The 56751-nt window shown below is 42.1% G+C and overlaps 1 protein-coding gene and 1 long non-coding RNA gene across 4 annotated transcripts; one reads left to right on the top strand and one right to left on the bottom strand.

Annotated features, from left to right (window-relative positions):
• Nucleotides 1–918: 918 nt before the first annotated feature.
• On the bottom strand, nucleotides 919–16540 carry LOC308582516. Its single transcript, XR_014005725.1, has 3 exons — nucleotides 16211–16540; nucleotides 6605–6676; nucleotides 919–1270 (listed from the first exon to the last, which is right to left on the bottom strand). It is a non-coding gene; the product is annotated as an uncharacterized lncRNA (long non-coding RNA).
• Nucleotides 16541–16665: 125 nt separating this feature from the next.
• Nucleotides 16666–32548, top strand: LOC308582463 (F-box/LRR-repeat protein 21-like). 3 transcript variants are annotated; one of them, XM_081185631.1, is made up of 7 exons: nucleotides 16667–16832; nucleotides 17684–17769; nucleotides 20432–20526; nucleotides 26931–27390; nucleotides 28624–28746; nucleotides 29397–29568; nucleotides 30684–32548. In XM_081185631.1, the coding sequence occupies exons 4-7, from the start codon at nucleotides 27019–27021 to the stop codon at nucleotides 31325–31327; spliced, it is 1311 nt and encodes a 436-aa protein (XP_081041757.1). In that variant the 5' UTR covers nucleotides 16667–16832; nucleotides 17684–17769; nucleotides 20432–20526; nucleotides 26931–27018; the 3' UTR covers nucleotides 31328–32548. The 3 variants fall into 3 exon arrangements, with proteins under 3 accessions (XP_081041758.1, XP_081041757.1, XP_081041756.1); XM_081185630.1 differs by having other exon boundaries at nucleotides 20427–20526; XM_081185632.1 differs by lacking the exon at nucleotides 20432–20526 and having other exon boundaries at nucleotides 16666–16832.
• Nucleotides 32549–56751: the final 24203 nt, after the last annotated feature.

Genomic DNA, 56751 nt, shown 5'->3' with positions numbered 1-56751 from the left:
CCGGAACTCTTTTCTTTTTCTTCGTTCTGATTGTACATCCTCTTTCACAAAATATGTGTAACTCGGCAATTTTCTGCAGGATCATTTTGAAATGGATCTGTGGGTGTGGGTCTCTTTTCACAGGGGCAGTGCCCGCTGAAAGTTCAGGGCTGACAGAAGCAAGGATAAGTGTAACCTAAAGGCAAAGTTGTTATAAAGAATGAAACATCAGAGCATCAGCTACCTTTGTGTTCATTTTAATACATTAAGAGTTATTAAACTCTTCATATTATGTTTGAACCAAGCAGTGCAAATGTGACTTCTGACACATATTGGGAATTACCCAAAACTGAAGAATCACTGAGACAACAGACTTCCAGGCATGCAATGGAGATTCTTTTTCAGTCCTCTGCAGCTCCCCATGCCCCTTCAAAATCAGTTCTTGGGGGGCACGCAGGGAAGGAGAGGAAATGCAAATGCTCTTGTGCTAGCAGAATCCTGGATACAACTCATTATTTCTTGACACCAGCACCACCAGCAAAACTAGCTATCCATAAATTACCAGTTTCCTTCAAATGTTTTATGTTCTGTTGACCTTCCTGACAGTAAGAGCTGTTCGACAGTGGAATTTGCTGCCAAGGAGTGTGGTGGAGTCTCCTTCTTTGGAGGTCTTTAAGCAGAGGCTTGACAACCATATGTCAGGAGTGCTCTGATGGTGTTTCCTGCTTGGCAGGGGGTTGGACTCTTCCAACTCTATGATTCTATGATTCTATGATTCTATGATTCTATGACCTATAGTTAAGCTGCCCTGCTCTTGGGCTTTTAAGCTTCACTGATTCCAATTTACCAAACTTTCCTGGTAATTTTCTCGTGAACATCCAATAGGACCAGCAGTTCCTATAGTAGGCTGGGAGTAGATGTCTGGAATACCTAAACAAGCATCAGTCCATGCCAACAAAAATATAACATCCAAGAGCACCAAAAGGGCATTTGGTAAGAATCTGAGCGGCTTGCCCAAAGGAGACATGCTTCAGGATTATTTTGGAAACTATAAACAAGAGATGAATGAAACAGGAACATCCTTAAGGCAATTGACATTGGATAATGAGAATCAATCTACTAACTTGTTAGTACCTGCTGTTTTGACACTGTTCTTTCCCTAAATGCCCTCTGGTCTCTTCCCAGAGAAGACTTTTAATCACTTGAGACTCTTACAACATCCCATCTAGCATGAGCCAGAAAAAAAGGAATCGAGAGGAGGTCTTGACACACAGGGCTTGGTTCTTCATAGCTAAAAGAGCAAAGTAACCATAAAAGTTTACAAAAGCCCCCGGCTCTTGAAGTAGAGAACCCCTCCCTACGGAGACACAAAGCTCATTTTTTTAGTAGTCTACTAACAGGCAAAACGCTGAAGGATGGAACTGTTGCTAGCATTTTAAACAGTTATATGGTTCTTTCTGCACACTTGGGTGTAACGAAGTATCTGAATCCCCTCCCACTGCCTCCTTGATCATGGGATGGTAAGGATAGTCATCTTCCCTTCCCTTTAAAAACACATAGAGCTGAAGAAGGAAGTTGGAAGCGTGACACTCCTTCCCACTTCCTACTTCAGCTCTATGCACTTTTCGAGGCTCAGATTCATTTTACTGAAGTGTCCAGAGAGAGTGGCACCCATGGGAACGAGCAGTATAAACTTCATATTTTGTGCAGTGAGACTTCAACTTTCTCTCTCCCACCCTGCAGCCCTCCACACATCCTCAAAATCTGCTCTGGGTGGATGGGGGACTCTTTGGAGCAGATGTTGGGAGTGTGGGGAAGAGTGGAAGGTAAAGCCCATTTCAGAAACGGAAGTCCTATTTGCAAATGGTCTGCTTTGTGAATGGTAAACTGTATGAGTGGGCAATATTGGAAGTTTGCTTTGAACCGAGGCCTGAGATTTGCAACGTATGGCTGGTCTTCAGCTGGCAATCTGCCAAGTAGCAGACTGAGACCGTTACAAAAGAGGTGACTGTGTCCCGTAGGTCTTACATTATTTTAGTTGGTCTTAGAAACAGATCATTAATTTGCATGGGTCAGATACATTACCATCATTGAAAGAGAGTTGTTTACAACCTAGTAGTGTTTCCATCTCAGTAACCAGTCCCAGTCTGCAGCCTGATCCCTGACATTCCTCAAGGGAAGGATCAACTCTGGGTTTCAAATGCTTTGGTGAGATATGTGCTTTACGTGCAAAGAGATGGGAGTCCCCTCATCAGGTCCCAGTGTTATGTTCCAACAGCTTGCGTACCATACACATGCAACATTGACATCTGCTGGATAATGCCAGTCACAGCATCCTTTCCTTAGCCAAGGTAATTATAATAGCATAACTTTTTTCTGTATTGTGGTACCTCGGGTCACATATGCTTCAGGTTACATACGCTTCAGGATGAGAACAGAAATTGTGCTCCAGTGGCACGGCAGCAGCAGGAGGCCCCATTAGCTAAAGTGGTGCTTCAGGTTAAGAACAGACCTCTAGAACGAATTAAGTACTTAACCTGAGGTACCACTGTACAGCACTAGCAATCTTAATGTGCTAAAAAAAGGAGTGGAAGGTGTCTGTGATGACTGAAAATTCAGCTCAACATTACAGGTGAAATAATATGACATCCAGACAAGGTCTTCTGGCTCTAGTACAAAACATTAATAATAATAATAATAATAATAATAATAATAATAATAATAATAATAATTTATACCGCGCCCATCTAGCTAGGTTTCCCCAGCCACTCTGGGCAGCTCCCAACAGAATTAATGATCATAATAATTTAAAAAATGATAAAACATCAGACATTAAAAACTTCCCCAAACAGGGCTGCCTTCAGATGTCTTCTAAAAGTCAGATAGTTGTTTATTTCCTTGACATCTGATAGGAGGGCATTCCACAGGGCGGGTGCCACTACCGAGAAGGCCCTCTTCCTTAGAAGGATATGGCAGTCTAACTGCAAACACCATTTATAAGGATATTGGCATGTCTTGCTACAGTGCACAGTCTCCTGCCAGCACTGGAAGGTTGCACATTTGCAACCATAATGTGGTAGTACCCTCTTGTGGCCTGCCACAGCACTGCTGCTTCTTAAACATGAATTGTTTCCAGTCGCAATCAGGGTGTATGGGAATGAGAGTTTGAAAGTAACCATTTCATCATTACGTATTTGGTCCTCCAAAAGTCATTGGACCACCTTCTATCGTATATACTAAATGGCAAATTCATTCCAAGCTCCAATCATCATGCAGCCAGTGGTACCAACCACTAACCACACACAAGAGGGAAGTATCAGAAGATTTAAGGGAACATCAAGGTTTGCAAAAGTACCAGGTCACATGTCGACTGAGCTTGCTTGCTCAGATGCAAGGGAACGTTGAGTGTCCGTCGAGGGCAAAAATCTGGAGGAAACCTGAGGGAAGTGGGAATGCAATGGTGTATCCTAGAAGCAATATAATATGTTTTGTGAGAAGAAGGGGAAACTCTATAACGTGGCTCTGTCCAGCATTTCATTCAACTTTGTCTGGGTTCTGACTGATCGATTTATGAGTAATCCAGAGGCAATAAAATTGCAATTAAGTCTGCTTCCCATCTCTCCTACTAAGGTGGCCTGATAGTTATTGGAAGAGAAAGGATTCAGATTATGTGACTTGTATGTAAAAGGTAATCCAATTACATTACAGAAATCTAGGGACACAGACTCTTAGCTGGCTGAGGATTTATCAATTCCAGCATGTATTGGCTAGTCAAAGCCACTTGTACGATTTGAAAGGATGTTTATTAGTCCAGAGTAATAAGAATAGAAGGATGGAATCTGCTCTCTGTACAGACTGGAAGTGCCCAGTAGACTTTTACTGGGATTGAAATGAGAGAAAAGCAGCTTTTACTGAAAATTAGTAGGAAAATTTATGACTATCTAAACCATATAAATTAGTATCTACTAATATAAAGGAATGCTCATTAAAAATTAAACATGGAGGGCACTATACACTGGCACAGATTTATAGAAAAATGTCTGGACACCCCTCGTGGGGTCAATTTCAGCAGAATACTGGCACAGGGGCCCAGTCCAGGTCCGGAACATCTTTCTTCAAAATAAAAGCAGTCAGACTAAGCACACTTACCTAAAGACACGAATGAGGTAACAGTGTAGTTTGGCACTTATCATAAGACTTTTAGCGATAGCCTGGGTAAGTGGTTTGTTTTTAAAATCTGCATCTTGCCATGTGGCAATAAAAATACTCAGGGTTGTTAACAAAACAAAAAACCAATAACAGCAAATCTGTAAAAATTCAATATATTAAAACAATTCAACATAATGAAATGGGCAGAAAGACCATGTGTTGAATTATCAACAATCTAAAATCTTCAAAAACTCCCAGTAACATTTCTTTAAAAACAGTTTCGGAATACAATTAATTTTCATTTGGTTGTGGGAGTGAGATGGTCTTCACACATTTTCTACAAGAAGGCCTGATGAATGTCTCTAGGTTGGAGTTCCACAATATGGATGACAATATCAAAAAAGCCCTGGCCCTCAGGCCTAAGGTCAGGGGGGGGGGGGAGAAATGTGACTAGAAATTAACCAGAACCCAGTGAAGTTCTTTCATGATGATGGTTCCTGTGCCTTATACCCCAAATCAAAATACCAACAGAATTTTTTTTAATTATTATTTATGTATTTATTAAATTTGAATACTACCTTTTATCCACAAATCTGTAATTATTTTATTTTGCTGTTCATTATTTTGGAGAAGGAAAACAATTGCTATTACAGCTACTGTGTATACAATGATAAAGGGGGTTAGAAAATATGGGAAATGTGAGTGTTTACCTTTTTCGTAACACAGTTTCTATTCATTTTCTTCTTTAAAATGTTTAACATGGTTGCACTGAAATGCAACAATTACATAAAAATAAAAATAAAACAAGAAACACTCAAACGTTTCTGAATATATTAGCCAAGTTGTAGCAAAATGTAAATACCAAAATTATTACAAATATGAAACAATGTATAGTAATGTGTATTGCTTAGATTGGTGGCCGTAAATAAAAGGCATTTTGTATCCATTAGAATTTATAGGAAGAGGAGGGAGAGGGGAAAGGGGAAATAAAATGAAAGATGTCCTTCATGCATGCCAGACTGTGCTGTAAACTATGGGTACTGTTCTACTATATGCAGGAGTATTTCTGTAATCAATAAATACATATCACTGCATAAAAATTGTGTTTCTTTTAGCCTCTTGCTACTTTTAAATTATTGTGTCAGTTTTTTCCAATAATGCTGTTTGCCAAATTACATTATGCCATCGGTCCATAGTTAACAATTGTAATGATTTCCATGTCCTGGCAATAGTTGTTCCTGCAAGGGTTAATAGATGTGTTGTGAGTTCTGTTTCCAACATTGTATGTCCATATTTGTTGTTTCTCATCCATTGATAAAATTTGTCTGATATAATTTGTTTAATTTATAAGTAACAAAAATGTATCCCTATTGTGTTTTATGACTTCCCTGATACTGTATGTGAGCTGGAACTGGTTGTGACTGAAATAATAAATTCATTCAATGATAAGTAACTTGAATGCCTAAGTATCTGAAGCTTTTTCTCACTATTGGGATTTGTAATATTTTGGAAGCTTCCTGAAGTTGTGGGGGAACATGAAATAATATTATTTCCAATTCTTGAAAATTTACCTTAAGTCCAGAGACATTAAAAAAGGTCTCCAATTCTATACTCAATAACCTTCCAGTGTTAAGCGAGTCTGATGCAGATAAAACAAGACCATTGGCATAAAGCCCCATAATGCATTCGGTTCCATTGATAGTTACACCATATCCTGCCAGAATTTGGCATAATCTCATTGCCAGTGGTTCTATAATTACAGCATTGCTGGTTTTTGAATGTCTTATATAGATTTTTCAATTTCATTGTTCTGTCTGGGACAATGACAATAAAGATTATTGTATTGTATCGTATCGTAAATAATGGGCAAACTTGTTTTGTCTCACGGCTAAGATGACATGAATATTTATTTTGTAATGAAACTAGGCATACCATTGAGTAGGGTTGTGCTAAATAATGGGGATGTGTCTTTAATAATTTCAGGAAAATATTTGGCAAGCTTAGTTTCTGTCACTGTTGAAATTACGTGACAATAGATTTCTATACCAATTTAAGTTCAAAAAGCTTATTTCATGCACTACAATACATGCTGTTTGTCTTATCAGTCTTACCTATTTTTAAACAGGTGAAAGAACCCATGGCATGGATGAACTAGCATTTTATTTATAGAACTGATGTTACAGCATGCTGACACATCATGCTGACCCTTTTCTTTAAAACTGCCTATATTTTTTTAAGCAACACAAAATTTCATTGAAGGCTGGAAAGTACAGACAAACTGCATGTCTTGACTCTCTTTATGATGCAGTGTGTTTATATAAAAAAAACCCCAGACATATAATTCCTCTTTTCAAAAAATAAAGAACTAAATAAATTGCCAAGACCCACTAAAGAACATTGCATGGCACACGACCCTGAACACTGCTGGTGACTAACAGAACTACTAGCCAGCCTTCATGAATGTTGACATACTAACCTACTTTGAAGGTATTAATGCTGCTACCACTTCTGTCTCCTTGGCAATTTCAGCTCATTAGAACTGCACTATCTAATTATGATAAGACCATTATTTCAATTTTAAAGAATGAGAATGGTGTTCTGAAATTTATTCCTGTTAACTAGTTCATCTGAATTTATGTGATAACTATCTTGTGCAGCTTTTATCGCCTTTCTAACCCCGAACTATTTATATTTGCACCAGACAAGTCTGTGCATGACGCTGCAAAATAAACTGCAGTGCAAATTTTCATCCTTTGACTGTTGTGCATGTGGAGGTCTTCTTCTCTGTACACATACTTAGTTCAATTGGGGTAAAAGTAAGCAATTAAAGAGGCAATTTCAAGTCTATACACAAATGACTAAAAGAATTCATGGATTGCATCTCCTTGATAAATAATTTATCAAGGATGAATCATTGCTTGTTTTGGTACATAGAATAATAGGAGAAATGCTACTAGAAGCCACCCACCCCATTCCAATAGCTTGGTGATGAGTGTATTGGGATGTGATGAAAGGTCAAAATTTAAATATGCTATACCTCCAAATTACTCCCAAAATGCTTTGTGCTACATTGTGTCTATTCGCCTTGGTGTAAAACCATGCAAATGCATTGGTCTTTAGGAAAATTGGAAGCACACTAAGACCCAGTGGCGTAGCGTGGGGGGTGCAGGGGGGGCCGGCCGCACCGGGCGCAACATCTGGGGGTTAGGGTTAGGGGGCGCAAATCCACGGGTTAGGGGGCGCAAATCCACTGGTTAGGGGGCGCAAATCCACGGGTTAGGGGGCGCAAATCCACGGGTTAGGGGGCGCAAATTACTTGCCTTGCCCCGGGTGCTGACAACGCACGCTACGCCACTGCTAAGACCACCTCTAAGACCACTTGAAATGACTACAGTATTTGCAGCTATCTACCCCCAGGTGCCATATAAATGTGCTGCCCTTTTACCGCTACTAAATGCACCAGGGTAGGTTGTTGATTATTTTTCCTCTGATGATGTGTGGTAGGCTCCTGATACTTTCTAAAGGCAACAGTGCAGGATTTCAACACATTTCCAGAATCATTTAAAAAGGCATTGGGTGAAGAACTAGATCCAGCCAGCAGGCCCAATCCTGAACTCCCCCACCCTTTCCTTGTGGGCCTTGATAAATGAGTGGAGCTCCTCTCCACAATGGCAGGACTCAAAATAATAATAATAATAATAATAATAATAATAATAATAATAATAATTATTATTATTATTTGTGGGCACTGTTCAAGTTATACATGTGTAGGACCATCCTTTGCAACGCTTTGTTGGTTTTGGTTATGTCTTTTGTGTTTTCATTTTGTATTTTTATGTTGTGAATTGCCCTGTGGACGAAGAGTGGTATACAAATTAATTAATTAATTAATTAATTAATTAAATGCTTGTGCTTACAGCAACTTGTGGTTTGCTGTAAGCACCAATGAGCTAATCAGTTTTGACAACAAGTCCACTTTGCTCAGGGTTTCACTGTACTATAGGGCTCCTCCTCGTTTATTTGCAGCTGCATCTGATGCCACATGTCAGAGAAGGAGGTGGTAGGTATGGTTTGGGGGAAAATGGGCTCACAGGTCAAAATGGGGGACTGTGCTGAGCCTAATTTAGCCAAAGGAGCAGAAGTTCTCTACCCCCTAGAAAAGACAACGTATATCTCAGGAAATGAGTCAGGGGAAAGGGAGGGGGTTGTTAAGGCAAGCCTGATGTTTTGGGTGGAATTCCAGAGTCCCTACATACTATTAGGGGTTCATGATATTCCAGAATTATGAATTATGACTCTCTGCATTCAAATCAACCTATTCCTTACAGCTGCACTCAACCAACTACATTTGCTCCACCCTGCAGCCTTCTGATGTTCACATTTCCAACAGCCTCATTTAGCCAGTCAGCTAAACTGGGGAATGCTCCCCATTTTAATATCCTTCCAGCACATGAAGCGACCACTTAATTCAACTGATTTCATTCCCTAGGCAGGGATGTGGTCCAGATGTTGCTGGACCACACACTGTCCCCACCCAACTCCCATCTACTCTGTATTGAAACTGTGTTCAGATGCTCCATCACTTGCACGTTTGCCACCCTGGCCAAATGGCAGGCCATAAATTTAACATATACACAATAAATGTCCCTGCCATTGGATATGCCATCTGAGACTGGTGGGAGTCAGGCGTCCGCAGGATTTACCCAAGCAAAAGTGCTTCGGCTCCAGCCCTATGAAGTGTTAAAACACATGCACTCAGTCTACAAAATAATGAAGGAATGGGTTTCCCAAACCCCAAAACTGACTGTGTAGGCAGTTTTTAAACTGCACCAAAATCCCCATTTCTCCTTAGCTAAAATGCATAAACTTTAGCCGTTGAGCAAATGCAAAACAAGAACACAGCTCTCTTCCTTATCAGTTTGACGGCAAGACTGGCCTTGACTTTACCAGTAGAACAGACACAGACATATCTTATGTCCTGGCCACAAATGACGCAGAGACCCAAGTCTGGGACTAACGCCAGAGCATGTTCTCGGAAGTAGTGACCTCTTGCTTCAAGATAGGAGTAGGAACAGGAATATCCTTTTATGGTCAGAAGTACAGGAAGGAAGATCCTTTTATGGTTGAGAGTACCAGAGCAGGAACATATGTGATGTCAACCTGTGTACGTACGCCAACGTGGTTGGGCTCCTAGGGGAGGAGTGAGAGGGTGCCTGGAGGATATATAAACTGCATGAAACCTGTCATTTCTTTGGACTTGCTGTGGACTCACCACGCAAGTGCCTTCTGCTATCCGGAGAGCAGAATAAACTCTTTCTTTGAACCAACTCGGTGTCATTTTGACTTCCTTCCTCCTGTCACGGAGCAACGCAGACCCAATCGGTGAACTCCAATAAGGCTACATTTCTTGGTGCGTTGCCCGGGAATCCGCGTTCTCCGAGGACAGGACAAAGGACCGAGGCGTCACTGCGAAGCAAACAACTCGGTCGGCGTCGGTGGCTCCAAGCGCGCACCCTACCATTTCTAGGGGGAGCCCCCCACCCCGTACCTGAGTGGAGATGCAGCAGAGACGGAAGAAAGACAGCAGCTGCACGGGGAAAAGGGTGCCCAAGGGAAGGGAAAGGTAGGCTCCACAGCTTGTTTGTGGTAGTCAGGGGTTTGATCAGCCCCGCCCAGTAGGAGCAGTAAAGTGCCGCTGGGTTTAGCCAGTAGAGAGCAGTAGTGTGCCGCTGGTTTGCCGGTAGAAGAGCAGTAAAAGTGCCACCGGCTTTGGGAAGTTTGTGGGTAAAGGGGATTGGGGAGGTGCATGGGTTTTGTATGTGTATGGGTTTTGTATGTATGTGTATTTATTTGTGTATGGGGACACTCCAGTGAATGTTTTGAGTGGATGAGACGCTGGGGCTCAGAGCCACTGACGAAGCGAAGTGTGGTCCTTGTAAGGTGCGGTTCCTAGCGACGCGAGTCCGTCTAGGCCACTAACAGGATGCGGAGAAAGGTGACTGGGTGAGAAACAACTCTAGGTGGACGGAGTGTCTCAGGGCTATGGGGAAAAAAACCAAAACAAAACAAACAACAAACCAACCCCCTTGCAGTGTTTGTTCTTTTTGGTCAATTGGAAATGTCAAGCTACAGTTGAAAAAAACCCTTTAAGCTCCTTTCTGTATTCTGGCAGTGACCAGCATAGGTGCATCCAGTTGGCTTGTATTGTATTGCCAACACATGGGGTCCGGAAAAAAAAAAGAGATGTGCTCTGCAGAGGCGCCAGGAATAGAACCCTGCATGAAGGGGTTCTCAATTCTGCCACATCTACTGTGCTGCATGTTAGGGGATTGGGAAACAGACCTTAAAACACCTAGAATCTTGCAGAGTACAAGTATAAAAAAGGATTATTTGGTCTTTAACACTAAAAGTGACACGAGTTGCTAATGAGGTCAAATTTTATATTTTCATGATAAAGGTGGGAAGCTTTCAATTACTAATACAATCATGTACTGGTTTCAGAATTTGAATGTCATCAATTCACTGTGCTTTGAGCTACTTGGTATGTTAAGACGTTTTTGTTAATAAGATTGTTTCTTATTGACTCTGTTGCATAAGGTACCCTGGTGGATTTAGAAACCGCTTGTTAAATGTTGATCAAAAGTAAAAATGTACAAATATATGGGAAAAGGTAGTGTTGTCAAAAGGGATGGGGTTTTAACCCCCCCCATCCCATGTTCAGACAGATGAGAAGAGAAGTGAGAGGGTTACGGCGACAAAGCAGTAAATCATCCTCCTTGCAGTGTCTGTGTTTAACACAGAAACAAAGACGCTATGCAGCCCTTGGTTGAGTCTGGAAACCAGGTTAAAATGGGGCCAGAGATCACTCAGGAAAATTACAAATTACCAAATATTGCATAGCAGGCCAACCCCCCCAGAGCAAGAGTACCTGTGTCATTTAAACATATGATCTCTTTTTGTTATCATAGAGGAGGTTCTGTAAATTTGACACACCTTTACATCTTGCAGGTAGCAGCAAAAGGGAATTTGCAATACTTGCAGACCTGTGTTTTAAAACTTAAAGTGGCGTGCAAGTTAGATTTTATTATAAATCTCAGCTCAGTTTAAAATAAGGAATAGCACACTATTTGATACCAAAATTGATTTTTGCAGTACCTTTCTTCTGATATATTTTTGAAATGCATATAATTTTTATTTGTAAAAGGGATGAACAATTGTATGCAGAAGGTGAAGTAGTGGTCTGGGCTGGAGAAGGTAGAGGGAAGTAGAAAAGAAGGTGAGAGGTAGAGGGTAGAGAATGGAATGTTGGAACAGGAGAAAAGTTGGGTAATGGGTTGTAAAGATGATTGAGTGTTTTATGCTGATAGTATCACTGAAATTAATATATTCATATGCTATTATTGAGAGTAATTAATACAGCTAATTATATGAGCAATAATATGCTATTATTGAGAGAGTAAATTCTTTTTATTCAGAGAGAATTTACTCAATACAGTAAAAGCCGAATAGATAGAGGCTGTGTGACCAGCAACACACTTTAGTCACAGTCCTACATAGAGGAGTGGAGTGATCCACACTAAGACTCTTGGTTGAGGTTTCATGAGTAAAACCAGCTTTTAAAGAATTCTGAATTAAGAATTAAGAATATAATATATTATAGAACAGCCTTCTTTTTTGGCTGGCTGGACAGCTAACCATCCATAAATTAACAGCAAGAGTAGGGACCTGGAATGTTGTTTGTACTTTTTTAGTATGTCCCTCCCATGAAAGATACTCCTTGGACATCTATTAATTGAAAATTGAGATGGCTCTGAGTGTACATGCCAGGAGAGGTCTTAGGCAAAATAATTTTTATTTTCCTGTTTACATTAGGCTGTGGAAAGTGTTCCAAAACAAACATCTTATATGAGAAAGGGAGATATTGAAGCTCTTTGTGTTGATTGAACCTCCAAAGTTGTCAAATGCATTAGTGACAGCAGAATCAAGATGTTGATAGAAAAATACCTCAATGCTTATTGATGCAATTACCCCCCACTAGACTAGAGGACTAGTGGGTAGATCCAACCCAATATTTGTGTGTTAATAATGTCTACAGCTTCAAGAGCAAACAAAAGCTCTATTAGAGGCTCTTTCCTTCAACTATACAATCTTGCAGGAAGTGCAGAGAAAAGGGAACTTGGGTTTTCAAACCAAAATGCTAAGTAAAACAGAATGATGTGAACACTGGCCCAACTGAATGCATGAATGTGTGAATCCATTTAGGAAGAGTGTTGGGGTGAAATAGCAAATGTGTGTATTGGGAAACTGGGACCTTAATTCATAAAGCAAATAACACCAAGCAAGCTTTATCCTTCAGCAGAATACACTTAAGATACAGTGTACACAAAGCTACAGTGATACACAAAAGCTACAGAGCTTTTCTCTAGTGTAGGATTTGTTTACATCCTCTGTAGCATACGCAAGCAGGACCAAAAATGCAGGAGGAATCAGATGCCACATATTGAAGTAGGTGAAGGCCCCACTGTCTGTGTTCATTCGTTTGTGGTTTGTGCCCTTCTTTGTGGTTTCAAATATGGAAGTTATCAGGCACTTCTTCTTATCAGGGCTGCTGATGTCATATGCTTTCGTAGCCTTCTCTGACATGGTGGTGTTCCCTAAAATGTTCCTAGTGCTCTAGGTCAGATATATAGTTTCACATTATGAAAAGGAACAAGCAGGAACCTTTCCCCTAAACAGTGTCTTGCTTGGTACCTGCTCTCTCACCCCCCCCCCATCTACTCTACATAGGATTGAATTAACTAGATATGCAAAAAAAAAAAAAAAAAAGTTGGTGTTAAAGAGTTGAGTTGCACTCTGTATCCTTCTGTGTGTAATATACAGATGCAAAAATGAGTTTATATTTAGTCAGCATGAGTTGCTTATTCCTCCTGTTTAATAGGAATACTCTTTCTGACTGTCATGATATGTTTCCGTATAAGAAAAGTCAGCCATACAGCAGGTAGCACTTAACTTATTGTTGTACCATAATTCTAACCGAACCACTGTCCCAAGTCAATTAAGTACGTGAATATGTATATCAAGATTAAATCATTTGCAGATAAATAATAGATAATAATAGGGAAAACTGGGAAGGACTGTCCTACAGTTTATTCAAAAGGTCAATCAACTTTCAAATGCAGCCCAACAGAACACCCTTTCGCAGTAAATATTCCGCAGAAAGAATTTAAAACAGAAGCATATCTTAAAAGGCAAAGGTAGGATAATCACGGTAATATGCTACCTTCCAAGAGGATCTCATTCTTTTGTGATATAATCTCTGCTTGCAATTTGTGTGTGTGTATTCTACAATCACATTTATCCCTGCAGAAGAGCCAGCATCTGGTACATGTTTTGTATGTGCTTTTAAGCTTTCTGTTTGTGTGAATGATTTCAGATGCCAGATCATCACCTGTGTTACCTTGTTAACGTACTTCCTCTTTGTGTCAGTGTCACACACACCAAGAGAGAGAGAGAGAGAGAGAGAGAGGATGAGAGGGGGGAATGATGTTGGGATTGAATAATTTAGAAAGGACTTAAGAAAAGGAGGTGAAGTAGACAAAAGGACAGTAAAAAAAAAAGGGTGTTTCAGTATATAAGATCATATAGCGATAAAGTGGGTGTAGCGCCTTTGGTCCTGAGGGCAGCAGAGTACAGGGATGGGAATTGGCTGAAGAAACAGAAGGCATTAAGGGGGTAATGGGGCCCTTTGGATGTCCAGCAGTCCTTTGTTGGGCTCAAATTGTCGTTTTGTGTGTGTGTGTTGAATATATGCTATATGGTGATTTGTGGACCTAGTAGGTATCTAAAGCCATTTGCACACGGTGAAATATGTTTTTATCAAGGTAATTTTATCAAGGTAATTGTTAGACCCTGTTGATGACCAACCCATAGCCTATTTGTCTGGAAAATTAACCACTATGGAACAAAGTTTGCCTCCCTGCATGTGAGCAGTAGTGGCGGCTGCCACTGACTAAAAGAGAACTGACAGGTTCACCTTTGGACAAGAAACTACGTGTGTCACTCCTCATGCTGTGCCAGCATTGGTGGACATGAAAGGAACTTATTTTTCTATCCCAAGCAGAGATGATGAAGCGCCTAGCAGCTGACTTATACTGCCCATGCACCTGCGGTTGCAGCTGCGAATTACTGAGACTCTTAACCTGGTTACCTATGGGAGAGGATGGGCCTCCAACACCTGACTGCATATATTCCAGCAGGCCTGATTTGAAGGATGAAGCAAGCCCCAGGCAGTATGAGATTGGACTGCTACTATTGATCTACACCAACCCCTTCGACTCACCATCTCTCGGTGCCCTACAGACACCACCTCACGCTTCTCCTCATCGCATCGGCTCGGCGCCCACCCGACGACTGCCTTGCTGGTGCCACCCCTGGAAACTGGCATCTCTACGCACGGCAAGAGAAAATTCCAGTGTGGACTAAAAGAGGACATTTTCTTTTCTTTCCCCTTGAATGAATATGTAGCTTTGTATATTGCTTTGTGGGAGGTACCCCAGGTATTAGAAGGAAGGTATTAGGAAATAGATATATATCCCTGTGCCCAAATGATGCAGGTAGGGCTGAGGGGGGACATGGTTTTGGCCGGGATGGTGATCTTCTTATTTCTGGCCATCACTGCGCCCACACCACTTAAGGTAACCCAGCGGCTAATGAAAGAATGGGGTGCCCGCAACATGCAGAAATGGAAGCCTATTCTGCAAAACCGAACCAATTGCACGGTCTGCACCCGGAACCTCTCGCACTCTGTGACCTACAGATGCTTTGGGCCTTGGAATGAGTCCTCAGTTACGGCCCCGATTTTGGGTTCCGCTGGATTTTGGGCTGCATTAAATTTGACAGAAGGAGCCTGTGGCTTTAACATTTCTGACCATGGTGTAGCTATTCGACACCTGGCAACAGAAAGAGAGAAAGTAGCCCATGCTCCTGTCCCAACCAGGAAGGGATGGGACATGTCTTGGTTGGCTGAGTGGGTTCCAAACCTTGGGTGGCTTAGAGGACTTGTAATGATGTTAATGGACTAATCTTGCTTCTTTTCTGCTCCTGTATACACTGCTTAATGCAATGCTTGCAAAATATGATGAGTAAAATGATGTCACGAATGATTCGGCCCCAGATTATAGCAGTGACACGAGAATACCAGCCAGTACCTTGGGACGAGCCGAAAGGCTGTCCAAAAGAAATGGAGGGAATGAAGGAATGGGTTTCCCAAACCCCAAAACTGACTGTGTAGGCAGTTTTTAAACTGCACCAAAATCCCCATTTCTCCTTAGCTAAAATGCATAAACTTTAGCCGTTGAGCAAATGCAAAACAAGAACACAGCTCTCTTCCTTATCAGTTTGACGGCAAGACTGGCCTTGACTTTACCAGTAGAACAGACACAGACATATCTTATGTCCTGGCCACAAATGACGCAGAGACCCAAGTCTGGGACTAACGCCAGAGCATGTTCTCGGAAGTAGTGACCTCTTGCTTCAAGATAGGAGTAGGAACAGGAATATCCTTTTATGGTCAGAAGTACAGGAAGGAAGATCCTTTTATGGTTGAGAGTACCAGAGCAGGAACATATGTGATGTCAACCTGTGTACGTACGCCAACGTGGTTGGGCTCCTAGGGGAGGAGTGAGAGGGTGCCTGGAGGATATATAAACTGCATGAAACCTGTCATTTCTTTGGACTTGCTGTGGACTCACCACGCAAGTGCCTTCTGCTATCCGGAGAGCAGAATAAACTCTTTCTTTGAACCAACTCGGTGTCATTTTGACTTCCTTCCTCCTGTCAAGGAGCAACGCAGACCCAATCGGTGAACTCCAATAAGGCTACAAGAATTCTCTTGCAGTGAAAGCAGCAGATGCCCTACTGGAATTTTTTTCACTCAGCTTCCTTTTCCTCCTGTTTTAGCCTCCCATCAGCATGCTCCTATTGAGAGGCAGCAATACTCTAACCCTATTAATAACTGCGCCTGCTACCCTACCTCTGCTTCAGAGTATCAGACGAAGTGTGTATTACACACGAAAGCTCATACCTTAAAAGCTTATATTTAGTTGATATTTAAGGTGCCACTAGAATTATTTAAGAAGATTTTTTTCCCCATCTTGTTATTTATTATGCTACCCTAGTGTAAGTAAGCGGAGTTCCCTAAAGCTACTGCACAGGCCTTTTCTACCATTTTAAGCGTCGCCATGGCAACCCCTGACAAGCACAAAATGGTGGCGGGAGGCACGCAGCCCCGCCCACCCCCCGTATGCGCGCGCTACTACTAACCCGCACCAGACCTAATCCTACCCTACCGAACCCGACCCGCTTTTCGGCTCCAAGGGAGGAAAAGGCTCGCCTGTCGTAAAAAGAACGCGGCGAAGCGGCAGAGTGCGGAAGTGAGCGACGAGGAGATCGAGATGCGCACGCGCCGGAATCTAGGTCAACGGAGCTGGGCACGCTCGCGCATGCGCCAGAGGGGAAGGAAAAGAAGGCGAGGGTGAGTGTGGGTCAGGCGTTGAGGCAGCTCCTCCTCCAGTCCGCCGCCGCGGAAGTGACTGGGCTTGTTGTGGGGTCGAGGTGGCGCCGCCGACTTGTTTTTCCTTGCCTCCCTCCTCCTCCGCCTGCCCGCCCGCCACTCGCGTCCTGGCACGAGCCTTCGGGATCCTGAGGTGAGGGGAGAGCGGGGCGACCGCCTTGGGTGGGGCGGGCGGCATTCGCTCCTGCGCCACAGACGCAACAGCAAGGCCCGTTTCGGGGGAGGGCGGGGGGTCGCGGCGAGAAACGGCCGCGCGCACTTTCAGGGCCTGGAAGGCGTCGGGGCTGCTGCTAGGGGAGTGTTGGAGGCGCGGCTGAGCCAGGATGCGGGAGAGGAGCAGCAGCAGCCGCCGCCGCGAGTCCGCGTTGGCGGCAGTGGGGCGTCCGCCAGAAGTGCGCGGCTGGGGGCGTCCGTTGGGCTCCCTGGCGCCTTCTTTCCCCTGGCAGACCTCACGATGCCTGTGGGGAAGCCGGTGGCAACATTCGAGGGAGGGAGAAAGAAGCGCCTTTTGGTGGTGCTTGGGGGGGGGGCACGAGGAAGAAGCAAAGCCGTAGCCTTCCTAAATCATAAAGCGATGCCAGTAATTAGCCCTTAGCCCCCTAATGCACCCTGAGCTGAAAATCTGCTTCTGACGTAAAAGAGTGCGCGTCCATGTACGCCTTGAGGACTGTTTATAAACAGCCCTGCAGCTGCTGACAGGTAAATAGACTTATCTGCCTTTCGTTCGCCAGTCAGTGTGCTCGCAGCCAATGGGACAAAACGGTGCAGTTGATGCGCTTTCGCTGCTGGAAGCTTTTCTCTTTTTTTGCCAGGAAGATTTTTTTAAAGGGAGAAAAGAAAAACCATTAACCCACACAGCTAGTATTATACACCTAATGAGTTGTTACTTGATACTTAACATTGTGCTCTTGTGGCTTAGTACACGGACTCTTTTCTTCGCAGGGGAAGGGTTAACTTGACTCAATTCTGATTTTTGCCCAGCAGGTTTTGAAAAACAACGGTGTTGAATGAAAAATCTAGGGACCTTCATTGCAAGTTGGAGTGCTTAACACTAGACTGAACAAACGACAGTAGGTATCTTTTTATTTCACAAATAATTGCAGGAGCTCAAATATCATGATTTTTTTTGCTAAAAATGCATTTTCTGGTATGTATCCAGTGAGCTTGTCATTGAAAGACAGCTTAAGAATTGACAGCTTAAGAAAGAGCTTAAGAATTGACCCAATGTCAATTTTCTTTTAGATGGTAGAGATTTTAAATATCCTGTTTGATTCTTTGCTTAGTTTTTGAAGATGGTCAGTTTTTCTACACCAATTTTCTATGCAGCAGATAAGGATAGTAGAACTGTTTACATCTTCACATTGATTTTACTGCAGAACTATGAGTTTCAGTTATTAACATATATCTGAATCTGATGCAAAAGGTACATAGTTGCATGGTAAACAATTCTGTGGAAATGTGCCAACTATTTTTTTATTTTCGTTGCTACCATCTGAAGATCACAGGGCAATATACAACTAAAAATGGCAGCTGTTTTTAAATGAGTTATAAAGCAATATAATATGATTATGTTTGCACATCATTCTTAACAGCCATTACATGTTGTTTCCTGTTACTTCAGTCCAGAATACATTATATTTCTATTTCCAAAACAACCCTCAGTTTACATTTGAGACATTAAAACCTGTAACTTGGTTTTCAGTGTCTAAGTTAATACAACTGGGTCACAGCAAGTATGCTGTCTTCATGTTAAATAGTTGTCGGAATACAAGATGACTTTAAACCTGTATAATGGAATACTAAAGTATTGACAATACATAATATATATGGTAATGTGAGTTATTATGGGACAACTTCTTTCACCTGAGCCTATACTCAATTATTTCAACTGTCTGTGTTTTGGATTGGACATTTTATCTTGTCCTCTTTCAAAACTGTACTGTGTCATGGCAGAATTGAAAGTTAGTGAAACAAGCAACCTTTTCTATGGTGTCAGTTTCCAGCATATCGGTTTGACTTGCAAATGGCAAAGTTTGTGTTCATGAATTCTCGGAAAATACCATGAATTGAGTCAAGTCGTCCACTGTGTTTGCACATGTCACACTATACTTACCAATTTCTATTCCAGCATTTGTACTTTAGCCAGTTTGAGATCATTGGCTGAACCTCTAAGAAGAGGCATATTCTCTTAATTTCTAAATTGTACTTAAAACCCCCTCATCAAAAAAAGAGGTGTACTACTGTCAGATTCTTGGGTTTTTGTTAGATATGGCACTGTTGGGATTTTGTCCTGATCTGGTGTATGGCTTTGTGCATGATCATCTGAAGGCACCCTTGATTTTTATGAAATTATGCTTTATAAAGAAGCATATGAAGTGTGTGTGTCCTCTTTAAAATACCATTTTTAAAAAAGATGCTCTGCAGAGTCACCCAAACTGCTCTATAAACGCTCAATATTCATTCATCGGTTTGGGAATCTTTGCATGATAAATATTTTGTTTAAAATTCTGTGTGTCTATTTTTTATATAAAAAGAAAACTAAATCAGAGTATTATATAAAACAGAATAACCCGTTACATAAAACCATGTCACAATTAAAGCAGAACTAAAAACGCAATTAGGGAGCATATGGTGAAAAGTGTGTTTTAATACAAAAGAATTTAAAAAGCAGTTGAGTCTGCTCTTGAGGGTTTTCTTTTTAATAGGAAATTTTGGGGGAAGGGGAAAGATTGTGGCTTGGATTTTATGTAGTGATGGAAAGAGGTGTGCAATGGGTGACTTTCCTCCTTCTGAAAAGCCTCGCTGAGATTTCTGAGGGAAGTCACCAAAGGCGCATTCAGTGAGAATGTTGTCTACTCTTGGAAGGTGCCTCCATCTTCTTGTAGTTACCTTCAGTCTCCTGTGCCATAGCTCACCCTATTCAGTAGAGGCATTTCAGGGGACTGCTAGGGAAAAGAGATGGAAAAGCTATCTTCCGCTCTCCCCCTGCCATCAGGAGTTGGATTCAAACTGTTGTGTATGCAACAGCAGCATCAGTCCTTGGGGAAGGAGGTGGGGCAGAACTGGTGGCAAAACTCCAGATTGCTTTTGTACTTGGGAAGTATTTGTAGTTTAAAGGGATCAGTTTGGGGAATCTATAATGGCACCTTATGAGAATGAATGTTCATAATTTAAAAAATAAAAAGGTACACACACTCCAGGATCTTATCCATAATTTATCAGGTGCAGTGATGAAGTTATAAGGTGTTTGTTGGATTGAGGATTGCAGATTGAATGTTAAACATTTTCCACTCCTAAAACTGGAACTTGGTTTCCAAGGAAGAAGAAAATTGATTTGTTTGGTACAGTGGTACCTCCAGTTACGAACTTAATTCATTCTGGAGGTCTGTTCTTAAGCCGAAACCATTCTTAACATGAGGCGCGCTTTCGCTAATGGGGTCTTCTGCTGCTGCCACGCCGGCAGCATGCGACTTCCGCTTGCATCCGCTTCGCAACTTGGGGCATCTACTTTCGGGTTAGCAGAGCTCGTTACCCGAAGCATTCGTAAGGAGGACAGTATGTAACCCGAAGTTCCACTGTATCTTCCTCTCTGTGTCAGAATAGGTGAAAATCTGAACTCGGTGCAGTTGTAGTTCTTAAATTCCCACATATTATAAGAAGATTACAAACTCACTCTGAAATTCTGTTTTGGCAAACTAAATTAAAATTTCTTTGATATTTTACCTAGCCTAGAAGTGCAAGCAGACTGATGTGGGTGATTGACTCATGGACGCAGATAACCCAGTTCATTCATCCAGCGTTAACTATAATTTGGACACATTCTTTAGGTAAGAGAATGTTGGTACAAAAATGTATTGTATAGTTTGCTTTGGGTTTAACATTGCCATATTAGTAATAGCTGAATGTTATCCATAAATATTTGTTCATTGATGTGCTTTCTATGCTTTGTGCAGCAATAAACAGGCTATCTATGCTATGATAGGCATCATGTTCTGTTGCTAAATAAACCAGAAATATGTCTTCTGTATGTTTTTGAAATAAAATGCAAAAGAAATATCAAGACAACCACTTCATTTCAAAAAATTAATAGTGAAGAGTATTTTAATTTCTGCAATGAGATATTAATGTAACTTTTTGTCCAACTGTTACTAACTTTTAAAATCCAGTTCCAGATGTCTGCATCTAATAATGTACAGTGGTACCCCGCAAGACGAACGCCTCGCGAGACGAAAAACTCGCAAAACGAAAGGTTTTTTCGTTTTCGAGTTGCCTCGCAAGACGAATTTCCCTATGGGCTTGCTTCGCAAAACGAAGCTTGCCCCGGGGACAGCGGGTCTTCTCTTTTGAAGCAAGGGGCTGCGGGGAGATTGCTATCTCCCCGCAGCCCCTTGCTTCAAAAGAGGTCCGGGGGCAGCGGGAAGCGAAGCGCTTCTTCCCCGCTTCCCCTGGACGTCTTTTGCAGCAAGGGGCTGCAGGGAGATCGCTATCTCCCCGCAGCCCCTTGCTTCAAAAGAGGTCAGGGGCAGCGGGAAGCGAAGCGCTTCTTCCCCGCTTCCCCCGGACGTCTTTTGCAGCAAGGGGCTGCAGGGAGATCGCTATCTCCCCGCAGCCCCTTGCTTCAAAAGAGGTCGGGGGCAGCGGGAAGCGAAGCGCTTCTTCCCCGCTTCCCCCGGACGTCTTTTGCAGCAAGGGGCTGCAGGGAGATCGCTATCTCCCCTCAGCCCCTTGCTTCAAAAGAGGTCCGGGGGCAGCGGGAAGCGAAGCGCTTCTTCCCCGCTGCCCCCGGACGTCTTTTGCAGCAAGGGGCTGCGGGGAGATCGCTTCTCCCGGTGCTCCGAAGCCGGGCGGGGGGCAGGGGACACCTCCCGCCGCCGCGGGGACACCTTTTGAAGGCAGGCGGGGGGGGGAGCAAAGACTTTCGCCCCCCCACCCGCCTTCAGAAGAGGTCTTTGTCCCCCCCTGCCTGCCTTCCCAGGGGCTTTTAAATCGCCCCGGACAGTGGAGAAGTCCTCCGCTGTCCGGGGCGATTTTAAAATGCCGCCCGCCAGCATTTTAAGATCGCCCGGACAGCGGAGAAGTCCTCCGCTGTCCTGGGGTTTTTTAAAATGCTGGGGGTGGGAAGAAAAGCCCTTGTCCCCCCCCCCCCCAGCCTTCAGAAGAGGTCCGGGGACAGACTGTCCCCAGACCTGGTCTGAAGGCTGTTTCCCTAGGAACGCATTAATTGATTTTCAATGCATTCCTATGGGAAACCGTGCATCGCAAGACGAAAAACCGCAAGACGAAGAGACTTGCGGAACGAATTAATTTCGTCTTGCGAGGCACCACTGTATCTACAACCAAAATACCACCTTAATAGTTAAAATACAGTGATGCCTCTAGTTACGAACTTAATTTGTTCCAGAGGTCTGTTCTTAACCTGAAACTCTTCTTAACTAGAGGCGTTCTTTCACTAATGGGGCCTCTTGCCAGCACACGATTTCTGTCCTCATCCTGGGGCAAAGTTCTCAACTCGAGGTAACTCTTCCAGGTTAGCGAAGTTTGTAACCTGAAGCATTTGGAACCTGAGGCATTTGTAACTCGAGGTACCACTGTATATTCATTCGAAGAGTGCCTAACCAGAATGCCTAACCTGAATGGGAGTTTTAGAACTTTTGAGAAAAGATTTGCACTTAGCAGTCTGCCAGTGAGAGACAGTTACGATCTCTGCCTTACATCTTCCACTCCTTGTACTTTAGTTATCTTCTGGGCAGCTTTTCTGTGAGCCAAGCTGAAAGAATCTGGCCCATCCTTTATTGGTCAGAGCTGAGTTCCTGACATCCTCTTCTCTCTTGCAGGGAGGAGTCTTAGGTCTTAGAGCAGATTCCCATCCATGTTACTCCGAAGCAAAACCCACTGTATTCATGGGAGTTTATGTTCCAGTGATAACGTAAGGAGAGAGCTGCTGGATAATACCAAAGCTCAGCATACTGTTTTCCAGTGTGATCAGCTAGAAAGTCCACAAGCAGGGCATATAGAAATAGCCCTCTCTTGTATTTGCTCCTGAACAACTAGTGTTTTGTGGTAGGGATAATATAATCATCATAACAAGTAGTCATTGACACATTAGTCACCGTAATCACTTTTAAAGCCCACTAAAGTAGTGACCATCATCATAGCTCGTGGCATCCATTTCCTTTAATTATGCTTTATGTGAAGTATTTTATTTTTTCAGTCCTAAATCTAAACAGCTTCCTTGGAAATGGTTAGATTGTTCTGAGAGAGGGGGGAAAGAACCTTTTCTCTGTGCCCTTCTTCCACAACATGCTTAATTTTTAAATTTGCCATAACCCCTTTCCTGGTCACCTATTTTCTGAAGACCCCAAATGTTGTTGCATTTCTCTTTAGAGAAGATGCTCCTTATCTGCCTTATTCTTGAGTTTTCGCATTCACGAATAATTTGATCTCATGCACTTTGATGATCACCCTTAACTCTTAAGTTATATACAGGTATGAAAGAATTAGAAAGTATTGGCTCAATACTAATTCTTAGGAGATCGTACATTTTATTTCCTTCCCTTGTGAGAATTGCTTTCTTCCCATATGTATAAGTGTCCATAGGATTGCAGCCTTAGTTCCCTGTTTTGCACAATACTTTTTGGAGTATCTTTCCCTTTTCTGAACTTTGCCTAATTGCACAGAGATTCATTAGAATCTATTAGAGCCATAGCAGCTTTCCTACAAATATGGACAAATTTAAGAAGCAATCATGGGAAGAAGTCAGCACTACTGAATCCCAGCTTCAAAACTATTTTATGATTTGTTGCTGGGCTGGCATTCCATTCCATTAGTCCAAAGCTCTTTCAGGGCTTTTAATTTTCCTGCTTGTCGCAAGCATGTTAATACAAATTGTGCTTAGCTTACAGAATGGAAATTGCCTGGTCGGCTTGCTAGGCAGGCTCGCCTTGCTAATAGGTATTGAGGGGACATCCCTGACCTGCTGCCATTTGCTGCCCTGTCCTCTGTATCTGGTTTCATTCTGATATAACACTGGACACACCATAACTGAGCCTGGGTGAACCTTGAATTGTTTATCATATTTTTAGTACTTAAACAGTTGTAATTTTCTTAGTTGAAGTATAAAGGCATATGTTTGGATATAGTCAGGTTTGCCAAGCTTTTATGAACTGCATGGTACATTCTTCTGTGTTAGAAGTCTTGCTCCATTGGCGTTTTTCTTTCATGAAATTAATCAGTTCCAGATATTTTGAATTTCAAACCACTAGTAGGAAGTGATTTACTTGCACAAGTCATAGTTCCAAAACTTAACTGAGTCCCTCATATGGGTTTCCTAGACTTGGCAAGTTGTTTTTTCTTTGGTGGATGACTTCATAGGTTAGCCATTTTTCTAGGACCCCACCCTGCTCTCAAGTTAAGGAATCTTTTCACACAGACAGGATGACTCATCAATGGGATGGCTGTTCTGACACCATAAAGGTACTTGTGTTAGACAGGAATTTCCACATTCTCTAGAGGTATGTGTGCAAGTGCACCTCTAATTCAAGGCTAGGTGACTTGTACAACTAGCCATTAAGCTGTAGTTGCCTTAACATGGGGGGGGGGGGCAAACTTGAATCTATTCGGAAACACTTTGGTTCACATGCAATGTTTTTGTCTTAACTATTAATTTGTTCAGAGAAAAGTACCAACTACAGCTTTATAATTTATAGATGTGCAGAATTAGTCGTTCCTACAGTATTGCTCTGCATTCTGGTCAAACTGGCTGCATGTATGTAACCTGAAGCATATGTTAACCCGAGGTACCACTGTAAACTATTAGCTATGATTTAGCATGGTATGCTAACACTACCATTGTCACATGCTCTTATTTGTTTGTGAGGTAGATTATAAAATGATACCTGTGGTACCTCGAGTTACATACGCTTCAGGTTACATATGCTTCAGGTTACAGACTCCGCTAATCCAGAAATAGTGTTGTTGTTTAGTCGTGTCCGACTCTTCATGACCCCATGGACCAGAGCACGTCAGGCACTCCTGTCTTCCCAGAAATAGTACCTCAGGTTAAGAACTTTGCTTCAGGATGAGAACAGAAATCGTGCAGCGGTGCGGCGGCAGCAGGAGGCCCCATTAGCTAAAGTGGTGCTTCAGGTTAAGAACAGTTTCAGGTTAAGAACAGACCTCCAGAATGAATTAAGTACTTAACCCGAGGTACCGCTGTACAGCAGTTGCTGCTTTATAGTTTGTGTCATTTTATAGCTATATATTTTGCTTGCTTTGTCAACTAATTATCAGAAAACTATACAATGATTTTCACAGCTGATGTTTTAGAGATGATACTGCAATAGTATCTGAATATTATTACTAAGACTAGTCCTAACTTTGCTTACCTGTGAGTAAGGCCTATTCAGTCAGACTTACCTCAGAGTGGACTTGTGTGCTGTAAATTGTCCTTGTTTGCTAGTAATGTTTTGGTGATTGGAGGACACATTTAATTATCCCAATAAATGACTCATGCTAGCAGCAACATGCTTTGGGACCCCCCCCCCCACCGCTTGCCTGCTATTCATCTTCTCTGAATATAAGTGTTTTTTAGAGCAATGTGAACCTTTAGCTTCAATATACTATTTATCTTTCCTCTGGAAAAACACCTGTCTGCTCTTTATTTTTTTAAAAAATGGATTACTTAAGTGGTCCAGGCCTTCGCCAGGATTAGAGAACCACTTGTTCTAGAGCAGAAAGGTTGATGAACTCCATCTTGGCTCATACTTAAGACCTCTTAGCTTAATTCCCCCCCCCCAAAAAAAAAACAGCAACATTGGGTTACATAGTGAGTGCTCATGGTACTCAGAGTAGACTCATTTAAGTTACTAGGTATCACTAAGAAAGAATCATTAATTTTAGTGGGTCTACTCTGAGCAGAACTAGCATCAGATACAACCCATTGTTCCTATGTTATATGTCTGTCTTGGCTGCAAATGTCTGTAACCTATACGGTACAAGATTATCTTTCTTGTCCTCATCTTACATTGCTAAAATGTTTTGGGTTGTATCCAATGGTGTCACTCAGCAAGGTGAAGGGGGGGAAACCATTTCTAGCAATTCCCCAAGTCCTAAATACAGTATTGAATTGTAAGATTCTCCAAAACAGATGGGGGCAGGGAGAAAGAAGGGAGAATTTACCAAAATTGTTTCACTCTGCTGGTGAAACGCTCTGCTGGTAAGTGACGCAGTTGGACACACCCCTCTTTGTGTAAGATTAAACCTCTTAATATTTTTATCATTAATGAAAGGATTTGAACTTCTACCAAAAAAATTATAATTCACAAAATTAAAAACACCTTTTTAATTGATTTAAAACTTTCATTTGGTTAATCTTAAACGGTGGGCTGGGACCTACTGATGGGCCCTGGGCCACTTTTAGGGAGGCCACAGCATGCCCAGTACTTGAACTACTCTCTTGGCATACCATAAGCTTTTGGTTGAATTATTGTCAGCACTGCCACCATTTTTGCATGCTGAGTAAAAGTTGCCAGGCATGCAAGTTAATAAATATAATAGTAATAATAAACTAGGAATAGAAAGGAAGGGAATCAGGTAGAAGTGAATGTAGAAACAACAGAATGGAGGAATGGCTATTGGAGATAAAATATGAGCTGAGTGCGAAAGGAGAATGGGAGAAGAAATTACAGGAGATGAATAAAAATACCTTTAAAAGGCACGTATAAGGGGGGGAAATACCAAAGAAAATTTATTTCCTGTTTCCGCTTAAAATTTGGAAGTGGGTGTGATACTCTAGAGCAAATGTTTTAGGAGAGCTGAGCTATGGAACTCCTTACCACAAGAAAAATACTGTAGCCATATGTTTCATATATCACTTATCATTAGAACATGATGATTCCCAACTAATTATGTCAAACTGTGCTTATACCTGCCACTATTTTTTGACTAGCTTTGCAGCTGAACATGCTTGCAAACCTCCCTGTGATTGGGAACACTACCTTATCACTGTTTCTGATATAGAGACTAGTAAGTGCCTTCATTCCAACTTTGGTAAATAAGAGGAGTGAAGCATGCATGTGCCTCACCCCCCCCCCTTTAAGTTTAAGTCCTTATGCATTGTTTTGAAAACTGGGACAAAGGATCAAACAATATTATAGCTTACAGAAGCAAAGTTGCAAGATATACTTTGGAATTCTAATTATTTTGTTTGTTACGGCCCTATGTACTTTTATAGAGATCTACAGTACTTGAAAACTTACAGAAAGCTTTGCAGCTTCTATACATCTCAACAGTATTGTACCTGAAATCATTTTGCTCTCGGAATGAAGAGGATCAGGCAGACAGCTAAAGCTGAAAATCCAGTTCTTCAAACACTGCAGAGGACAAAAAAGCAGAAAACTGGTTTTTACGACACTCTCTTTGACACATCTCATCCTTTTACCTTGATGGACTGGGGAAGTCTGCCACACCACGTAGTTTTGCATATCTTCCAATGCCTGCCTCTTGTTGATCGTGCCCGTGCATCTTCAGTTTGCCGGAGATGGAATGAAGTGTTTCATATTCCCGATCTCTGGAGAAAGTTTGAATTTGAGCTTAATCAGCCTGCTACTTCATACTTGAAGTCTACTCACCCAGATCTCATTCAACAGATTATTAAACGACATGCTGATCATTTGCAGTATGTCAGCTTCAAGGTAAAGAAGCCTCTTTTGTGTTCTAGTAATAATTAAGAATATTGTATGTACATTGAATTTTAGAATATGTATCTGTCAATTTTAAAGAAACTTATTTGTTTATGCTAGTGTTTGCTGGTTTTTTAAGTGTAGAAATATGAAATAGAAATGTGCTGGCAACTGCAAGTTTTCTATGTCTCCAATTCCTATCTTCCCAGGGAAACCAGCGTTAAGAGATAATTTGGGCATCTCCTGGATTCAGGATACTTTTTGTTGTTGTTAATTAGGTAGGGTTTGCTTTTCAAATGCACCTTCAGCATTATTTCTTTACCAATTTCAGTAAGTGAAGTATAGTGTATTTACCACCTACTTGGAGCATTTCAGGTAGAAATGAAAAGTAGAGAGCCTGAAACCAAGGAGATTCAAATTCAGATTTTGGACCAATCACAATCTCTTGGCTTAACCTATTTCACGGTGTTCTTGTGAAGATAAAGGAATAGATTTTCTACATCACCTTGAACCAATTTGGAGAAAGGGTAATAATGTAATAGTTTCAGGTTATTATTCTTATTCTTATTTACTCACTTGTTAAGTGACTTGCATTAAATAAAAATATATGCACATACATAATGCTGTTGGAAAAAGGGAGAGATTATATAATAGATTAACATTTCATATTATATACAAAAACACACATAAACGGTAACAAAAACATTGGCAGTACTCAAGCAATAAGCAAAGCAATACTTGCACTCACTAATTAGCAGATAAACAAATCTCAAGCCCCTCACTGGTCCAAAAACCATTCACTTCAACCGAACAATTCCCCCTCCCACCTCCCCACCAAGAAGTCTGGCATCAGGTGGTCACTGTCAACCTTCCTTTGGATTAAACTGAATCACTCCAGACAGCCTGGAAGGTACACTTCCTTCCAGCAGGTTTGGAGTGACATAGACTGCTTGCATTCCTTTTTCAAACACAGGGATGCTGTGTTTTATGAAATCTGCACTAAACTCTGTGTCATGCATGCATTACATAGTTGCTGCTCAAGAATCTTTGGGAAGCATTAATGAAGTTGCAGTACAGAATTTTGGACAGGTGTGCTCACTAAGAATCAAAAGTGCTTTGCAATAACTTCAATGCATGAGTACAAAGCAGCACATGGTCTAGTACTCATTGGCTCTCTACATTGCATAATGAATATAATTTAATGTAATGCTGATTTTCACTAAAGTATTGCATGTTGCCTTTCAGGTTGATAGTAGTACAGAGTCTGCAGAAGCAGCTTGTGACATCCTATCTCAGCTGGTGAATTGTTCTATCAAGACACTTGGCTTGATTTCAACGGCAAAACCAAGTTTCATGAATGTTTCCAAGGTGATATTCCATAGAGTTCTGAACTTGAAATTATGTATGTAAATAAAATGAGGTGGGATCTGTTCTTAAAGTTAGGTTTACTCTGCGTGTAATGAATTTCTAGGGTAATTTGGAGTGAGGTTGGGCAAAGTTTCTAATTGCAGTGGCACGGTAAAGTTTATTGGGACTTCAGTACCAGATTTTTATGCAGGATGTAAAATGAGCATGAGCTTCACGTTTCTTTTAAAATAACATTTGATTGCTCAATGTCAAATTTTTGACTTTCATTAATTTATTTATTGTAATTTCCAGTACTCAGCCAGTCAGCAAATGGAGTTAGGAGCTTCCACTCCATAGTGGCCTGGCTGTCAGTTATTTTTTATTTTGTTTGTTGTTTCCATACATTTTTCCTTTGGAAAAAACAAGATTTTGGGATAAAATTTTAAAAGTCATTTTTTTTTACATCTGCAGTTGATGGTAATGGATCATTTTAGCCTCTAGATACGCCTTGTTAAAATCAATGAACTCTTAAATACCTTTTACTAGCCAAATGTAAATGGTATTGCATAGAACCTAAAGGTTTTTTTGTCTCAAGACAAACTTTTTGTTCGTCATGCAGTGAATGTATAACTGCATGCCAATGTTTTCCTTCTTTTTTTTTGTCTGAATAGGCTCACTTCGTATCAGCGCTTACAGTAGTATTTGTCAATTCCAAGTCATTATCTTCCATCAAGATTGAAGACACACCAGTAGATGATCCATCCTTGAAGGTCCTTGTTGCAAACAATAGCGACACTTTAAAATTGCTCAAAATGAGCAGTTGCCCTCATGTTTCACCAGCTGGTAAGTAATCTGAGAAAACAAAAAGTAATATAAAAGTCGCAGTTCATGATTAATTACTTCAATTAAAACTTTTATTTAAAAATCACCTTCATAATTATCAAGGTTGCCTCTTACTTTACCAAGTTTATGAAATTCTTTTATCAACTTTTGTCTTTATTACAGAAGAAATAAACTGTAGATATCATTATTAGCATTACATCTGAAAGAGGATCATGACTTGTTTCACTCCAGAGATGATTTAGCCTTATGATTGGGTTGCAGCAAAACAAAACCATCCCCAAAGCAAGAGCCATCTGTGTTGACAATGAACTATTAACTTTGCTTTATTGAGCTGTGTGGATGCTGCCATAGTCTCTGCTACTCAGATGAAATACCTTTGTAGGCCCAGCATAGCGTCTGGAAACTGAAAAAAATTAAGAAAATCACAGCTTTATTCTCCATAGACTTCAAATTTTGGTGAATGAATTTCACTAATTGACTATGTCAAGATTTGAGTCCTTTATGCTTAGTTGCTTGCTTTGTTAATATACTGACAAGTACTGCCTTTCATAGGTGTCAAATCCTTTCAGGTAAATAAAATTGTTGTGAAGGTTTTTGTTCTTGAAACATACTGAGAGAAAATATGCATACAGACAGCAGACTGTACAAAAAAGTTCCATTTTGATATGCAATTATTTTTCTCAGTGAGCATTTACATTGCTTTCCATAGTGGTTGGAACTTCCAAAAACAGTTCTTTACAAGCATTATTTCGTATCCTAGACCTCAATCTAGAATGATTGCTAAAATATCTGCTGAACAATATGCAGACCTTCTTACCAATAATCCTCATTTAAAACATACATTAATGTTTATATAAATAAGTGATGCATTCAAAAAGATATACATGGCAGGCAAAATCCTAGCCCTTATTATAGGCTACGTACATAATGGCACAATCTTATGAAGCTTCACATAAAAGTTGTTAGATAACAACTTAGATTAGGTTAAGAACTTGATGCTGGTTTCTGATAATTGTGATGTCCTGGAATTGGGAATGTTTTTCAGCGTTGTAGAGGTAAACTAAGTTAGAGTCTTTCTTTGTACTTAACTTTTCTTTCCTTTTTGTCATTCCTAGGAATTCTTTGTGTTGCTGACCAGTGTCATGGCCTTAGGGAGCTTGCTCTTAATTACTATCTACTAAGTGATGAATTGTTACTGGCTCTTTCAAGTGAGAAGCATGTTAATCTTGAACATCTCCGTATAGATGTTGTGAGTGAGAATCCTGGACAGATTGAATTTCACGCTATCAAAAAACAAAGCTGGGATGCTCTCATTAAACACTCCCCTAAAGTCAACATTGTGATGTACTTCTTCCTATATGAGGAGGAATTTGATGCATTCTTCAGGGAGGAAACACCTGTAACTCATCTTTATTTTGGCCGTGCAGTAAGCAAATCAATGCTCGGACGTATTGGACTGAACTGCCCAAGGTTGATTGAATTAGTTGTCTGTGCTAATGGCCTGCAGCCCTTGGATGATGAACTCATTCGCATTGCTGAACGCTGTAAGAATCTAACTGCCATGGGGCTTGGTGAATGTGAAGTTACATGTCGAGGCTTCATTGAGTTTGTAAAGATGTGCGGAGGCAGGCTTACCCAGCTGTCCATTATGGAGGAAGTGCTTATTCCAGACAATGACTACAATCTGGATCAAATTCATTCTGAAGTTTCCAAACACCTTGGAAGAATGTGGTTTCCTGATATGATGCCAACATGGTAAAAAAAAAAATAATCAATAAGGCAAAAGGCCGAATTGGTCAGAACTGGCTGTACAGGGTGTTGCTTTCTATGCAAATATTTAAATATAAACATACTGAATTATTTTCTTCAGTTAATTGCATACCGGCAGTACTATGCCAATCACAAAATGGAATAGAGTATACTGAATAGTTATACATTGAAAGTATATCCATTAAGTGCTTAGTTTATCCTCCAGTTAATTGGAGTATTTTTAACAGATTTGTATTTAATTGTTAAGCACTTGGTTTAGTACAAGTTACTTTTGTACTAGTATTTCTGGTGTGGCTAAACACTTTGGCCTTCTTGGTAAACTTCTGCCTAATGGGTGTCTGGATTTTGAGTTAAAGTGCTGTTTCTCCTGTTACTGTTCCTTTAATTAAAACCAGTGGTTATATACAACTTGTAAACAACAACAGCTTATAGTATGATGCCTGAGGCCTATATATGTATTAGTATTGTGACAATGCTCAAGCTACAACAGGACAACTGTGTAAATGCACTATCTCACTGTTTCTCCCCCCCCCCAACCCCCCTAACCATCTGAATGCAGCCCTGTTTAGGGAAGCATTTAATGTTTAACAGACTATTGTATTTTAATATTCTGTTGGAAGCCTTCTAGAGTGGCTGGGGAAACCCAGCCAGATGGGCAGGGTATAAATAATAAATTATTATTATAATTATTATGACCAGTTGAAAAATTGCTTATGGACTTATGTAACTGTATAGAAAACATTGGTCAATACATGTCCGAGAGCTTATGGTTTTTCTAGGTACGGGTGGATGGTGGCACTGCAGATGGCAGCCATAGTGATCACAGCAAAGTCAGTTCGGAAACATCTCAGCCTTCCGCCACTTGTAAATTAAGTTATCCTCTTCAGCGATCACTGCCCGTACATGTGCTGTAAGCACAGCTTGAAGCGTGGTAGAATTGCAAGTTCACTTTTCTCCAGGAGCTTTTCTCATCTTGCCAGCCTGATACAAGCAATCATTTGATTTTTCTTCTCTGCCGAACAACCCACAGAGAGAACTCTTACTACTTCCTGTACAGGATTCCATTATGTAAATAAAACAGATACCAGCATTGAGAAAGGATAGATAATGTATGTCTGTATAGTGTTGATGCTACTTATAAGTGATGCCTCTCCAGGAAAATAACTTGTGTTTCTCAGTGTTCTGATATTAAAGATACTGGTTACCCAAACCCATAAGTTTATAGAGATATTTCCCCTGGTTGCGTTGTGTGCATGTGTGTGTGAGAGAAATTCCCATCTTTTCTGGTTGGAGGCTCCCAGGTTGTGCTCCCCTAACAGAGAAAAAACAGTTCTTTCTAACCTCCCACCCCGCTACTGAAGCTCAGGGTTCTTGCATCTTAACAGTTGCCTTGGTACTTCTGCAGGATCTGAACTTATGCAGAGTGTAAGCAACTCATTGCTAAACAAACGAACACCTTTTGTACAGAGTGGACAGGAAGAACCATTTGAAAAACCCTTTTGGAAAAAGTTTGGCCAGTCTGCCCACTCCACTTGTACTATATTTTGGTATTTCTGTTTGCTCCTGCCATGAAAAGTACTTCATGTTGAAAACAAGCATGTCTAGGAGAAAGGTTTGATCTACTTTCCCAGATGCACCATTTTTCTATTGGTTTTCATGGAAGAGTGTGAAAACTTTCTCCTGTAATTTGAAGTTGTACAGATAATTTTTTTTTTATCCTGAATGAAATACAGAGATTGCTAGCCCAGAGATGTAAGCAAGACTGCTGTGTATTGCACATACCATTGTATGCAGCATATCTCATAAATAAGCAGAAATGGTCATATTTAAGGGATGCCCGATTAGAGGTACAATCAGAAGCTCTGCTCTCTTCATTCAATATTTGATAGTACACACCTTTTCTACTAGGGAAGCAGGTGTTTAACTTTAGCTCAGTTCATGCTCTATTTATTTTGTGCAATACTTTATTTGGCAGGCACATTTTATCAGTTGGAGCAGGAATTGGATTGTATGCACTTAGTTTAAAGTCCCATTAAATTTAGCGAGATTTACGAAGTAAACATACATGATTTTGCCTAGATTGACAGGTGGGATTTTAGTAGAGTGGCATAGAAATTACCTAAGTCTCCCACATAAGATCAATTCTGAGTGTTTCATTTTCACATAATATTCCCAGCTCTGAGCCTTGGGTAACTGTAGGAACCAGGCTTTGCTGATGTCAAGTAGAATGTTACCTTAACAAAATTGTTAAAACTGTAACCATGCAAATCTCAACAGCTGAAATGGATGTTCAATGCATGTAAGCACTGCGTTACGCATAAACCGGGTAGAATTTTAGTACAGCTTTTGTTTGTAACCATTTATGCACAATTTCAGTGTAATCCTATGGATGTTTACCCAGAAGTATGTGTGTTTAGTATTGTAGCCTTAGTTATGTGTTGTTCACATAAACTAAAGCAAGCAAAATTGTAAGATGAGTGAACCAGTTTCCTTCAGTTCGTATAAATTGCTCCAGTTAAAGTACTAATCCACTTTATCACTACAAATGGGAAGGACATTTTTAAAACTTTAAAACTAGGGTGTAGTTGGTGAGGTGTGGTTGGAAGAGCAGCAGAGGCCAGGGACTTTGAGGTAAAGTGGAAGACAGCTTGTCTCCTGATGAGCTGCTTTAATCTCATAACCATATCTCACTACCTTTATTGCGCAAAGCTTCTTAAAAACAAAGCCGACAGTCGTATTGTACAGTTCTCCAAACTTTTAACCAAAGCCATCTGTTGTACAGTATGGAAAGCTAAGTTTAATCCTTGGTATGTAAAACAAAACCAAGTAGAGCCATTTCTACAAATAATTTTACACTGCTTACTGCTATTGAGCAGTGATATCAACTAATGTATAATGTTGTAAATAAAACTTTCAAAACTACGTACATGTAAAGAAAATAAAATGGAATGGAGCTTATTCATTTCAGTTAAGCAAGGCTAGCATACTGAAAGATCTGCTTCCTATGCATGTTGACTATATATAGTGTGTGGGGAAATGTACATTATGAAATTTGATTTTTGACACTTGGAGAAGAGATGGAGTGTTTAACTTTGCTTTTCACTAAAAATACTTATCCCTGTTGCTGCCATGTAGGAATCTGCTTTTGAAACCCAGGGCAGCTTCATATTGCAGGTTCATTAAAAAGTAAATATTGTGCTGGGGAAAGGTAAAGAGACCCCTGACAGTTAAGTCCAGTCACAAACGACTCTGGGGTTGCGGCACTCATCTCGCTTTATTGGTTGAGGGAGCCGACGTTTGTCCGCAGACAGTTTTTCCGGGTCATGTGGCCAGTATGACTAAGCTGCTTCTGGTGCAACGGAACACCGAACCCAGAGCAGCGCATGGAAGTGCCATTTACCTTCCCACCAGAGTGGTACCTATTTATCTACTTGCACTTTGATGTGCTTTCGAACTGCCAGGTTGGGGTAGAAAAGTCTTTTAATGTAGCACTAATGTTTTCATTCTGTTCCCAGAAAGAAACAACTTGCACATTTTAAGTAGAGGAAAGTGATTACAACCTTTTTATTGCCTGCTGCAAAGCTCCATAATGGACTATTTAGGGATAACTTATAAGGAACAACTTCTACATAGTTATTTATGGGTCGTAGCATTTTGCATCTGTATTAAGGTTGTAGATGCAGCTCTCAGTTTTTGCTTTTGCAGATACATTTTGGCAACAACAAGGGTTGGGGAGCTGTTAACTTCTCCAACTTTTCTGTATGAAGAGTGTTGTAGTTTTAAGTGGACCATACTGAAATGAACATCTGGCTAGAACTGATTCCCCAGAGCTGGAAAACACTATTTCAGCAGCAGCTAGAGCTCACTGCCTTCATTCTGCCTGCTGAATTTCAAGCACAAACTTGCTAGTTCAAGCACAAATGTCAGAACATTGCAGCAGGATTTTGAGTTTGAGGAAAGAAAACTACAAAAGTATATAAGCTTATGACTGAAATGTTTAGAAGCAGATGGAACATATAATAATGAAGGTATTAATGCACTGAAACAGTTCAAGTTGTGTTGTAGTTCCATATGGCTTCCTAATACTAGAATATGAAATCCAAATTTGGATGAGCCTTAATTTGGATCCAAAACCACATCTGAATGCAGAGGTGTGGAATCTGCAACCCTATAGATATTCCTGGACTACAATTCCCATCACCCTTGACCATTGGCTAGTTGCTTGGGGCTTATGGGAGTCTAACAACATCTAGAGAGCCACAAGTGCCCCACTTTTTAAGGCACCTATCCACATCATCTACCTTCTGACACTACTAATCAGATATAGCTTGATCACAGTTGTGGCTCCAGTGGTTTGTCATCAATTTAAATGAATAGCTTATGTGCTCTGGCTTCTCTAAAGAGCAATATGCTTGGGTGAACCGCCCTGAGACCTCTGGCTATAGGGTGGTATATAAATTCAATAAATAATACACACTTTATTATTAACAGTTCGTTGCATCCTTCAGTATGTAAACTGTAAGCCTTCAGAATATAGTTGTAATTGAAAATAAAAATCTACAAGCAGGATGCATATGTTGTTGAGGTAAATTGCTAATATACTCACATCAGTCACTAATACCTTTTGTGTTAGACCAAACAACTGGTATGTTCCAGCTGCCACCACCAGATGTCGTTTGGGGGCCTACCATCAAAGCCATCTGACAGCTCATCCTCACTTTCATTATAATTACTCAGCTGAAGATTGCAGGCTGATTCACAACAGCAAAATTACAATATGAGAACACAAGATACATAATAAAACAGCAATGAACCAAAAAACATTCCCTAGACCAGTGTTTTCCAACCACTGTTCCGCGGCACACTAGTGTGCCGCGAGATGTTGCCTGGTGTGCCGCGAGATGTTGCCTGGAGGGAGGCGGGCGAGTCGGGCGGCGAGAGGCGGGGCGGCGGCGGCGAGGAGAGGCCGCCCAGCGCGGGGCTCTCGCCGTCTGCCTGCCTGGCTGCCTGCGAGCTCGGCGGGCAGCGCCTCTGTCCGCAGCGCCCGCCTCGCGGCTCTCATTCCCTGCCCCTGCCAAAGCTCACCCAGCCAAGCCGCGCTCTCCTTCCTGCCTCGCTTTGCTGCCTCCTCCCCAACCCACCCCCAAAGCTTGGAGGTTCCCCGGCAAGGGGGAGGGAAAAAAATTGAAACTTACACTTTCGTGCGTCCCTCCCGGCGTGACGCTGCGCGCTGACGTCACGGGGCTGTAATGGTGGTGTGCCTCGATATTTTTTTCATCAAACAAGTGTGCCTTTGCCCAAAAAAGGTTGGGAAACACTGCCCTAGACAAACACACAAATGTATTTCCAGTTTTAAAAGTTCCAAGTGTGTAAGGTCTGTGTTTTATGCATTCCAGTTCACCAGTGTCTGGAGCAGTTCCAGCCTAGGTTTTGCATTTCTCATGGACTTTTCTCATGCCCAAGGTGCATTAGAGCTTGTTCCTAATAAGGGACATCTTTGAGATGCCCTCTGACATTTGTTTCCAATTCATCCTGGGCTGAACTGTTAGCAATAGTGAACCCTGGTGTGTAGGCAGGTGGATGGGGGAGATCAAGGTTGCAACAATCAACAGCATTCACCAAGAAGTAGGTTCTGTCTGTACCCTTAAAGTACCGTATTTTTTGCTCTACAAGACTCACTTTTTCCCTCCTAAAAAGTAAGGGGAAATGTGTGTGCGTCTTATGGAGTGGATGCAGGCTGCACAGCTATCCCAGAAGCCAGAACAGCAAGAGGGATTGCTGCTTTCACTGCACAGCGATCCCTCTTGCTGTTCTGGCTTCTGAGATTCAGAATATTTTTTTTCTTGTTTTCCTCCTCCAAAAACTAGGTGCGTCTTGCGGTCTGGTGCGTCTTATAGAGCAAAACATACGGTAGTAACCTACTTTAAGAAGTCATGTATTACATCAATAGGCATGGGAAACCATTAAGGCTGCAGTCTTACAGATAGTTGAGACGTCCCACTGAAATAAGTGGAATGCACTTCAGAGTAAGTCTGCATTGCATTGCATTGTAAATTAGCCAAAATAGGACTGCGCAATCTAGCTCAGCTACAAACACATCCTTCATATTCCTCTCCAAACATTCCATAAACCCTATGCTGCGTTGTAAATAGATGTCTCCCTAGTGATGAACATTTGGATGTGCATGCTCACTTTGATCCGCGTATGGGCAGTGGGATTGTGCAGAATAACCCCCTGCAGTCTTCCAATGCATGAGAAAGTTAAGCATTGGGGCGGGGTATAAACAAACCACAAGAGTAAGCTGTTACAGGTGGTGTTTGGGAACAAATACTCATAAACCGTATGCTCTGGAACAGAATGGTCTCAGAGGGAACCATAGGCCCAAGTGCCAAGCGTTCCACCCATTAGCAGTCCTGGCCGAACACACACTTTTGCTTTCCCTTTTAAAAGCATCCCCAGATAACAAGCCAGAGGTGATAGTTTCCAAGGCAACTGGTACCCGTGGGGAAAAAAGCAGAGGTTTTCTGTTTCACACCTGTACTTCAGCAGCCTACCCACCAATGCACAACCTTATATTGTGGGCAGTCAGGGAGCAGGCTGTGTGAATGCGCACATGCGCGCGGGGGGTGTCATAATTGGGAAGGGGCTGTAGGACAGTGGCTGGCTCCTGCTACACACATTTGAGCTCCCAGGCCCAATTTACATTATTTCCAGTTAAAGTTTCCATGTAGGAGGGCTAAGAGCTTAAAGAGCCAAAGTAGACAAGACCATGCTTGATGGATTCAATGCTTCGATTCAGACATGATGCTAAGCACAGTCTGTCACTACATGAGGAAACCCTGGGCTTACATGCTCCCATCACATGCCCTGATTTCCTCTCATCCGTTTGAATCAAGAGGCAAAGCGTGATCTGCTATTGCATCTGAAGTGGGGGGGAACTGATGCAGAAAGTTATTTAAAAGCAGTTGACTCTCAAAAGTAAGACTTCTTCCAGTATGTTACGGTTTGCCAAACAAATTACCCAAACACATACAGCTGCTAAAGGAAAAAGGACACTATATATTTATGTATAATCTGGCCCTCATTACTGAACATTTCATTTGGCATTTCAGAGGAAATGTTGGATGTAACTTCTTCCTCTGCTCCACAGAGTCATCCCATTTCAACCATGCATGCATCCTTCCTTTTTAGCAATTGAAAACCAAACCTTTCATCTCTATCCCTGTTTTACATCTTTGCGGGCCTCCACTTTATGCTATCAATTACTTCAGCATGTTCCCCTTTGGCCTTTTGACAGAGCTGGCCTAACCGTACAGCCATAAGAGTCCCACATAAGTGGGTGCTTGCTGAACTAGAGCCAATGCATGACTAGAGTAAAGCAGAGGTGAATTTTTGTGGCTAAAGGTAAATACTATTTATGTAGAAGAATTAGTCTATCGTGCACCATTTTACTTCTATTCGAGACTCTCAGCAGTCGCTACATGTGTTTTAAGATTCTTCATCATCTGGCAGCTACGTGATCTAGCCAATCTGGAATCATATTAATTCACACTGACGTCATGTACCATGTGGTTGTGTCATGTGATGGCACCAGAAAGATGGCAGTCTTCCTGTCGTGACTTTAATTGTGAGAACATTCTTACCCTGCTACAAAGTAGGCTTAATTATCATCAGTGCATTTCACAGAGGTGGAGATTTCCCCCCCGCCCCCCCCAAGCCACACAGATTGCCCATTTCAGAATCTAGTTTTTTTGTGCAACATTGTTGGGTTAATTCTGCACAAAATTTCCAGGGACCCCCCAGCCTAGGAATAAAGGCAGGCAGCTGCAGGTGAATGTATGAAGATGCAGGAGCAGCAGGCAAGGGTGATCAATGAACAGAATCTGAGCCTCTTTGAGGAGCTGGGCAAAGTCACTGGCAAAAGCTTGACAATGATGTATTTCAACTCAGCAGGATTTCTTAGGCTCCTCTGCTGTTATAAAAATGCAAGGTGCTGTGGCTGAGAACTAAGTCATTAGGCAGTCCCTGCCATCTCCCTTGTTTTCTGCAGACATAATTGATGCCCGGAAAGGAAGGCGATGAGTAGCTCTCGTCTCCTTGCTTCACTTTTCCTGTGTTGCTCTTGCCATCTGCCTATGAGCATTTCAGTGGATGCCTTGGTACAAAGCTTTCTATTTCAGATACAAGCCAGGCACTCCTGGCGCTGGGATTCTTCGAAGCAAAAATGTTTTGAAAATAAGGGACACCCAGGATTTTTACTGCTGCAGGCATGGTCCTGATTTTGCAGTCCGAGAAACACTCTGGCTATATTCAATAATCGCCAGCAGGGGGAGCAACATATCTCCATTTGTACTTCATTCTACATTTCCCACTTTCTTTTCCTGTTTGGATTTAAAATGATTGTTTTGATATTCTCTGCATGATACGTCTCCTTTCCTGTTTCATTTCAGGGATAGTGACACAACACCGGAGTACTTAAAATTAACTGCCATGCGTTTTTTGCTTCACAGAGGCACAACATCAAGTCCATTAGCATGCTGCCAAATACCTTCCAGTATTGATAATTTAAAACATACCTTTGCAGGCCAGTTTTTTTATTAGCCTTTTTGGCCATAACTGAACTGTGATAAAAGCACATGAGAAGTTTTAATTTAAAAAATGCTGTCGTAGATGTTGACCAAATGTATTATTTATTTATTTGATTTTTGAATCATTTCTCGGGGGCACTCAAAGCAATTTACACCATGAGCCATTTACAGTGTATTGCTATATACAGCACAGATCAACAAAAGCGCTTTGCAATAAATTGCTAGATATAAAACACAGGTCTGCACAGTTGTAAAGGTGTACTTCTCTGCCCACTCCAATAAAGAAAAAGAAAAAATGGGTGACGTGGCCCTACTCTACCCTCCTGGAGGAAGAGAAGTGCCTCTCTAGAGGTCAGATATTGGGGGTGGCAGAACAGAGTATGTCTCCCGGCTCTTTTCCCTAATGGCTGCTAGAAAAAGCACCTGCCTTCCAGCCCTGGGGTGTCCTCTCACCCTGGACCACTGGGAAGCTGCTTCACCAGGTGATCATCCCCATAGCTGTCAACCTTCCCTTTTTTTGCGGGAAATTCCCTTATTCCAGCACCGTTTCCCGCTGCTTCCCGCTGCTATCCCAGATTGTTAGATATCCCGTAGACTGTCCCTGGGACAGGTGAGGCTGCTGATCCCTTATTTTCAAATCTGAAAGTTGACAGCTATGATCATCCCTCATGTGGGAGGATGAGGAAGGAAAAGGGGATTAGGGAAGTTCGTCTTGGACCCAGTGGCGGACCTACATTTTGGGGGGCCTGAAGCCTGAACTTCACTCTTAGCAATGAGATATGGGTAACACTGTTATCTTCTTCAATGGGGTAGTTCCACAACAGAGAGCCACACCTTTACAACATATGTGCTACTGACTGTCAGACTTTGGAATTGTTAGAATATATACCAAATCTCTCTCTCTCTCTCTCTCTCTCTCTCTCTCTCTCTCTCTCTCTCTCACACACACACACACACACACACACACACACACATATCAATATATCAGTTTGAGTCATGTGACTCATACTGGCTCTACTAGACCCCAAATTTTAAAGCAAGGTGGACTAAAGTCACTTCCTGGATTCCTCCAGGATTAGGGGCCCTGAATCATTAGTTTCATAGTAGATCCACCCCTGTCTGGACCCCCATCACCACAATGGGCAGTGAAAGGAAGAGAGGAACCTTGTAGGTGGAGTTCTGAGCTGTCCCATGTTGTGCTGCAGTGGCGTAGCGTGGGTTGTCAGCACCTGGGGCAAGGCAAGTAATTTGCGCCCCCTAGAGTGAGTGAGTCAGGTAGGGGCAGAGAGCTGCGAGTGTGAGCACCCCCCCCCAGATGTTGCGCCCAGTGTGGCCAGCCCCCCCTGCACCCCCCACGCTACGCCACTGTTGTGCTGCATTGCGTTGAGCTCAGGGCCGGATTTGGGTTTGATGAGGCCCTAAGCTACTGAAGGTGATAGGGCCCTTTATATGTCCAGCTGTCCTTTGTCAACGACAAATTGCCGCTGTTTTTTGTGTTGAATATATGCTATATGGCAATTTATGGACCTAATAGGTATATAAAGCCATTTGCACATAACAAAATATGTATTTTATGAAAGTAATTGTTGAACTGAAATACAATTAAGAAGTATATTAACAGTGAAATACATCATAGGAGCCTACACAACACAAAACACTGTTGCTGTATGTAGGTTTTATTTTATTTTTCATCTTATATTTTGGAAATGTACATCCAGTTTTTTTCTCTTTTAAATTTGTTTGGGGCCCCCAAGAGAGTGGGGCCCTAAGCTATAGCTTATTTTGCTTATACGTAAATCTGGCACTGGTTGAGCTGCTTCAGCCAAGGGAGGTCCCTACCCACCCTGCCAGTGCCAGTTGCATTTAAAGCCACTGCACCAGGTAAGGCCCTGTGGGTAGTGGCCAGGGCAGGATGCTATTTTGCCCCACCCAGCCTTCTACCTGAGGCACATGCCCCCTCTCTCCCCGCTTGATCCTGGCCTAAGTGTACCTGTGGGAGCCCACATCAAACATTGCATTCACCACGTGCAAACTTCCAAAGCAGCCTTCACTAAGGAGGGGAATGATGCACTTTAGTCAGAGGCGGTCAGGTAAACCTTTACCTGTTCATTTCTACATAGCTATGGTTTTCGACATGCCTAAACCTTATATTCCTACGCACGCACACCAATGAGCCAGTGTGGTGGAATGGCAGAAGGTCAGGCTAGGGCTTAGGGGGAACCTGTTTTCAAATTGCCCATCAGTTTCAAAATTCACTGGGGATCCTTGGACCAGCCTCTATCTCTCAACTCAGCCTACTTCACAGGCTGGTTGTCATGGTAAAAATGAAGGGGACCACGTATGCTGCCTTGAGCTCCTTGGAAGGAAGATGGAATATAAATACAATGAATGAAAAAGTGCCCTGTGACACACTGATTCAGCAGTGTGAGCCATTGTTCAAATCTTAGTATCTTGCAGATCTCCCCCAGTTTTAACACCCTGCCCCCACCGCTGTTTGTACAGCTGGTAGATGCTTTGCTGCCAGATGTTCTTTCCTTTCGGTTCAAAAGGTGGCCTCGTCTCGTGCAGATCACTTCAGCAGTGCAAAATAATAAAGGGTCCCCTTGTTACCGAAGGCTGAAGTTGCAGAGAATACAGCTTGTTCCAGTTCCATCGCTTGTGCCTCTTGTTTTGATCTTCTGCCTGACAGACCTAACGGACCCTGGCATGCATTGTTGGCCCAGAGGCAGTGAAAACTGAATGAAGTCAGCGAGAAAGTTATTTGAATATCTTTGCTTTGTTTTAGATGTACTTGCACTGCGCTCCACTTCTTATGAATAGTCACACTACACTGAATTAGCTTAGTGAAGCAAGTGTCACTGGTCACTGATCATGAATAGGACCACTTCTCCATAGCATGAATGAGGTGACTAGTCGCTTTAAGGAGGTTTATCAAGTGGCAATCATGGCAGTTTATGCATTTTCCAGCATTGCAACTATGCCTGGCAGCTTCCAGTGGCTGTAGCAGGCATTGCATGGGACTCAACATACAAGCCACTATTTTGTGGCTTGTGGATGTGTCTACCGACTTCTTTTGAAACTCTCCCATGGGCTATGGGTTCTATAACCTGGTATATGCAAAGGGGAAAATGTGCTAAGAGGAAGGCATGTTTGACAAACCCTCACCGTGATCAACTCCTCCCTGGAAACTGATGTCCCCACTGTGGAAGTATGTGTGGATCCAGAATTGGCCTCCACAGTCACTTAAGAACTCACTGTTAAGACTGTGTTCATGGAAGACAATGATCACCAAAGATATGCAAGATTGGTTGGCATCCAACTATATTGGGATACAATGGAGGTGTGCAACTTTTGGGGTGAAGTCAAACTGTTGGAAGATTACAGTGTCTGCTGTGGCTGTAGAGACTGATACGGGAGAGATATGTGCAACTGGACTTCTCCACAAACCTTCCCCTCTGCAGGGAGGTGGGACCGATTCGGATGGTCCGCCCCCGCCACTTAATGGATCCAAATGGTTTCCAGAGAGTGGTAGGGGATGCTTTATCCCATGTTGATGGCCTTTAAGCTGATTCCCTGGTGGCCCGCTGGAATGTGGAGTTAACCAGGGCTATTGACTGTTTGGCTCCGAAGCACCCTCTCTGGTACTCTCCTAAGCGCTCCGACTGGTGACTGGGAGTGGCCGCCGAGACCATATAACACCGGTCTTGAAAGACCTACACTGGCTCCCAGTACGTTTCCGAGCACAGTTCAAAGTGTTGGTGCTGACCTTTAAAGCCCTAAATGGCCTCAGTCCAGTATACCTGAAGGAGCGTCTCCACCTCCATCGTTCTGCCTGGACACTGAGGTCCAGCGCCGGGGGCCTTCTGGCGGTTCCCTTGCTGCGAGAAGCCAAGTTACAGGGAACCAGGCAGAGGGCCTTCTCGATAGTGGCACCCGCCCTGTGGAACACCCTCCCACCATATGTCAAAGAGAAAAATAACTTCCAAACTTTTAGAAGACATCTAAAGGCAGCCCTGTTTGGGGAAGTTTTTAATGTTTAATAGGTTACTGTATTTTAGTGTTTTGTTGGAAGCCACCCAGAGTGGCTGGGGAAACCCAGCCAGATGGGCGGAGTATAAATAATAAATTGTTGTTGTTGTTGTTGTTGTTGTTGTTGTTGCAGCAGGGGCAGATGAAGGCATCTGGTTGTGTTGCTGATGATGTACTGTGGTTATTCTTCTCTTTGCGCTCCTCCCAGCAGCCATTCCTCCTCTGGTTGCTGCTATGGATGCATGACCTGCTAATCTGTGAAATTTGTGGGAAAGTTAAGTGTGCCTAAATTCTAGGAACAAAGGGTTGTCAGAAGCTGCATTTTACTGAATCGGGTATTTGGTCTAACTCAATATTATCTACGCTACAGACAGAGGTGTCTCCAGACCTATCTGGAGATGCCAGGAATTGAACTTAGAACCTTCTGCATACAAAACAGATACTGTATGGTTCAGCTATGGCCCTTCTGTAGAATTCAATAGGACATTAACTGTGTGTTAAAGGCTATTTGATGTCCATGGGACTGCATCTTCAGTCAGACTGTTTGCTCATCTAGCCCCAGGCCATGATCTTTCACATTATCTTCTACCTGTTCCTTCTAAACTAGAGTGACCAGGAAAAGAACCCTGGAGCATGTGCGTGTCCCACATGGTCTCAGCCACTGAAATGAGGTTCATGGCTCCATAATAGCCAATAATTCTGTGGCTGCGATCCCTCCCACACTTATGGGGGATTACATCCTATGGAGCTCAGTGAGGCTTGCTTCCAAGGAAACACACACCAGCTCGGGCTGCATTTCTCCTTTCCTTTTGTTGTCCTCTGACTCATATTTTTTTCCCCAGCCTGCAAGAGATTGATTGCAGCTTTAATGAAGGGCCTGCTCTGGAGGAGGACAGTGGCACTGTTGATTTGCTAGATTAGCCAAACTCAATTTATTTCCCAGGAAAAAAGTATTGGTATTTCCTTTATATGTAGGTTTAATTTCCTCGCTTTCAACATGGATTAAGAGTCAGCCCTGTCACGTCCAGGTTGCTCTGCCTCGTCTCCCTGTGAGTGGCTAAATGCACATTTTTATCCATTTTAAACAACACTATGATCCACCAGTATCTTAAAGCTAAATCATGATATGAATAACATGCGGAGCCGGTCACCAACATTAACCATGTATGATGAGATCACTTCCAGTAAACACTTGAAATATAGTAATGTGAGAAACATCTGGATGATGTGCACTTGCACTGCGCTGCACTTGATTTAAACTTGGAAGCCTTGGACCAAGGTGGATGATGTATTTATTCATAACTTATGCTCTTTTCTGGAGGTTTCCATGCAATCGACTCATTAGACATCAAAAGCTGGGAACGTCTTGGACTTCTTGGTTCGCGTTATTTTACAATTCCCATTCTGCTTTAATATATTTTCTAAGTGGGCCTATTACATATCCCACTGCTTGTACTGCAAGGAGTCCAAATAACTGACTTCCAAAAGATGAAGCGTTGCAAAAAAACATGCAAGTAGCAGGCATTTGCCGACTGTGTTCATGTAAGGGTAAGTTAAAGGAAGAGTTTATTGTCATAACCCCTTGAGTCTTTAACAGTTGTGGCTTTTCTTCAAGACCCCATGCTGACCTCCCACAGGTTGAACAGACCATGCCACTGCTGCCTATCACACGCTCAGCTGAGTGCTTTGGAACAGGAAGTCACAGACACAGATTTTTGAGCCATCATTGAGATAAAGTGGGAAAAGATGAACTGGACTTAGCTTTCGGTTGACCACAAAATATGGTTCAGGAATGTTCATAACTTGCAATTCCCATGGGAGAATGATCTCTGAATTCCCATGTTTCATGTGGAACAGAGCTGAAGGGCTGCACGATATCTATCAGGAGCAGGGCCTTTTCATTTTGGACACCAACCTAGGCTGCCAGTCTCAGAAACCGGGCTGAATCTTACTGGGTTGAATCTTACTGGAGGTATAAGAGATGTTAAGGGAGCAGCAGTACTTCTGTACATCATGCTTCTTCTAGAGTAGTTTGTCCACTTTGGTCTCCACCCTGCACTCAGCTCACACCTTTGTCTCCTAGAAGCCAACAGCATGTGACAGTGGCCACAACCTTGGAAACAGCTTCAACTGGCCGTCAGGTTAAGTCAGGTTAAGGTAGCTGATGGGTCTCAAATTCTTCCACTGCGTGTGAAGACAGGCTCTGGCGGATGGAGTGGACAAGACTGATCCTGGGTCCAATGGTCAAGGAGGTGGTTTCAGCGGAGGGAAATGAGGGGACGATGGGGCTTGTCAATCTAGGAAGGTAGCCTGTCTAGGAGAAGAAAAAGTTTGATACTAAACCTCCATTGCCTTGTGGGTATACTAATTCATGAGAAAAATCTATACCTGCTGCCTTGCGGGACATCTTCAGGAGAAGCTAAGGCTAAGGAGTAAACTCTACACAAAGCTGGAACGGAGATCCAAAGATGGTTGGGTGGTGTCTTGTATGCCTCCTTCAGCAGTTTAACTGCACCCCCAGAGGTGCACTCCATTGTCTCTCAAGACAGATGGATGCCAACATCTTTAGGAGCATTTGATCAACATTACTTATTTTAATGATAGGTTTTAATTGCCATTTTCATAATAGCTTGGGTTGTTGAGGTATCATTTTTTCACGGCCAGTATTCTTTCAAACACCCAAACATTTCATGTCGTCTGTGTGTGCAAATGGGATGATGAGCTCAAGACATTGCAAAGTTCTTTCATGTTGTGCTTTAACTTTCTTTATGTACCCATGGTTTAACTTTCTAGTGAAAAGTATATACGTCTGACTTATGCTGTTCCTTCTGTGTTCTGCATGGGCCATGCGAGACTAAGTTTGGCCTCCATATTCTAGAAGGAATTGCTCCAAAGGGCAGCGAGGTCAGTGTTGTATCTGTGTAATTGTTGCTTCCAAACAAAAAATGTACACAATATATTAGAGGAATGGCAATGCAATGCATTGGTTACCATGGGAATTATGATGTTTAGCAAACTGTACTATGGAAAGTTCTTACTCAACAGCCAAAGGCCATGAGGCTTATTTAGTACAGATCCTGGCACTTCCTTAACAAACCTGCCTTCTTATTTTTCTTTTCTTAAATGTGGAAAATACTGAAAGCTTTTCTTTTCTGTTCTTTTCTTTTCAAGTACCATACTTAACAGAGTATGAAAAGACAAAAGGTATATTTTTATTTGTACCTTTATACAAATGGGACAAATCAGATGTTCATGGGAGTGATTCATTACATTTAAGCCAATGAGGTTTGTGCAAGGTTTAATGCAATTGATGTGTTATTTTAATGCATGGAGTTTAAGCTTTGTGTGTGAAACTGGTGCAGACGAATCACATCAAGCCAGCTTTCCTCCTCCTCACCCTTCCACCTGCACTTTGAGAAGTGGCCTGTGATGGCACTGGCTGTTGGATCAGGAAAGGTGAATCTGTCAGTTTGGGTTTCTCTCAGTTCCTTAGTTCTGCACATTTCTACATAAATTTGAGAATTTTTATTTATAAGGTACTTATGAAAATTCACCAGCAGTTTAGTTCAATTTTCTCCCAGTATACACATAGTAAAGCATATTTCCCCTAATATTTATATTTCCCCTATTATAATATGGTTTTTATGTTATCTTTGCTAATACAGTGGTACCTCTGGTTATGAACTTAATTCATTCCAGAGGTCCATTCTTAACCTGAAACCATTCTTAACCTGAGGTACCACTTTAGCTAATGGGGCCTCCCACTGCTGCCATGCCACTGCCACACAATTTCTGTTTTCATCCTGAGGTAAAGTTCTTAACCTGAGGTACTACTTCCAGGTTAGTGGAGTCTGTAACCCGAAGTGTTTGTAACCCGAAATGTTTGTAACCTGAGGTACCACTGTATGTGTATTTTTATGCAAACTTCCCCTTTGTATGTGAATTTTTGTACACATGACTTGGCTGAAAGAATGTACTGCAAAATTCAGAGAAATCTGAATTTCAGAAGATGGCTGTGTTTTGGTTTGCAGAGAGTTTTGAACACATCAAATTCAATAGGTTTGCCTTTTAATGCAAAGCAAATGGAATTTCTCCCCCATGCCTACGCTCTGATCCATGTAGTAGGAACACAACCAATACCCTATAAAGATTACTCCTTTGTATTTATATTCTGTGTACTCCAGAAGACTCTGTGAAGCTTCTATCCATAAAAATATATCATACAAAACAAAATACAGAAGCTACTAACTACATTATCTTGCAGGAGGTGGAGGCAGTGGAGGAAAATGAGATAAAATGTATAAAATAAAATTTAAAAAATCTCACAAGAGTTTTACAATAAATGCAAATGATGTATTAGGAGTTATTTTTGCCGCTTCATTGAGTTTTACTGGTTACTATATTGGCTGTTTGCAGAACCCTGCTATAATCTAGTAACAGTTGGAGGTATAAATATTTTAACCAGGAAATGGGCAGAGCAGTCCTAACGATGATCAGAGAGGAGGAGCTACAGTGGTGCCTTGCAAGACGAAATTAATTCGTTCCGCAAGTTTTTTCGTCTAGTGAATTTTTTGTCTTGCGAAGCATGGTGTCGGAAAAGTTTTGGAAAAGCTTCAAAAATCGCCAAAAACCTAAAAAAAGGCTACCACACCGCGTTCTATGAGTTGCTCTTCGAAGTCAAGTCGCAACTGTATTAACGGTGTTAAGAAAAAGGAAACAAACTAGCAAAAAACGCAAGACGTTTTCGTCTTGCGAAGCAAGCCCATAGGGAAATTCGTCTTGCGAAGCAGCTCAAAAACCGCAAAACCCTTTCGTCTAGCGAGTTTTTCGTCTTGCGAGGCATTCGTCTTGCGGGGCACCACTGTACTGCCGAATTGGAGGGGGAGGATGCCTTTTTTGCTGCACTAGTTTCAGGCTAGCATGACTGAAGGTGCTGAATCAGGTCCCTTCCAGGAGTTAGACAGGCATATGATCCAATGGATCAATGACCAGGCCAGTCCTGCTCTGGCCCCACCAGTGGATATTACCCATTTCAGGATCTTACCCTGGTGGTATCCTCTCACTCCTTTGGGCAGAGTCAGGCCTCTGCTTCACAGGGAAGGGGAAGGCAGCCTAAGCAAGCATTCTGTGATTAAACTTCCTGGCATGCATCAAATGTGTTCCCAGCCATGTGTACCAGCCCATGCACACACTCTGATATTTAAGTGTTCTAGCTTAAAAATAGCATGCTAATCCTCCCTGTTACTACCTTAGAATTTTTTGAAAAGTCAGCAAACTTTGGGTCCCTTGGGTAAAGAGTTCCAAATACCCTGAGTCACCACTGCAAAGGCCCTGCTCCACAGAGACACATATACCCCAGTTCTAAACTGAATAGGTTCTTATGCTTGGAGAGGTGTATGAGAGATCCAGGCTTAAAGGTGAGCATCAGCACCTTGAGATGCTTCCAGAACCTTATGATAGGCCAATGCAGTTGCAAGGGACTGGTTAAATATGCTAACTTCAGCAAATGGTAAAAAACAAACCAAGGGACCACCGCATTCTCCACCAGCTGCAGCTCCACCCCATGAAAAGTCAGTATGGAGGAGCACAGACATTTTTTCCTGTACAGAGAGCAGGAAAATAATTAGATATGAAGCAGCCCCAAGGAATAGAGTCTGCATGAACAGGCAAGGTTGAAGAAAGACAGATCTCTAGCAGAAAGCTGGCACAGCAAAGGTATAATTACAAAGCTATGAACAAAGTAATCCCAGATTAATCATTCTATTTAATCATGACCCATCCTTCAAAAAATAGTAGTAGTAGGATCTGGAACATGTAATTCCACATATGTGGTGATTTTCAAAAGCTTCATAAAATTAGGGCTGCGCACACAACTGTGGGGCAGTTGGCCAAGGTTGGGACAATTTGATTAGTCAAATGAGGTTCAGTTAGGCAAACTGAAAAAGGCAATACTTTTAAATAAATCATGGGTGGGGAAAGACAGGGCACTGAATTGTCAAGGGGAAAGGATGTGGGTAGCAAAGGCATGTCTGGGATCGCTTGATGAGCCTTCACAATACAAGAATTGAAATGCTCTGTGCTTTTTTGCTGCTGAATTGTTTATATGCAACACAACAAATCAGAGGCGCTTCCTACATTTGATGGGCCAACCACATAACCTCCGAAAGGAGAATAACATGAATAAATATATGGTCTCCTTGGTGCCCATACACATTGCTAGTCAAGGTATTAGACTAATAAGGATTTGTATTATATTATGGAGCTGCTGGCAATCCCTAGCACTGACCATTAATTACAGTTGATGGACCCAGGACCATTTTTGACTGGAGGGTTTGCAGTGGGTGAGCCTCTGTCATTGGAGATTACTTTTCTCTCTGTGTTGCAACATATTCCCTTTGCACGCTCACTTAGAAGTAGGTCCCATTGTGTCCAGTGGAGCTTATTCCAGAGAAACAAGGCAAGTAGGAAGTAAGCCCCAAGGAGTTCTGTGGGAGTTATTCCCAGGCCACATGAGCTGTGCAGGTGGGGGGCTGTGTTGTGGTCCTTGCTTCCCAATGCTGCACACTGCTGCTGGTTACTAAGAGGAGAGGGGAGTGGATAGCAGGGCACAGGTGCAGTGATGGAGAAAACCCAACGCCCCCACCTCTGAGCCTATCCCAAGCTCATCACTGCCTTGCCGCCACCCCCCACATCTTGGTAACTGGCAGCATGGCATGGCATTGGGAAGCTAGAACAAGCTAGGGAAGCCCAACAACACAGCTGTACCAGACCCTATTGCTCCCAGGTAAGGATGGGCAAGTAGAGCCATTTCTGTTTCTCTTGCTTTCTCATTTTTCCTATCTTCAGATCAGTTCTCTACATCATTTTGTGACTTTTTAAAGTCCCCATAAAATTTAGTGCAAATTTCTCCTAATGTACACATTTATGCAAAGCAATTTCCTCCAACGTAATGTGTTTCTCTGTGTTATTGTCACGGGTATATATGCATTTATATGGACACTTTATATTAGTATATGCAGTTTTGCAGACATTACCTGAGTGGGGAAATGCACCGCAAAATTCGGAGAAGTGCTCATTTGGAAAAAATGGCTGTGTTTCCATTCACATCTTGTTTTGTGATGTGTGAATTACAGTGGTACCTCAGGTTAAGTACTTAATTCGTTCCGGAGGTCCGTACTTAACCTGAAACTGTTCTTAACCTGAAGCACCACTTTAGCTAATGGGGCCTCCTGCTGCTGCCACACCGCCGGAGCATGATTTCTGTTCTCATCCTGAAGCAAAGTTCTTAACCTCAAGCACTATTTCTGGGTTAGCGGAGTCTGTAACCTGAAGCATACGTAACCCGAGGTACCACTGTAGGTACGTTCACTTTCAAATGCAAATGGAATAGAATTTCTCCCTGCTCTTTAGGCCCAGCTGAGTGTGTGCAGATATACTCCCTAAGTCTTACAGTAATTTCATTTGGAGTACTCTCTCTCTCCAATAAGAACATGGCAATTAAAATATACAGTGGTACCTCGGGTTACATATGCTTCAGGTTACATACGCTTCAGGTTACAGACTCCACTAACCCAGAAATAGTACCTTGGGTTAAGAACTTTGCTTCAGGATGAGAACAGAAATCGGGCTCTGGCGGCACAGCAGCAGCAGGAGGCCCCATTAGCTAAAGTGGTGCTTCAGGTTAAGAACAGTTTCAGGTTAAGAACGGACCTCCAGAACGAATTAAGTACTTAACCCGAGGTACCACTGTATCTCTCATTTGCTTTATCTCTCATAGCCAGTGTCTCCTTTGTCACACGCTTTTATCAAACGTGTTCCTATAGCCAGCTCTGCAGCCCCTCCAAGTTGTGTAGGGTATACCATTATCAAAACCTTAAACTTAGCCCGGTAATATATTGGCCCTTTCATACCATTTGATCCATCCCTACAATCTTGACCTGTGGTTGAGTCTAAAGCGGAGCAAAGACCTGCCATTTCCCAGTGAAAGGGAAGCTTCAGCCCATTTCATTTGGAAAAAAGTAAAATCATCTAAATAAATTGGATGGGAGTGGCTTCTGTGGACTGTAAAAACAAACAAACAAAAAAGAGGTGGGAGAAGAAGCTGTGAAAAGGTTCTATACCCAAGGGATATAGACAATTACAAATGACAACGTACTGGAAAGTATTTCTCCAGCCAAACAATCTGTAAATTTAGTCTGACTCATCTGAAACCAGACTAACAAGATGAGTTACCTCTTGTAATAAAAGTCCAACACATGAATATTCTTTTCAAGTAGCCACATTACTCTATGCGTAAAACATGTTTCAAAGCCTGCTGTGGGTATTTTCCATGAAAGTACAACCTAAGTACAATAATCCCAAGCTACTTTTGCTATGTAACATCTGCTCTCAATTTTCATGTGATTTATGTTACCATATTGAAAATAATATATAGGCTGAAAACCTAGCCTTGTGTTAAATAAAACAAAAAATTAACAAAATCCTTCATATTACTTATTATGCACCAAATGTGTGTGTTTTGCACATTTACAGTCTGTGTGTTGAGGTGTGTGTGTGTGTGTTTTGCTTTGCGACTTGTGTTCAATTAACTTGTGTTAATTGAAATTGTTAGATAATTTTATGACAAGCCTTTGCATATAAAAACATTAAGGGGGCATATTTTGACATCATGCTCCAGCGCTACTACTGCTGAGGGTCCTGTTTATTTAGTGCAGCGGTGTGTGTTAAGAAGACTGAATCATAGAATCATAGAATCATAGAATCATAGAGTTGGAAGAGACCACAAGGGCCATCGAGTCCAACCCCCTGCCAAGCAGGAAACACCATCAGAGCACTCCTGACATATGGTTGTCAAGCCTCTGCTTAAAGACCTCCAAAGTAGGAGACTCCACCACACTCCTTGGCAGCAAATTCCACTGTCGAACAGCTCTTACTGTCAGGAAGTTCTTCCTAATGTTTAGGTGGAATCTTCTTTCTTGTAGTTTGGATCCATTGCTCCGTGTCCGCTTCTCTGGAGCAGCAGAAAACAACCTTTCTCCCTCCTCTATGTGACATCCTTTTATATATTTGAACATGGCTATCATATCACCCCTTAACCTCCTCTTCTCCAGGCTAAACATGCCCAGCTGCCTTAACCGTTCCTCATAAGGCATCGTTTCCAGGCCTTTGACCATTTTGGTTGCCCTCTTCTGGACACGTTCTAGAGTGTTTCTGCAACAGCCTATAATCACTCTAAAGTCAACTTTACCATACATAGTTTATAATGATTTAATGCCAGCTTACATGCCAGAACTGTACTGTAGTTTGTTTGGGGTACTGAGAATTATTTGCAGGAGATCCTAGCACAAGGAAGATGAGTTCCTTGGAGAGAGAGGAGAAATGATGATTAAACTAGTAGTGTAGCTATGCCCTGGAAAGGACATAGAAAGAGAATCTGTTTGTTATGTCTGCTTCCTTGCTGTCATGATTTCTTCATCCTCTTTCTTTCGTCATAGTCTCATATTGTTTATATTCAGCAGCATTTACTGCTGCCACATCACGTTCTAATATTATACAAAGAAATTGCTTACATCACTTCCTAAAATGGACACATGCGTTACCGTCTCACATTTACCCTTAATGGGTTCAGTTGGGGATGTAAATTAAAAGCAGTCCTTCAGATGCAGACTTCAATAGCACCAAGTCTTCTACTCTGGGAATGCAAATGGGTTGAGATTATAGATTGTATAATAACACGATCTGAATGTTCGTCTTGTTTTTTTTTCCTTTTCTAACAAAAGACATTTATTAGACAGCACTATGGCATGTGCTTATGCTGAAAATAAGATGAAGGCATTCATGTGGTCCTGTGGCATCTTCCCAAAAAGTTGAGATTTAATGTTCTGTGTCCACAAATGAAATGAATGGAGCACATTTAATGGGAAATGGATGAGTTTCTCCCAATTGCTGTGTTACCAAAAGCTTCTGTACTGCGTTAGCAGTGATGTACTGAAATCCAAAGGACAATGGCTTCAAACATTTAAAGCTCGTTTCCGACTTCCATCCAAGAATTCTGCGAACTGTAGTTTGTTAAGGGTGCTGGGAATTTTAGAATAAACTAGTTTTCATGATTCTTGGATGTGCACGCTCTTTACGTGTGCTTTAAATGTACACCACCAGTATCATTTGTGAATGCACTCCTGGCATGTGTGTCGTTTATTAGCCTTTTGGGCTTGCTACATCAAGAACTACCTGAGCCAGCTCTCAGACACCGTGCTTTAAGCTTCAGTTTTGCACTCCAAGCAGCAGACTGATACATGGCAGCTGGCCCAGCTGCAGCAAGTCTCCCAGAAGCAGCCTCACTGCCACTTAGTGGAAGCAGGAGAAGCAAGGTAGGGTTGGGGCCATGTGGAAGCACTGATGGGAGCACCAGTTTGGCCAATGCACCTGTGAAGCCCTAGTCTCACCACCCACTCATCCCCTCTCCCATTAAGCAAAAATGATGCTGTTTCTGGGACATGATGGCTGCATCCTGTGTGTGGCTTCGTTTTCATGATAATTCCCCCCAAACAGTGTAAGCTTCACTCAGGTCTTTGATGGCATATTTTATGGTATCGGGTTTATAATTCAATGGAAGGAAGTTGTATCACTCTCCATTTTTATTCAGAGGCTATAAACCTCGAACGATTATTACGCAAACGCACCAGCTTCTGGAAATATGTTCGCGCATTCCGTTCCTCACAGTTTTGTTTTGAGCCAGCATGTCCCTTAGGTCACTTTTGGGAATTAAATCAAGACAGGATGGGTTCCAGTTGCAGGGGGGCGGCGGAATAAGAGCTTTCTAAACCTCCCATCCCCATAATTCAGCAGAGGTTTGTACCGATGATTTATATTAACGGTAATGGAAATTATGCATGTAGAAGCCACAGGACTAAGTCAAGGAACTTGTGTCAAAAAGTCCAGACAGTAAATTTATAGTAGAATGTGAAGAATTCCATCAGAACACACTTCAAGAACCCAATTGTCTTTTGTAAAATCTCACATAGTGCTTTAAGTGCCCAAGGACACAAAGCCTGAAGTAGTTTCTATCATCAAAAAGGAGAGACTTTATGAAGTGGAACATCAGCTACATCTTATTAGGCATGAGAAAGTCAAATAATATTTTTCAAATTACATAGAAGGAAAAAGCTTTGGCATTTCAAGTGAATATTATTGCCAATAGAATATGAGTTATTGTATTGGATATTATTTGCTCATATAAAATATAGGTGGTGGTTAGCAGAGGGAACTGGATAGATTTTTCTTTTGTCCCTTCACAAATCTCAACAGAAATATTGGGGGGAGGGGTTGCCAGGATCTGGGGCTGATCAGTTATTAAAGCATTGCTCCAGGACTAAAACTCAGAGTCAGAATCCAGAACCAAAGTGGGCCAGGCCATTTTTCTTTTGGACTTGATCAGAACTTTGCTTTTCCATGTAGGGTGGCACTTTCATAGAAGGGAATCTACCACCAAGAACACTCTGCTCTCTAGGCCTGGTTAACATAAAATGCCAAACCATGGTTTTCTAAACATACCATAAGTAAACCACAGTTATCTCCCAGATAGCAAGGAAATATTGGCTTGTTCCTCCGAAATTTTCATGCTCTTTTCTTGTAGTTTTGTAGCTTAGGGGGTGGCTGGGGTGAAGTAGTAAAAAAAAACCCCAGTGATTAAGGAGAGGGGGTGGGTTCACATGTAACACCAAGCCATAGTTAAACCAAGGTCCATGAGCTGATAACAAACCATGGCTCCATATCATGGCTTGTTGGTAGTGAACAAAGTATAGTTAAGCCAATGGGCAGGGTTCAGCCCAAATGCTAAGCCAAGCATAGGCAAACTCTGGCCTGCCAGATGTTTGGGACTACAGTTTCCATCATCCCTGACCACTGGTCCTGTTAGCTAGGGATGATGGGAATTGTAGTCCCAAACATCTGGAGGGCCGGTGTTTGCCTATGCCTGTGCTAAGCCATGGTTTAATAAACCGCAGTTCAATAAACCAAAGCTTAGCATTATATGCAGAAAATGTCTGCACAGATGTTACCATTCAGGTAGACTGAGACCAGGCATGCCTTTGGCCCTGTTGAGGAGACTAGAGGTGCTCCTTAAACATTGTGACATGCATTGCTCCAAGTCCTACAACTCCCCAGAATGATGCTAGGTGAGGGGCAATGTGGGAAATAAAAAGGGTGGCTAGAGCCAGCCTCCTGGCAGTACTCAGGGCACCAGGTCACACAGACAATAAATGAGGGTCTCTAGTGAAAGTATTGGCAGTGGACCCTGCCACTATGCTGTGGCCCCAACAGCCTCCCCAGGGTGCTAGGTGCTGACACCAGCTTTCTTTCTTTTTCTTTTTCTTCTGAAGCCAAATTTATCTGAAGCAACTTCACTTTCAAGATATGATGAGCACTGCAGCATAACTTTAATAAAGTATTCATGGAGGAGCCATTTCACTAAGAGTTTGATTGATTTGCTTGCAACAGGAAAAAGAAACACTCCTGCAAAATCGCTTTGGCGTTTTTAGTGAAAACGTAGAAGGAAATCATACGCTGCCCTCCCGGGGAACGGTAGCTGTCATTACCAAAAAGGGAGCCACTTGTCATGAGCTCATGTCAGTGTGTGGCAACCTCCTTGCACTTAACATCTGGAAATGATTTATGAGAAAAATCTCATTAAGTCCTAGGCCACCGTGGCAATGCTAATTTAATTCATTTTTACCCCTTTTGAATTCACCAGCTAACATTCTGGAAACAGAATTCAAATGCAAGGAAGAGATGCCAA

Source organism: Podarcis bocagei (genome assembly GCF_964188305.1).
Source record: "Podarcis bocagei genome assembly, chromosome: 2".
NCBI classification, from domain to species: Eukaryota; Metazoa; Chordata; class Lepidosauria; order Squamata; family Lacertidae; genus Podarcis; species Podarcis bocagei.
Note: the sequence above shows the minus strand (reverse complement) of the source record. Positions and strands in the feature narration are given on the sequence as shown.

What these genes read in the sequence shown, in the direction of transcription:
- LOC308582463 (XM_081185632.1), top strand. Translation starts at nt 27,019, where the DNA reads ATGAAGAGGATCAGGCAGACAGCTAAAGCTGAAAATCCAGTTCTTCAA. An exon ending in TGCAGTATGTCAGCTTCAAG is followed by an intron (nt 27,391 to 28,623) that starts GTAAAGAAGCCT and finishes GTTGCCTTTCAG; the next exon opens with GTTGATAGTAGTACAGAGTC. An exon ending in CCCTCATGTTTCACCAGCTG is followed by an intron (nt 29,569 to 30,683) that starts GTAAGTAATCTG and finishes TGTCATTCCTAG; the next exon opens with GAATTCTTTGTGTTGCTGAC.